General features: G+C 39.9%; 1 long non-coding RNA gene across 1 annotated transcript; it reads right to left on the reverse strand.

The window, feature by feature from the left end:
• Positions 1–1,068: 1,068 nt before the first annotated feature.
• Positions 1,069–47,265, reverse strand: LOC133802270 (uncharacterized). The gene is made up of 2 exons (XR_009877230.1): positions 46,998–47,265; positions 1,069–1,344 (listed from the first exon to the last, which is right to left on the reverse strand). It is a non-coding gene; the product is annotated as an uncharacterized LOC133802270 (long non-coding RNA).
• Positions 47,266–72,089: the final 24,824 nt, after the last annotated feature.

A 72,089-nucleotide genomic window follows, 5' to 3' on the forward strand; every position in this document is an offset into this window, starting at 1 on the left:
ACAATAAAACCTTAAAGAGAAAATAAACGACACAGATGATTTTATAGTGGTTCAGCCCCAATGTGATGGTAATATCTTAATCCACTTAGAGTTTTGATTATAGATCTACACTCAAGATCAGATGAAGCTGAGTCAACTGAGTTTCTTCAGTGTAGATTACAAGAATACAAGAATTCTCTTAAATACAAGTACTCTCTCTCTCTAGAAAATTTAGAGCAAAAGTTCAAAATTCTCAAAAGTTCCCTTTATGATGCCATAAGCCTTGTATTTATAGGCTTAGGATCGTACAGATGATATCCCCCATAATCGGGATATTTTATTATTCCCATTATATTTAAATTACATTAATATTCAAAATGTAGCAATACACTATATTTATGGGATAAATTGAGAGATTCCCGTGTATGCCAAGACCGATTCTTGTTGAAGCCGTTTCTAGGAATCTTGACGTAGTCCTACTCTATCCAATCGATCCATATCTCACTCAAGCTGGTCGACCTCACCTTCACTAGGCAGACCCGCTCTTGGCTGGGCAGTCATGCACTTGCCTGGGCATACATGCACTTGACTGGGTAGACATGCACTTAGCTGGGCAGACATGCACTTGACTGGGCAGACATGCACTTGACTGGTCGGACATGGTCATGACCGATCGGCCAAGGTCATGCCTGGTCGGACAAGGTCATGCCTGGGCAGACAAGGTCATGCCTGGGTAGACAAGGTCATTCCTGGGCAGACAAGGTCATGCCTGGGCAGACAAACACGTGACTAGTCGGACAAGGTCATAACTGGGCGGCAATGACACTTCTCTGGCCAGTCAAAATTCTTCATCGGTCTACTAAGTTACTCCTAAGCCAGGTCACCCAACCATTCCTTGCCATTTGTCATTTTAATTTCCACATCATCATTTTCAAATTTTGGAGATAACACGTGCCATAAAGGTTTTTTTCATCTGTTGCTTGACGTCTAGGGCTTATGGGACACTGCTCGTTTGTAATACCCCGACTAATTCTAGACCTCAGACCATTAAAAACTACTAAAAATAACTACTATTTTGGAATACATACATACATAAAATATTAGAAATTTATTAAAACTCCAAAATACGGTATGAAATACAAAATAAGGTATGGGTACCCATTGTTTAGTACATAAAACATAAAAACATAAACTTTAATCAATCGTTTACATACTAAGTGTGGAAATACATAAAACATAAATTAAAAGACTTTAAACAACGTCATCCTTGATCTTCCCGTAGTCCATTCAATCCATCCATCCCCAATACACATGCCAAGTTGCCACGAATCTATCCCACATTCCAAGTTCATTTTCCTGCACCATCTAAAATAAAAAGAATGAGCCTAATGCCCAACAAGGAAAATCTACTAAAAACATATATCATAAATCATAAGACTATATCATAAAACATATAATATAAAACATATGACGTAAGAAGTATATCATATAGGACTACAATATAAATGGCCATTAACTCATTACCATAACATGTGATAAAACCATCTAGGTCCTCAGTCTACTAATCGAGGTTGGTTAGATCACAAGGTAGTACATGATAACCCATCTAGGTCCTCAGTCTACTAATCGAGGTCGGGTAAATCATAACTCTAAACCACAATAATGATAAAAAATCTTGGGGTTTGCTATCTAAGCAACTATAAGCCCCAAGCGACTAAAAATATATTCATACATATATCCATAGCACATAACATATCATAACACATATAATCTAACCTATTTTCCTTACCAAAAACCAGGATATCAGAGACAAGAATGGGATTGAAAAACTCCTAAAATCAACAGTAAAATCATGAGTTTCTAAAGAAATGGAGATGAAAAGAGATCTAAACCATCAAGATAGAAACTTACCGAATAACCTTAAGTTTCAAGAACATAAACACCTAACCAAAACCCATAATAATGAGTTAGGATCTGAAAGAAAATGAAAGAAAATAAAAGAACTATGATGAAATAAATCTGAGGATAAGAATACCTTAAATGAACTAGAACTCCGATCTACACCTCAATACCGAAATAACTCTCTATATTACTTCCCAATTTTTTATAAAGCTTAGACTGAAAAGCTTTTAAATCCCAAACCCTAGTGTTTTCTCTCTAGAATAAACTTAGGAGCTTGGAGCCTCTGAAGAATGCTTGAAAGATGAATGAAATGGCTGAGTACTAGGTCCTATTTATTTGGATTGGGAGTTAACAACTACCCATTGGACATTATGACTAGGTTTATCGCCAAAGCTTGGGGTTGAGGATTGTGCTTGGAACCATTTCATTTTCTCCACCTGAAATTAAAGGTAAGAAAACTGCACCCTTTTGTGGTTGTGTTGGGACTGAGGTTCCCTATATCTGAATACAAATGTTGTATGATTATGATATGCCATGTGAGCATGAAATAAATGGCCTAAGAGAGCAGAGGCTGATAATTTACGCATAGGACGCGGCTCAGCCACTGAGAGCTGGGGTCTGCTAGATAAACACTGGACTCGACCTAAGCGAGCCGGAGTCAGTGGGTTAAATAGAGGGAGCGGCCTAAGGGCATTGACCCTGAGTATTGTATGATGATTGTGATAAACTGTTGAGTATAAATATTCTTACTATTGTTAATCTGATGCTTATTGCTTATTAAATACTAGAGTGATTGACTTGTTATTCATTGAATGTCATCACTTATTATGTGTCTACTATGGCCTGTTGAATATCTGGTTATCTGTCTTGTGAATTATTTGATTATCATTATTGATTATGGTATGCTGTTATGGTTTTCTTTCTGGGCCTTGGCTCATGGGTGCTACGTGGATCAGGTAAAGGCAAGGGTAAGATGGACCAACCATGAGTTGGAGAGTTCTGGGGGCGGGGTGTACATTGTCAATTGCTCGTCCGCCACAGCCGAGGGATTTGTATAGGGAAAAAAAAAAACCTAAAATGCATATTTTTCCATTAGAGTGGTGTTTGGATTGTATATGACCTTTGGACTTTTGTAAATTTATCCTTTAAACCCTGTTTTTGGGATCCCATGTTCTAAACATTTATTTTAATGCAAATTATCTGTTTATGACCAAAATATTTTAACCCTAACTTTTTTATGACTTTAGGATCACAATTTTATTCAAATGACTTGATTAGCAAGTCTTGCAGTATTTTAAACACACAATGTAACGGTCTTGGTTATCCAGGTCAATCCAGGTCCTCTACTTTTCGTTTGGGTTTGGGACCAAAATGGGATTGGTAATCCAGGTCAGATATTTAGCCTTCCTAATGAACTCGCATTTCAATAAGTGAGCTACCACTTCCTCTAGAGCTTCTCCTCGCTTTGTTCCCAACAACCTACGTTTGTGTGCCTTCATAAGCATGTTTTTGTCTAGGTTTAAGGTATGCATCATTAATCTTGGACTAATTCCCACAATATCCTGATGCGACCAGGCAAAGACTAGTATATTATTTTATAATATAATGTTTCAGATTAAATAAATGTGACAAAGAGTGTCACATATTGTAACATATAATAGAGAGTTACAATATTTAGATATATGAGATATATCCAAATATGTAACATATTTGGTGTTACAAATTTGTAACTTCCAAATATCACCCATTATTGTGTAGATTTGTTGTTACACAATATTGAGATGAATTTCTTAAAGCCATATGAGAAATGGCTAATAGAGATGTGATTTTAACTCCCATATTGTGTATGGAAGTTACAAAATTAATTGGGAATAAATTTAGAACATTTTTGGAAAAATTGGTTGCTGAAAAAGGCCTAGGGCCGCGGCGCCTGTTTGTCAGGCCGCGGCCTAAGTGGTTGGCAATATATTCCAAGTTTCGATTTTATCCAATTTTGAACGTTTCCAACAGCCAAATAACTCTCAAATCTCTATTTTAATTCCATAAAACATCCAATTAATCATTGGTAACAGCCATGGGGGTTGGTGGAATTTGAAATTCAAAGGGTGTCTCAAAACTCTATAAATAGGAGCCCAATGCTCACTTGTAAGACACAACATTTTGATCCATTAGAGCACTTGGCTAGAAACACTTGAGGCTTGATAATTCCAGAAAGCTTTTCCAATATCTTAGAGAGATCCCTTAGTGCTTGAGTTAGGGGGAAATAAGCTTTTGGACAAAGGTTTTAAACCTTGTTCAAGTTGGTGATCCCAACCACTCTTCACTTAGGTTGTGTAAGTGAGAGTATCCTTTGTTTTGTTCTTTCAATTTCTTCTATTACTTTCTTCTTATATCTCTTGCTATATTTACTTGTAATTTCTTTTAGAGTTGTAATCTTCTTTTCTTTTGTTTCAAACCCTTTAATTTACTTGTAATCTTTTGTTTAGAGTTGTATCTTTCACCATTCTCTTCTTCTTCTTCTTCTTCTTCTTCTTCCTTTTCTTTGTTTATTTGTATTTTTTAAGTTATAGATTTGTAACTTTATTTAATCAATCAATATTTATTTGTAATATTATTGCATAGAATTGTATTATCTTACCTATTTCCATTGAGGCAATACTTATTTTCCTAACATTCAAAAGCTTAACCCTTATTTGTTTCAATGGAAGGTGAGACCATCAAGATAATGAATCAAGACCTAGTGAGGTTGGATAGGTTTGATGGGTCCAATTTCACTAGGTGTCAAGACAAGGTGAGATTCCTTTTGACCACTCTCAAAATCTCCTACATTCTAGAATCCACTCTAGAACCTCTCCCAACGCCATCCAACAAGGACACTCCCGAGGAGGTGGAGAAAAGGAGGAAGAGGGAGGAGGACAATCTCCTTTTCAGGGGTTATATCCTCAACGCCCTTTTTGATAGGCTCTTTGACCTCTACACTGAGACCAAATTGGAAAAGGAGATATGGGATGCACTTGAAACAAAATTCAAGGCAGAAGAGGGAGGTACCAAAAAGTTTTTGATATCACAATATTTTGATTTCAAATTTTTTTGTAATAAACCCATGGTTCCTCAAATACATGAATTGCAAATTATTGTTAACAAATTGAAAGTGCTAAAGATTGAGCTTCTCGAGGCCTTCCAAGTTGGTGCTATAGTGGCTAAATTACCACCAACTTGGAAGAGCTATAGGAAAAGAATCCTTCATAAAAGTGAGGATTATTCTTTGGAGGAAATCCAAAAGCATATTCAAATTGAAGAGGAATCGATATGTAGAGATAAGCTTGTGGAGGGGTCTAATGGAGAGACTTCCAAAGCAAATGCGGTGTCACAACCAAAACATCCCAAAAACAAAGGGAAAAAGGGTAACAATAAACCTTTGGGTCCAAAAACCAACCCAAACGGTGAGAAAGGTCCTTGCTATGTGTGTGGGAAAAAGGGTCAATATGCTATAGAATGTAGGCATAGAAAAGACCAACAAGGACCTAAGGTAAATGCAACTCAAGAGGAAAACATAGTTGCTACCCTTAGTGAGGTGAATGCGGTCCAAGGCAAGCTGAAAGGATGGTGGTATGACACATGTGCCACCGTCCATGTAACCTATGACAAATCATTGTTCAAGACTTTGAAGAGTCAAAGGGCAATCATGAGATTCAAATGGGAAATGAGGGCAAAGTACTTGGCAAAGGTACCATTGAAGTCTTTTTACCTCCGGCAAGAAAGTTACATTAGTGAATGTACTTTATGTTCCCGAAATGAGTAGAAACTTGGTAAGTGCTGATTTGCTTGGCAAGCCCGACATTAAAGCCGTTTTTTAGTCTGGTAAACTTCTACTTACCATATCAAATGTATTTTTGGGAAAGGGGTACTCTTGTGAGGGTATGGTTAAATTGTGCACCAATGATGCAACTTTCAATGTTATCAATAAAAATGTTAATTCCGCCTATATTGTTGAGTATGATTCCTTATATTTGTGGCATCTTAGACTATCACATATAGGTTTTTCAACCATGAAAAGAGTTGTAAAAATGTGGTATGATTGCATGCAATATTAAAAACTATGGTAAATGTGAAACATGTGTCAAGACAAAAATGATTAAGAAACCATTTCCTAGTGTAGAAAGATCATCTAATTTACTACATTTAATCCATAGTGATCTTTGTGAATTAAATGGTGTTTTAACTAGAGGTGGTATAAGGTATTTTCTTACTTTTATAGATGATTTTAGTACATATACCTATGTGTTTCTTTTAAAGCATAAAAATGAAACTTTTGATGCTTTTAAATTATATAAATTAGAAGTTGAAAATCAACTAAATAAAAATATTAAGGTGCTAAGAAGTGATAGAGGAGGAGAGTACTTCTCTAATGAATTCAATACATTTTGTGAAGAAAATGGTATAATTCATGAGTGCACTGCACCTTATACACCACAACACAATTGTGTTGCCGAAAGGAAAAATAGACATATCTAGAGATGATAAATTCTATGTTGGTGTTTTCTAAGTTGAACTTCAACTTATGGGGTGAAGCGCTTTTAATCCCTTGTCACTTCTTAATCGAATACCGATTAAGAAAAACGAGATATCTCCATATGAGTTATGGAAAGGAAGAAAACCCAACATAGGGTACTTCAAAGTGTGGGGGTGTCTTGCATATTGCAAGAAAAATGAACCTAATAGAACAAAGTTAGGTTCAAGAGCCATAAAGTGTGCTTTTGTTGGTTATGCCAACAATAGTAAAGCTTATAGGCTATTAGACTTAGAGTCTAATACTGTCATTGAATCTAGAGAAGTTGAATTCTTTGAGAACATGTTATGTGACAACAATTCTCAGGCTTCAACATCTCTAAAGGAGAATTTGTTATATGAGAACAATTCTCAAGCTTCTACATCTAAAGTTGATTATCAAGAAGAGAATTCTCAAAAGTATGTAAAGCAACCCTTTGAACTTAGAAGAAGTCAAAGGCTTAGAAATCATAAAAGTCTTGTAGTGGATGAGATATATTCTCAACGAATTTCATTCTACGTGGTAGAAGGATATAGAGAGGAAGTCATTAGGAAAATTCCTATTGTTCTTCTCGATGAGGATGATCCTAAGACTTATAGAGATGCTATGCAATTGAGAGATAGTGCATTTTGGAAAGAAGCCATCAATGATGAGATGGATTCCATTCTTTCCAACAACACTTGGGAATTGGTAAATCTCCCACCGGGGTCTAAACCAATTGGGTGTAAGTGGGTATTTAGGAGAAAATACCACACTGACGACACTATCCAAACCTTTAAAGCCAGATTAGTAGCTAAAGGGTTTAGGCAAAAAGAGGGTATCAATTATTTTGATACCTCTGCGCCTGTTGCAAGAACAACTTCTATAAGAATTTTGTTCGCTTTAGCTTCTATACACAACTTGTATGTTCATCAAATGGATGTCAAAATGACAATCATTAATGGTGTCCTCAATGAGGAGGTCTATATGGAACAACCCGAAGGGTTTGTCTTACCAAAATATGAACATAAAGTATGTAGACTTGTAAAATCCTTATATGGATTGAAACAAGCTCCTAGGCAATGGCATGAGAAATTTGATCAAGCCATCATGTCTAATGGGTTTAGACATAGCAATGGAGACAAGTGTTTGTATTCCAAAACTTGTAAGGGATAAGTGATCATTGTTTGCTTATATGTGGATGACATGCTTATTTTAAGTGATAGCATGAAAGGGATAGAAGAAACGAAGAGGTTTCTATCATCAACTTTCAAGATGAAAGATCTTGGAGAAGTTGACACCATACTTGGTATCAAAGTAAAGAAACATAGTGGGGGTTTTGCGTTGGGTCAAGCCCACTATGTTGGGAAAGTGTTATGTATTGACTTGAATTTGTTGCCTGGTAAACCCAAAATGTATTTTGAGTTGTAAATATTTTCTAAACAGAATTCTGGGATCCCAACTGTAAAGCTTTCTGAGATTTCATGAATGACCATATGTTATTATATATAATGACTTTTAATGGGTTTTATCACGGTTTAGTCAGACTTTTAACCGAAAACCTTGATTACTGAGTTAATGGCATGTTATAAACTCACTTAGTAACAGCTCTAAGGAAGTAGGGAATTACAACTTGGTATCAGAGCGAGCCAAGGTTTATGGTTCCTAGAGATCGATCGAACATGTACGCTCGCTGCCAGTGATAAGCTCGACTCAGGGTTTGTTAGTAATTATTAAATTATATGTTTAAATGCTTGCTAAGTGCCCTGTTTTCCTGAGTATTTTAATAGAGCGTGATGAATGAGTTGACATATGCATGATGCTAGGGCATGGCCCCTTGATTGTTGTATGTTATTTTTGTTATGTGGATTGTTGATTGTGGTGGGTTGATGCAAATTGGGAGGTAGCTTTGGATGTTGTTATCATGCTTGATGAGTGACGTCATTAATTGCAGGCATATTGTTGTGATTCCTCGGTGATCAATCAGACTCCGCGACAATAGGGTCGAGGATGACAACCAGGGTCAGGACCCTCCACCTACCCCATCGAATTGGCAACAATTATTTGCTGAGATGGAAGCTAAACTTCACCAAATAGAAGAAAAGCTTTGATAGTTAAGGCAGCAGGCCCTTCCTCAAGGCTTTGAGTTGTAGGTTCCACAAGCTGTGGCATCAGTGCCAGCCCAACCTGTTGTGGAGAATAGATGGGAACCTTTGTACGAGAGGTTCAGGAAGTAGCATCCTCCCACCTTCGAGGGTGGGCCAGACCCACTGCGGGTAGAGCAGTGGATGAACATGATTACTTCCATCATGGATTTCATGAGGGTGGAAGGGAATGAGTGGGTAGCCTGTGCTAGCTATATCTTAAGATAAGATGCCCGCATCTGGTGGGATGTAGTGCCCTAGAGAAGGAATGTTGCAGTTATGACTTGGGAAGAGTTCAGGAACATTTTCAATGAGAAGTATTACAGTGTCACAGTCCGAGCTGTGAAGGTTGATGAGTTTACCAACTTAACTCAGAACTGAATGACGGTTACTGAGTATGCTTTGAAGTTTGACTGGTTAGTGATGTTTGCATCGGATTTGGTGCCGACTGACATGGCATGAAGAGATCGGTTTATGCGGGGATTGAATGTAATGATCGCCTGTGATGTTCGGATAACTTTGGATCCGGGGACTACCACTTATGATCAAGTAGTGGACAAGGCCCTTACAACTGAAGGGGCCGAGGATCAGATATGGAGAGGGGGCACTACTAGGTGCGATGCTTAGAGGACGATGCCTCCTTTCACCGGATCTAGTTGGGGTAGTGGCCCCAGCGAGGAGAAGAGAAAGGCCCCAGACTCTTTTGTTCCTCCTAGCTCGGATAGGAGGGCACGTGGTGCTTTTAGTGGCCGTCATGGCGGGGGAGACAACTAGAGGAGTTTCCCAGTGTGTTCTCGGTGTAGACGATGACATCAGGGAGAGTGCAGGATTAAGGCCTGCTTTATTTGTGGGAGTATCAACCATTTGAGGAAAGATTGACCGCAAGCCAAGAATGAAGAGCCAAAGCGGAGCGACAGTCTCGCTCCTGCCAGAGTATTTACCTTGACCCAGATTGAGGTTGAGGCTAGCCCCTCGGTCATGACAGGTCAGATTTCTAGTGTTGGTTCTTCTTTTACTGGATTGATTAATTCGGGGGCTACTCATTCATTTGTTTCTGTTAGAGTGATAGATCAACTATGTAGACCTAATGATTTGTATGCTAGGGGATTTCAGACTTTGGTGCCGACTGGGGAACTGATAGTCTCTAGGAGATGGGTTAGAGCATTGCCAGTAGAGATAGACAGTAGGGAGTTATCCGTGGATCTAATTTAGCTAGGAATGGATGACTTCGATATGATCCTGGTAATGGATTGGTTATCAAAGTATGGGGCGATGATTGACTGCGAGTGAAAGATGGTGACCTTTGAACCGGAAGGGGAGGTGCCATTTGTATTCGTGGGGACAGTGAGTGAACCGCGAGTACCTATGATTTTGGCACTGAAGGCTAGAGACTTGATGCAAGAAGGTTGCATAAGATTCCAAGCAAACATTGTGAATACCTCTAAGGTTGTACTGGTTGGACCGAGTGAGACCAGATTGGTATGTGAGTTTCCAGATTTGTTCCCCGCTGGTTTGTCAGGATTGCTGCCACACTATGTGTAACGCCCTGGCTACCCCAGAACAGTTACGGTGAATGATGGACCGGAAAATTTGACTCACTACCTGAGTCCTTTGGTAAAAAACGTGCTCTAAGTGTAATTAACAGGTCAAGGTATAAAACTAGTGAAAAGATAATGGAGATTTTCATTACAAACTGCTCTGCAGAGCTAAACAAAACGTTTACAAGCTGTTCTCAGTACAAAATGGTCACTACTGTTGTAAAGTTACAATTCTGCCGACCTAAGCGGCAAAAATAGGGTAAACCCCCTAGTTCCTCTGAAAACACTTTGACCGTGGTGGTCAAGCGGATGCATATGTACACACCACTACATCAGCTCTCCACTCAAGGCTAGGTGAGCTTCTCTTTCCCTTTACCTGCACCACATAGCACCCATGAGCCAAGGCCCAGCAAGAAAACATAACACTTTATATAAACATCATCAAATGATTATCATTATAATCACACTGAGCATAAAGCTTTCAAACAAATGAGTAAACACCACATGAGGTCCTGATAAACCACACTGAGTGACTGACAAGCAAGTCACTAATTCAAATGGGAGAGTGGCTGCTAAGTAAGCCACTAGCCTCCAAGCGCTTATTTCATTCATCGACCCTCGGGGTCGGTCTGGCATTAATGCTCTTTGAGTCATTCAATGCTGATAATCGATCAGATCAAATCTTGTTGACTTGCGTGACACACGCTAAGGCCGTCCTGACTAATGAGTCAGCTCAACGTGCTCAGTGCCCAGTATCACCGCCGAACCTGACTAATAAGTCACAGCTTCACAGTTAATACTAGCACCTTTGCCAAACCTGACTAATAAGTCAGTACCATACACAAATGAGCAGCATATGCTAAACATTCTATATTCAGTCCATGTCCATATTCTCACAATCAACATTTGGGGTGCAGTTTTCTTACCTTCGGTTCGAGCTAGAATTAATTAAAGAACGACCCTGAGAACGATCAACCTTTAAACTCCTTGGCGGTTACCTAATCATAACCAATTAGAAACCATTAATAAAACAAATCAATGAATGGTTTACAAACTAAACCACACTCCCGGGACCAATCCCCCACTCTCGGGACTCTCAAACTACTCAAAAGGAGCAAAGGAACCAACCCCCGAGCCTTAAAAACCATCCCGAACCCTAAAATCAACACTTCCTGAAACTGGCCTAGCGCCTAGGCGCCACCCACCAGCGTTGGGGTGCTGTCCCAGAAATAGAGAGGGCTGCTCTCTACCCTGAGTAGCGCTGGGGCGCTAGGGCTGGCGCTGGGGCGCTAGGGCTGGCGCTGGGGTGCTAGGGCTGGCGCTGGGGCGCCAGCTTCAGACCAGCAGCTGTACTGAAACTTCACTCCTGTGATTCCTCTTGAAACCAACCTTCCAAACACATCCCAAACCTCACCAAAACATCTAATTCAACCCCTAAACCTCACCTACATCACCCCCTCACCAAAACCCAATCACACACACACCAAAAACTCCCCTTGATTCCAACTTTCCACATCAAATTCTAGAGCTGAAAACAAAAGGAAAAACACAGTACACCTGAAATTCATGGACAATTCCTTACCTCCAACTGGTTTTGAACCCTCTTAAGACGATGAACTAAGTCCACAACCTCCAAGCTTTGATTCCTAGCTTGCTACCTCAACTTGGGACCAAAAACCTCAAAGAAAGATAGAGAGGAAATGGATGTACGGAAAGGTGAAGAAGCTGCTCTGTTTTTGTTCTACAACTTTCTACAGCCTCTTGAAACATATATAACCCAAGCAAAAAGACCTTAATACCCCTAAGTCATCAAAAGCTTCTAATGTCTCCCCAAGGGTAAAATCGTCATCTTTCACCTATTTCGTTAATCATAATTAATGCTCCCTAATTCCCGTTATTCTCAAAATTCCCAAACACCAATAATTCATATCCTGTTACCCTTTTTACTCCTGGCAACGTTCTAATCATTAAAACATCCCGAGACTCACCCCGAGCCTCGATCTTAATCCCGTTATGACTTAACCGCTACTTTAATACTTAAAGATCGTGTCATGCCGAATAGCTCGAACAAACCCACATCATAATGTGGTCTCAAATTATATCACCAACATGCGAACAAATAATCAATTTACCCTCAATGGGCCAAATTGCCATCACACCCCTGTAATTAAAAACATGGACTCACATGCATGCATTTCACATCATATCATAATATAATCAACATATACATGCATTTAATCAATTAATAGCATATTAAAGCAAGTATGGCCCTCCCGGCCTACTGTCCACGCCGTTAAACATAGCGGAGAATTCAGGGCATTACAACTATCCCCTCCTTACTGAAATTTCATCCTCGAAATTACCTGAACAGCTCGGGATACTGACTCCGCATATCTGACTCCAGCTCCCAGGTCGCCTCCTCGACCTTGCTGTTCCTCCACAATACCTTAACCAAAGGAATTGTCTTATTCCTGAGAACCTTGTCCTTTCTATCAAGTATCTGAACTGGCTGCTCCTCAAAGGAGAGATCTGGCTCAAGCTCCAGATCTTCATAACTCAGAATATGGCCCACATCAGATACGTACCTCCGAAGAGCTGATACATGAAACACATTATGCATGGCAGACAACGCCGGAGGCAAAGCCAATCTGTAAGCCACCTGACCTATCCTTTCCCGGATCTCAAAGGGACCTACAAATCTAGGACTCAGTTTGCCTTTCTTCCCAAACCTTCTCACCCCATTCCATGGCGAGACACTGAGGAAAACATAGTCTCCTACCTGGAACTCCATGTTCCTGCGCTTGGGATCTGTATAGCTCTTCTGTCTACTCTGAGAAGCAAGCATTCTAGCTCTAATCTTCTCTATAGCCTCACTGGTCCTCTGTACTGCATCAGGACCTAAGTATCTCCTTTCTCCTGTCTCATCCCAATGAATGGGAGATCTGCACTTCCTACCATATAGCATCTCATAAGGTGCTACTCCAATGGTAGACTGGTAACTGTTGTTGTAGGAGAATTCTATCAAAGGCAGATACTTACTCCAAGAACCACCGAAATCTAGTACACATGCTCTCAGCATGTCCTCCAAAATCTGGATCGTCCTCTCAGATTGCCCATCTGTCTGAGGATGATAAGCTGTACTGAACTTCAACTTTGTCCCCATGGCTTTCTGCAAACTCCCCCAAAACTTGGAAATAAAAGTGGGGTCCCGATCTGACACGATCGACCTAGGTGCACCATGGAGCCGCATGATCTCTCTCACATAGAGATCTGCATACTGATCAACTGTATATGTAGTCCTCACTGGCAGAAAGTGAGCTGACTTGGTGTAGCGATCCACTACCACCCAAACGGAATCATGCTGACCAGTAGTCCTGGGCAAGCCCACCACAAAATCCATCGTGATGTCTTCCCACTTCCACTTAGGAATATCCAGAGGCTGCAGTGACCCTGCCGGCCTCTGATGCTCAGCCTTGACTTGTTGACATGTCAAGCACTTAGCCACATACTCTACTACATCTCTCTTCATCCCCGGCCACCAATATAACGATCTCACATCCTGATACATCTTCGTGGTGCCTGGATGCAAAGAGTAAGGTGTAGTATGAGATTCATCCAAAATCTCTCGCCTCAATGCAGTGTCCAACGGAACACATATCCGCCCCTTGTATCTCAACAAGCCTACCTAAGACACTGTATAATCCCTGGATGCTCCAGCCAAAACATCTTCCCTGATCTTAATCAGTTGAGGATCACTCAACTGACCCTCTTTGATCCTCTCCAACAATGTAGACTGTAGCGTAATGTTAGCCAACTGGCCCACCAGCAACTCTATACCAACTCTAGTCATATCATCTGCTAACTCTCTGGCTATCAGCCTCATACCATGAATCTGCCCCGGACCTTTCCGGCTCAAAGCATCAGCTACCACGTTGGCTTTACCTGGGTGATACAAAATCTCACAATCATAGTCTTTCACTAACTCCAGCCAACGCCTTTGCCTCATATTCAGGTCTTTCTGGGTGAAGAAGTATTTCAGGCTCTTGTAGTCTGTATAGATCTCACATTTCTCTCCATAGAGATAATGCCTCCATATCTTTAAGGCAAAAACCACCGCTTCCAACTCTAAGTCATGAGTAGGATACCTCTTTTCATACTCCTTCAGCTGACGAGAAGCATAGGCAATAACCCTCTCTTATTGCATCAAAACACAGCCCAAACCCTGATGAGAAGCGTCACAATAAATCACAAACTTCTCCTGATTTGTCGGAAGACTCAGAATCGGAGCTGTAATCAATCTCTGCTTCAGTTCCTAGAAGCTATTCTCACACTTATCTAACCACACAAACTTCTGACTCTTGCGTGTCAGCTCAGTCAAAGCACTAGCAATCCTCGAGAACCCCTCCACGAACCGTCTGTAATAACCTGCCAATCCAAGGAAACTTCTAACCTCAGAAACATTCTTTGGCCTTGGCCAATCTCTGACCGCTTCGATCTTTGCTGGATCTACCTTAATCCCCTCCTTACTGACAATATGTCCAAGAAAGGATACCTGAGACAACCAGAATTCACACTTCTTGAACTTTGCAAACAATCTGTGCTCTCTCAGTCTCTGTAGAACCAACCTCAGATGCTGCTCATGCTCTAACTCAGCCTGAAAATATACCAGAATATCATCGATGAAGACGATCGCAAACTGGTCTAAGTAATCCTTGAACACTCTGTTCATCATATCCATGAAAGCAGCAGGAGCATTAGTCAACCCAAATGACATAACTAGAAACTCATAATGCCCATACCTGGTACGAAAGGCAGTCTTTGGTATATCTCCCTCCTTGACCCTCAACTGATGATAACCAGAACGAAGGTCGATCTTAGAGAACACCTTCATACCTTGCAGCTGATCGAACAGATCATCTATCCTTGGTAAAGGATATCGGTTCTTAATTCTCAACTTATTCAGTTCCCTGTAATCTATACACATTCTCAGAGAACCATCTTTCTTCTTCACAAACAGAACTGGCGCACCCCAGGGTGAGAAACTAGGTCTAATGAAACCCATATCCAGAAGCTCTTGCAACTGCACTTTCAATTCTTTCAACTCAGCTGGGGTCATTCTGTATGGTGCTCTAGACACTGGCTCCGTCCCGGGTGCCAGTTCTATAACGAACTCAATCTCTCTGTGTGGTGGCAATCGTGGCAAATCTTCTGGAAACACATCCAGAAACTCACATACAAGTCTAGTGTCCTCTGGTCTCACTGGCATGACCTGAGTGGTGTCAACCACACTGGCTAAGAATCCAATGCATCCTCTCTGCAAAAGATCCCTGGCCCTCAACACAGAAATCATAGGAACACGGGGTCCATGCACAGTACCAACAAATACAAAAGGATCCTCACCTTCAGGCTCAAAGGTGACCATCTTCCTTCTACAGTCAATAGTTTCCCCATACTTTGCCAACCAATCCATACCCAGTATCATATCAAAGTCAGTCATAACTAACTCTATCAAATCCACTGACAACTCTCTGCCCTCTACTGTCACTGGCAAAGATCTGACCCATCTTCTGGATACCACTATCTCCCCAGTGGGTAACAAAGTACCAAATCCCACAGCATAGAAATCACAAGGTCTACACAACCTATCAATAATGCTACTAGCAACAAAGGAATGTGTAGCACCAGAATCAATTAACACACGATAAGGGGTTCCTGCACTAAGAAGCTGACCTGTAACAACTGAGGGGGAAGCCTCAGCTTCTGCTTGAGTCAACGTGAACACTCGAGCTGGGGCCGAGCTGTCCACCTTTTTGGCTTCTTCTTTCCCTACTCGAGGGAAATCTTTCTTAAAGTGACCCACTACTCCACACAAAAAGCAGGCCTTTGCCTTACACTCTCCCAAATGGCGCCTCTTGCACCTAGGGCATTCAGGATGAGTCTTCCAGGCTTCACTGCCCCCAGGACGACCTATTGTAATACCACGAGGTCTCCTGTCAGGACCTGGAACTGGGAAGGTATCAGGAACCTTCCTCTTCTGATCATTGGGGCCAACACCCCTACCAAAACCAACAAATGGAGGACCTGGCCTCCTGAAATCCCTTCTGGCTGCGTTGTCACGCCAGATCTTAACCTCTGCACTCTCAGCTGTGAGTACCTTCTCCACCGCCTGTGCATAAGTAGTGACTCCTGCCACAGTGGTGATGCGAACGTCACGGGCTAACCTGGGTTGTAGCCCCTGGAGAAATCTCTCTCTCCTGGTCCCATCAGTGGGCACCAGCTCTTTGGCAAACTTTTCCAAACGGTCAAACCTTAAGGCATATTCAGTAACTGATAAACTTCCCTGAAGTAACCTCATAAACTCATCGGCCTTCGCCGCTCTTATAGCATCATTATAGTACTTCTCGTTAAATAAGGTCTGAAACTCCTCCCAGCTCAGGAGATTAACATCCTTGGTCTGGCCAACCACTTCCCACCAAATCCGGGCATCTTCCCGAAACTTATAGGCAGCACAGGCCACCCTCTCACTACCCACTACCTTCATAAAGTCAAGGATAGTGTTAAGCATGCTCATCCATTGTTCAGCTTTGATAGGATCAGCGCTGCCTTCAAAAACTGGAGGTTGTTGTTTCCTGAACCGCTCATAAAGAGGTTCCAACCTATTCTCAACCCCAGATAATTGCCCAATAACTGGCACTGATACAGAAGGTGCCTCTGACACATTAACCACTGCAGGCACTTGCTGCTGCCTTAGGAGATGAAGCTCCTCCCCTTGTTTCAACACTATGGCCTGCAAATCATTAAACAACTGCTGCCAGTTTGCAGGTGCTGGCGGTGGAATCTGGGAATGGTCATTCTCTTGACCCTGGCTATTGTCATTATTCTGATCCTGACCACTCTGGCCAGCTGTAGTGTCTGTCTGCTCTGGGTTCATTCTGTCACTGATACCTTACTGAAACAATCACCAATACGGCCAGTCAGGTAGTAATAACTAAACCTCTTGCCGCATCACGGTCCAAGAACAAGCAGACAATTATCATATTCCACAGTCATTCAATATGCTCAAACAGATACATGTTTATGGCACTCAGCATTCAGCATGTATCATATAACAGTTCATAATATTTCAGGGGCACAAGGCCAACACAGTGACTCATGCATACAGGTAAAGCATTTGCACCACATTTAGGCAGTTATGCACATAACTACATAAAGAGTTACCAAACCAAGAGTCGAGCTTGACTTCAGTGATGTGTGTACATGCCCAGCCAATCTATAGGAACCTTAACCTTGGCATTGCTCTGATACCAAGTTGTAACACCCTGGCTACCCCAGAACAGTTACGGTGAACGATGGACCGGAAAATTTGACTCACTACCTGAGTCCTTCGGTAAAAAACGTGCTCTAAGTGTAATTAACAGGTCAAGGTATAAAACTAGTGAAAAGATAATGGAGATTTTCATTACAAACTGCACTGCAGAGCTAAAAAAAACATTTACAAGCTGTTCTCAGTACAAAATGGTCACTACTGTTGTAAAGTTACAATTCCGCCGACCTAAGCGGCAAAAATAGGGTAAACCCCCTAGTTCCTCTGAAAACACCTTGACCGTGGTGGTCAAGTGACTGCATATGTACACACCACCACATCAGCTCTCCACTCAAGGCTAGGTGAGCTTCTCTTTCCCTTTACCTGCACCACATAGCACCCATGAGCCAAGGCCCAACAAGAAAACATAACACTTTATATAAACATCATCAAATGATTATCATTATAATCACACTGAGCATAAAGCTTTCAAACAAATGAGTAAACACAACATGAGGTCTTGATAAACCACACTGAGTGACTGACAAGCAAGTCACTAATTCAAATGGGAGAGTGGCTGCTAAGTAAGCCACTAGCCTCCAAGCGCTTATTTCATTCATCGACCCTCGGGGTCGGTCTGGCATTAATGCTCTTTGAGTCATTCAATGCTGATAATCGATCAGATCAAATCTTGTTGGCTTGCATGACACACGCTAAGGCCGTCCTGACTAATGAGTCAGCTCAACGTGATCAGTGCCCAGTATCACCGCCGAACCTGACTAATAAGTCACAGCTTCACAGTTAATACTAGCACCTTTGCCAAACCTGACTAATAAGTCAGTACCATGCACAAATGAGCAACATATGCTAAACATTCTATATTCAGTCCATGTCCATATTCTCACAATCAACATTTGGGGTGCAGTTTTCTTACCTCCGGTTCGAGCTAGAATGAATTAAAGAACGACCCTGAGAACGATCAACCTTTAAACTCCTTAGCGGTTACCTAATCATAACCAATTAGAAACCATTAATAAAACAAATCAATGAATGGTTTACAAACTAAACCACACTCCCGGGACCAATCCCCCCCTCTCGGGACTCTCAAACTACTCAAAAGGAGCAAAGGAACCAACCCCCGAGCCTTAAAAACCATCCCGGACCCTAAAATCAACACTTCCTGAAACTGGCCTAGCGCCTAGGCGCCACCCACCAGCGCTGGGGCGCTGTCCCAGAAACAGAGAGGGTTGCTCTCTGCCCTGAGTAGCGCTGGGGCGCTAGGGCTGGCGCTGGGGCGCCAGCTTCAGACCAGCAGCTGCACTGAAACTTCACTCCTGCGATTCCTCTTGAAACCAACCTTCCAAACACATCCCAAACCTCACCAAAACATCTAATTCAACCCCTAAACCTCACCTACGTCACCCCCTCACCAAAACCCAATCACACACACACCAAAAACTCCCCTTGATTCCAACTTTCCACATCAAATTCTAGAGCTGAAAACAAAAGGAAAAACAGAGTACACCTGAAATTCATGGACAATTCCTTACCTCCAACTATTTTTTAACCCTCTTAAGATGATGAACTAAGTCCACAACCTCCAAGCTTTGATTCCTAGCTTGCTACCTCAACTTGGGACCAAAAACCTCAAAGAAAGATAGAGAGGAAATGGATGTACGGAAAGGTGAAGAAGCTGCTCTGTTTTTGTTCTACAACTTTCTACAGCCTCTTGAAACATATATAACCCAAGAAAAAAGACCTTAATACCCCTAAGTCATCAAAATCTTCTAATGTCTCCCTAAGGGTAAAATCGTCATCTTTCACCTATTTCGTTAATCATAATTAACGCTCCCCAATTCCCGTTATTCTCAGAATTCTCAAACACCAATAATTCATATCCCATTACCCTTTTTACTCCTGGCAACGTTCTAATCATTAAAACATCCCGAGACTCACCCCGAGCCTCGATCTTAATCCCGTTATGACTTAACCGCTACTTTAATACTTAAAGATCGTGTCATGCCGAATAGCTCGAACAAACCCACATCATAATGTGGTCTCAAATTATATCACCAACATGCGAACAAATAATAAATTTACCCTCAATGGGGAAAATTACCATCACACCCCTGTAATTAAAAACATGGACTCACATGCATGCATTTCACATCATATCATAATATAATCAACATATACATGCATTTAATCAATTAATAGCATATTAAAGCAAGTATGGCCCTCTCGGCCTACTGTCCACGCCGTTAAACACAACGGAGAATTTATGGCATTACAACTAAGAGATTGAGTTTGTTATAAAGTTGGTGCTGGGGGCAGAGCCAGTATCTAGGACACCTTAGAGAATGGCTCCGGCAGAGTTGAAGGAACTGAAGATTCAATTGCAAGAGTTACTTGATTTGGGATTCATCAGACCGAGATTTTTCCATGGGATGCTCCAGTGTTGTTCGTCAAGAAGAAGGATGGATCCTTAAGGATGTGTATCGATTACAGAGAGCTGAACAAGCTGACCATTAAGAACAAGTAACCACTACCTAGGATTGACGACTTATTTGACTTGATAAAGGGGAAGAAAGTGTTTTCTATGATTGACCTTCGGTCAGGCTACCACCAATTAAGGATTAAAGAGGAAGACATACCAAAGATCGCTTTCCGCACAAGGTATGGACACTATGAATTCCTAGTCATGTCCTTTGGATTAACCAACGCCCCAGCAACCTTTATGGATTTGATGAATAGGGCCTTCAAGGATTATTTGGACAAATTTGTGATAATATTCATTGATGACATACTAGTGTACTCTCAACCAGAGGCAGAGCACGAGCAACATTTACACCTGGTGTTACAACGGTTGAGGGAGCATAGGTTATATGCTAAGTTCATCAAGTGTGAGGTTTTGCTACCGCAAGTAACATTTCTAGGTCATATTGCCAGTAAGGAGGGGATTCTGGTTGACCCAAGTAAAATTGAGGTAGTGAGAGATTTGCCTAGGCCGAGCAGTGTACCAGAAGTTAGAAGCTTTTTGGGATTAGCAGGGTACTATTGGCAGTTCGTTGAGGGATTCTCCAAAATAGCCACACCATTGACCGAGTTGACGCATAAGAAGACTAAGTATGTGTGGACAGACAGGTGTGAGAACATTTTCAAGGAATTGAAGCGGCGACTGGTCACCGCTCCAGTTTTGAGTCTGCCGTCAGACAATGAGAAGTTTGTAGTCTATTGTGATGCTTCCAGACAGGGTTTGGGATGTGTACTGATGCAATCTAGAAAGGTGATAGCCTACGCATCGAGACAGCTGAAGGAGTATGAGCTGAGATATCCTACACATGATCTAGAATTATCAGCGGTGGTATTTGCACTTAAGGTTTGGAGACATTATCTATACGGCGAGAAGTGCGAAATATACACTGACCATAAGAGTTTGAAGTACTTCTTTATTCAGAAGGATCTGAATATGCGCCAAAGACGTTGGCTAGAATTGGTAAATGATTATGATTGTAATATTCTATATCATCCTGGGAAGGCCAATGTAGTGGCTGACGCACTAATTCGGAAGGGCCCAGGACAGTTGTTCAGTTCGAGATAGATATCAGATAAGTTAGCTGAAGAGATAACTAGAGCGGGTATGGAGTTGGTGGTTGGTCAGTTAGACAACATCACTCTTCAGTCTACACTTCTTGAAAGGATCAAGGGAGCGTAGGGGGAGGATCCCTAGTTGATAGGGCACAAAGAGAGCGTCTTAGCTAGAGTGGCTAAGGACTTCTCTATTTCAGAGATGGGACTACTGAAGTACAAGGGCTGAATTTGTGTTCCGATGAATTCTGGTATCTGGCGAGAGATTCTAGATAAGTCTCATACCACTCCCTATTCTTTACATCCGGGTACGATGAAGATGTACCAAGATTTAAGAACTCTGTGTTGGTGGCTGGGGATGAAGAGGGATGTGGTAGATTATGTGCCCAAGTGTTTGACTTGTCAGCAAGTAAAGGTTGAACATCAGAGGCCAGTAGGGTTGTTGTAGCGTCTAGGGATTCCATCCTGGAAATGGGAGGATATTACCATGGACTTCATGGTTGGATTGCCGAAGACCACGGGACAACATGATTCCGTGTGTGTGATTGTGGATAGGTATACCAAGTCCACCCACTTTTTGCCTGTTAGGACAACTTTACTCTGGAGCAGTATGCTGAGTTGTATGTGAAGGAAATTGTATGACTTCATGGGGCTCCGAGGTCGATAGTATCCGACAGGGACCCCACCTCCACCTCCAAGTTTGGGAAGAGCCTGCAGAAGGCTATGGGCACACAGTTGCCGTTTAGTACCGCTTATCATCCATAGAAGGATGGACAGTCTGAGAGGACAATTTAGATACTGGAGGATATGTTACGAGCCTGTGTGTTGGATTTTGGGGGATCTTGGAGTAAGTATCTCCCTTTGATTGAATTTTTGTATAATAACAGTTATCAGGCGACTATCGGAGTGGCTCCATATGAGATGTTATATGGGAGAAAGTGCAAATCACCTATTCATTGGGATGAGACGGGTGAGAGAAGGTATCTTGGTCTTAAGGTTGTTCAGAGGACCAATGAGACGATTGAAAAGATTAGAGCTCGAACGCTCACCACCCAGAGTCGCCAGAAGAGGTACTCAGACTTGAGACGCAGGAGCGTAGAGTTTCAAGTCGGTGACCATGTATTTCTTAGAGTTTCTCCCTTGAGAGGAGTGAAACGGTTTGGTGTACGAGGCAAGCTGAGACCTAGATTTTTTGGCCCCTTTGAGATTCTGGAACGAGTTGGAGAGGTAGCTTACAGATTGGCGATGCCTCCATCTCTATTAGGGGTAAACAATGTGTTTCACGTATCCATGCTCCAGAAGTATGTAACAAATTCTACGCATGTACTGAGTTATGAGAACTTAGAGCTGGGCCAGGATTTATCATATGAGGAGAAACTGATTCAGATTCTCAACCAGAAGGATAAATTCTTGCGGAGCAAGACCATCGCCTTAGTGAAAGTGTTCTGGAGGAACAACAAAGTGGAAGAGGCGACTTGGCAACTTGAGACAGAATTTCGAGGACAGAATTTTTGTAAGGAGGGGAGAGTTATAGCGTCCCAAATTTGCTAATAAGGCTTATGGCGTTGATTTGCATACCTAGAGGGAAATAATTGATTTAATAATGTTAATAAATGAATTTGATGATTATGTGATTAGAAATGCATGTTTAAGTGAACTAATTATGCATGCGGGCCCTATTTGGCTATTAGGGGCATATTTGTAATTTTAGCCCGTTGAGGGAAAAAAAGCAATATTTGTGTATTTTGTGATTGATACCACGAGTGAGTGGTGATATATTTGTGATGCATGATCCGAGACAGTCTTAGGGAGCAATTAAGCTAAAAGTCACAACGGGGCCAAATACCTGGCTCGGGAGGAGCCTAGGGGTACTTTGGGAATGTTATATGTGTTCGAGATTTATCGAGTAATGGGTAATAATTTAGCAATGACTTGGACATGTTGGGGTTAAATAGGGATTTATGGGAATACTCGAGGAATTAGCGGGATAAGGCAAATGACAGATTTTCCCTTTGTAGTATTAAAAGGATAAGAGTTAAGTAAGGGGCAATTTGTTCATTTTGGTGTAAGGGGGATAATTTAGGCTTTAGAAGTCTAGAACTAATTAGAAGAAACATACTCTCAGCCTTCCCAGTCTCTCTTTCTCTCTCGATCACATCTCTCTCTCTCTCTCTCTCTCTCTCTCTTGAGGCTTGGGAGATTTTGGGACTTATGAGGAGAGAGCTTTGAAATTTGGGGCTGTGAATTGGGGAATCAAAGCTAGGAGCAGGATATAGACAGCTGAGGGTTGAAACCATCTTTCAGGTAAGGCTTCTTGCTCTGGTTTTTAGAGATTTCTGCCATGTTTTAAGTGTTTCTTCTAGGTTCAAACTTGAGTTCTGATTGTGAGTTTTGGTGAGGTTATGGAATAATTTCTGGAGTTATTGTGATGCTTAGGCTCTGTGGATGAGAATTCTAGACTTAATTATGAGTTTAATTTATGTCTGAATTATGAAAATTGGGATTTAGGCTTGAGGAAAACGCAGGAAAAATGGTGATTTTCTGGGTTTGGAGGCTCGAGCCGCGACCCTGTTCTTCAGGCACCACAACTCGTGTGTGTTGAAGAGGCTGGAAGCCTCTGTCTGCCTAGGTGCGTCGCGGCCCATGGATTGGAGCACCGCGGCCCTTAAGGGGCTAGGTCGTGGCTCAAATTCAAAATATTGGTTGTTTGATGGTTTTAGCTCTTGAACCAAATGTTGAGGCCCGGGAAGGATTTTACCACCCGGTTTGGTAGAATCCAAGGTCCCGGAGGCTAGAGTTATATTCTGAAGTTGTTTATTGGATTAGAGCTTGATGGATGGCTATTATGAATGCGTTGTGACTAGGTTCTCAGCGAGGCTCGGGTTAGAGGACGGTGCTCAGATGGCTTGGGACACAGGTAAGAAAACTGTTGTACCCGTAGAGTAGGGCGTGGCCCTATTGTTTGTTTTGCAAGGCATGGCCCTATTGATTGGATTGCAGGGTGTAGCCCTATTGTTTATGTTGATTATATGTTTAAATATTTTTTGATATTATGCTATGTAGTGTATATTTGTGAATGAACAGCGAAGGCTGGAAATGGCAAAGGCCGAGAACTACAGGAAGCCGAGTATGGCAAGGGGCTGGGAATGACATTGAGCACGCAGAGTGCAGAGCCAAGTATGACAAGGGGCCGGGAACGACATTGAGCACGTAGAGTGCAAGCTGTTAGGGCGAGATCCTCCTAGGATGCTGGAGTCATCCTCTCGGTGAAGACCGCGAACCCAGGGCCTAGTAAAGCGCTTGGGACGGCATGGCCGCTATGTGTTTAGCTTGTTGGCTGCTTTCTTCTATGTTGTTGATAAATATGCATATGTTATTTGTTTTGTGTTGAGTTTTCTTGCTGGGGTTTGGCTCATGGGTGCTCTATGGTGCAGGTAAGGTCAAAGGAAAGGTTGACCAACCATGAGTATGGAGAACGTGGAGCGATGGGTACATGTTCAGCCTACCTGGCTGCCATTGCCGAGGTTATTTTTGGGAAAATGTTATGTATTGACTTGAATTTGTCGCCTAGTCGACCCTAAATGTATTTTGAGTTATAAATATTTTCTAAACAGATTTTTGGGATCGCAACTATAAAACTTTATGAGATTTCAATGAATAACCAAATGTTATTATATTTAATAACTTTTAACGGGTTTTATCATAGTTTAGTCACACTTTTAACCTAAAACCTAGATTAGCGAGTTAATGACACATTTTAAACTAACTTAGTAACGACTCTAAGGAAGTAGTGTGTTACACTTGGGTTATAATAAATAGTATTTCTAGGACCAGTTATATTCATCAAACCTTATGATAAAATTAATATTTCTAAACTATAAGTTAAACTTATATAATCCATAACTATCTCTATGAGTTTCCAAATAAATCCCGGCTCGAACCAATAACCACGAAAACTAAAATACAATAGCACAAGCTACTACTATCTAACTAAGAAAGATTCTGAGACGCTACAATTCTCCCCTGCTTAAAAGAATTTCATCCTCGAAATTTACTTACCAAAAAATTTCGGATACCATGCTTGGAAGTCTTCCTCCAACTCCCACGTTGCCTCCCGTTCTGTACTATTACTCCATAAGACCTTGACTATTGGAATACTCTTAGACTATAATTCCTTCATCCCTTCTCTAGGATGCTAACCAGTCGTTCCTCATAGCTTAGGTCTTTCTGAAGTGCTAACGTATCATACTTGAGAACGTGGGATAGGTCTGACACATATCTACGCAGCATCAAAATGTGAAACACATTGTGGCTATCTGCTAGAGCTAGCGATAGGGCTAATCTATATGCTACTAGTCCTACCTTGTCCAATATCTCAAAATGACCTATAAACCAGGGACTAAGTTTTCCATTCTTCCCAAGCTGCTTCACTCCTTTCATTGGAGATATTGTTAAGAATACTTGATCTCCGACCTTGAATTCCACATCTCGTCGCTTGGCATCCGTATAACTCTTTTGTCGACTGTGAGTAGTGAACATACGCTTTCTAATCAGTTCCACTACATCTTAAGCCTCTCTAATAGCCTCGGGTCCAAGAAGCTGTCTTTCTCCTACCTCATCTTAATGTAATAGCAACCAGAATTTCCTTCCATAAAGTAGCTCATAGCGTGCCATACCGATAGTTGCCTGGTAGCTATTATTGTAGGAGAACTCTATAAGTGGCAAATACTTACTCTATGTTCCTCTGAAGTCTAGTACACAAGTGCACAGCATATCTTCTAAAATTTGTACGGTATGCTTGGATTGTTCAGCAGTTTAAGGATGAAATGTCGTACTGAGACTTATCTTGGTACCCATGGCTTGCTGCAAGCATCCCCAAAATCTTAATGTGAACACTGAGCCTCTGTCAGATACTATGGTCTTAGGGATTCCATGCATTCGTACAATTTCTCCAACATAGATGTCTGTGTACGGGTCCGTAGTGTACGTAGTCTTGACAAGAAGGAAGTGAGTTCACTTTGTGAGTCTTTCTACCATAACTCAAGCTGAGTCGTGTTACTTATTTGTCGTGGTAATCCTGTCACGAAGTCCATGCCTGTGTCTTCTCACTTCCATTCCGGAATACTAAGTGGTTGCAATAAGCCTACGGGGTCGCTAATGTTCTGCCTTTACTTGTTGGCATATTAAGCATTTGGACACATATCCTGCTACATCTTTCTTCATTCCCGGCCATTAATATAGTGCCTTAAGGTCGTGAGTCATCTTGGTTGACTCCGGGTGAACTGAGTATAGGGTCATGTGCCTCTTCTAAAATATTCATCTTAATTCCATGGTCATTCCGCACGCATACCCAACCCTTATATTTCAAGAACCCATGTCCTGATATAGAGAAATTTGTAGTCTTGCCTTCTTTGACTGCAGACATATGCGATAATAGCATGTCATCATGCCCTTGCCCGATCTGTATATCATCTAGTAAACTTGACTTGATGGAAAAGTTAGCCAGTTGGCCCATGACTATTTCTATCCCGACATTAATCAGCTCTTGCTGAAGCTGCTTTTCAATTCTAGATAATGCTGCTAGATTTTCCTAACTCTTCCAGCTTAACGCATCTGCAACTACATTTGCCTTTCCTGGGTGGTATAGGATTTCGCAGTCATAGTCATTTACTAGTTCCAACCACCTGTGCTGCCTCATGTTGAGCTCCTTTTGTGTGAAGAAATACTTTAAGCTCTTGTGGTCCATATAAATCTCACACCGTTCTCCATAAAGATAGTGGCGCAAGATTTTCAGTTCGAAGACCATTACTGCCAACTCCATATCATGTGTTGGATAGCATTGCTCGTATTCCTTCAGCTGCCTTGGGGAGTAGGCTATCAACTTGTCATTTTTCATCAACACAACCTAAACCTTGCTTGGACGCATCACTGTATACTACAAACTTGTCGCTAGGTGTCAGTATGCAAAGTACTAGTGCTGAACACAATTTATCTTTGAGAAACTGAAATCTTTCTTGACATTTATCCACCCAGTTGAACTTTCATTGTTTCCAGGTTAGGTTGGTAAGTGGAGTGGCTATCTTAGAAAATCCTTCTACAAATCTCTTGTGATAGCCTGCTAGCCCGAGAAAACTTCTAACTTCTTACGCATTCTTAGGTCTTGGCCAATCCTTCACAACCTCTACCGTACTGGGGTCTACTGCGACTCCATCCTTGGATACTATGTGGTCGAGGAACGCTACTTATGATAGCCAAAATTCGCATTTCTGGAACTTGGCATAAAGTTGATGCTCCTTTACTCGCAGCATTGTTAGTCTTAAGTGTTTCTCGTGCTCGACTTCGTCCTTGGACTACACCAATATATCATCAATGAACACCACAACAAATTTATCCAAGTAATCCTTGAAGACTCGGTTCATTAAGTCCATAAATGCAACTGGAGCATTAGTAAGACCAAAAGACATAACTAGGAACATGTAATGTCTATATTGAGTCCTAAAAGTTGTCCTTGGTATATCCTCTTCCCTTACCTTGAGCTGGTGATAACCGGACCATAGATCAATCTTTAAAAATAAACTCGCTCCTCGGAGTTCATCAAATAAGTCATCGATCCAGGGTAGCAGGTACTTGTTCTTAATTGTCACCTTGTTCAGCTCGTGGTAATCGATACACATACACATGCTTCCATCCTTCTTCTTCACAATAGAACCAGTGCCCCCCCCCCCCCCAATGGCGAATGGCTTGGTCTGATGAAACCCAAGTCTAAGAGCTCTTGTAACTGTGTTTTCAAGTTCTTGAGTTTGGTAGGTGCCATCCGGTATGGTGCCTTTGAGACAAGCTTGGCTCCTGCTACTAGTTCGATTGTGAAGTCAATTTCCTGAGTAGGGGTAACCCTAGTAAGTCTTCAGGAAATATCTATGGAAATTTCTTTATAATACGGACGTCTCCAACCTTTAATGGTGTTTCCTGTGCCACATCCGTGATGCTTGTTAAGAAAGTGTGACATGCTTTCTCTATCATCCTTTGAGCTTTGAGAGATGAGATAAGCGGTGTCCGTAGTCCTGAAACCTTTCCCATAAAACATAGTTTTTGACCCTCAAGAGTTTTGAACGTCATTTGCTTTCATCTATAGTCAATGGTTGAGCCATGTCTCGCTAGCCAATCCATGCGCAGTATTACGTCAAAGTCCTTGATCTCTAGCTCTATTAGGTCTCCTTCTAGCTTCGTGCCCTCGACTTTGATCGGTACTCCTGTACCATTCGTGATGATAGAACAATTTCGCGCGAAGGCAGTTTCGTAACAAACCTATTTCTAAATCTTTCACAAGGTTTGTCTAATTTCTCTATCATTCCTAACGAGATATACGAGTGTGTTGCTCCCAAATCAAACAATACTGAACATATATTATCGAGGATAAGAAGCTTACTTTTGACCACTTTGATACTAGTTTCGGCTTCTCCCTGGGTCAAAGTGAAGACTCTGGCTGGAACCATCTTATTGTCCTTCTTTTCTTCTATTTTGAGCTGTGGACAATCTCTTTTTCGATGACCTTCCTGACCACACTTGTAGCAACCCTTTGTGTTTGCACGACACTCCCCAGTATGTCTTTTCTGGCACTTGGAGCACTGAGGGTATTCCACATAACCCGACCTATTATTACCATTATTGGTCCATGCTCTTTTTTCAGCGTTAGTCTGCTTATTATCGGGATGCCTTCTTTTCTGCCCATTATTGTTATGCTAGTTATTGTTGTGGTTTTGACCATTCTGAGTCTGTGTTTGATTCTACTGCTTGGGTTCAGACTTGCTTGCCTCTTCCTTACTAACATTTTTTTGGAGCCTTTTCACCTCTATAGCCATTTAAAAAATATCGGCGTAAGAAGTGGTTCTGGGGTTTGTAAGTTTGACCCCTAATTTGATCTTGGGTCTGAGTCCCCTAGTGAACTTGGTAACCCTCAAGTAGTCATTCAGGACCAACTCTAGTGCAAACTTTGCTAGACGATCAAATTGTCGAGCGTACTCGACTACCGTCAAATTTCCCTATTTTAGACTTGCAAACTCTTCCACCCTCACAGCGATGACTGCCGAGTTGTAGTACTTTTTCTGAAACTACTCCACAAATCTGGTCCAAGTCTTGGTGGTGATATCATGAGTCTACTGTACCAAATCCTATCAAATTCTGGCATCCTTTTTCAGTAGAGAAGAAACGCAGGATATGCAATCCGCGTTGCCAAGGTTCATGAGTGCCAGAATCGGCTCTACATTCCTAAGCAATTCTTCAGCCTCAAAGGGGTTAGTTGTCCCTTCAAAATTTGGAGCGTGCTACTTACGGAAGCGCTCTTAGACTGGCTCTATGTACTGAGTTGGATAGGGTGCGTAGTTCGCCATCGGCCATCCCCCATATGGATATCCTCCATTCTGCCCTTGCTGGGGTGCTTGAGCTAATGGCTGAGGTTACGGCTGAGGCTGTTGTCATTGTTGTTATAGTAGTTCTTCTACTTGTTGCCATAACTAGATAATTTCAGTGCTGTCATCAACTGGAGGTGGTTCGTTTCTATTAGGAACAACAATGGTAGCATGCATTCCCCTTCTTCGGACTGGAGGGGCCTCGTGAGTCTCGTTGGCGGTGTTGGGGGCATTGTCATTCGTGCGTGCAGACCTTCATAGCGATATCTTTATCAAAGTTCTAACAGTCAAGAAAAACATGTTAGAACTTACCCGAATAGTTTCTAAGGAAAAACTTAGTCTAAGCAAACATAACTCGGACCTATCAGTTATGATTTCTTATGAAAATTTATGTAAGTTGTCTTTATAAATTATGGTGTGTTTCTCTACTTAGACTATTAAGCCACTTTTATTATTTTTTAAGTCTGTTTCTAACTACACTATATCACTTAATTCTCAGGATCGAAACTTGTCGTTGTTCCAAAGTTCCCATATTGAGGGGGGCTAGGATTAGTAAAATCGTTCCCACTACTATGGCCCCCTAAACTCTCAATACAAAACCTGGTTCATTGATTTGTATCCACCCTCACTGAATTCACTCATTATTTATTGAATTCATTCTAAATTAATTATGATTGTAAAACCAAAAAAAATATTCAAATTTAAACATGCCATTAAAAAATAACAAGATTATTCATTCGGAAAAAGATTTTCACTTATTACAATAATCATTCAAAATAAATAAAGAAACTATACTAATAATTACTAGGGTAAAATTTCTAAAAATCAGGATCTTCTACATCTGACCCCATCATCTAGCATATCATCAGTTATTTCATCATAATCAGCAGTATCATATGCCTCAAAACTACTACGTGGAATATTCATTAGGATATTATTCTTTTGTTCATTGGTGAATTGGAACTCAAACCTATAGGTAAACCTAAGTATAAGAAAATAATATATCATGGCTACCAGTAAATCATCTTCATTATCTATAGTTTCCCATAATTCTTCTAATTTTGAAACAACAGAAGAAAAATCCTTAAAAAGCCTAATTACCAGCACATATTATTTCATGGCTCTCATCATAATTTGCCTAGTGATTTGAAGGTGAACTATCTCCTTGTGAAATATGACCAATCTTTGAGTGATTCTTTCTAGCACTCCTATTGTATCTCTTGGCTCTCTAATCCTTTACAATTCCTTAATGGCTCGGATATCTTAATAATTCATAGCTCCATTCATTTTGACTGAAAACATATTAACATAAACATAATATTCATAACATAAACATAATATTCATAACATAAACACTTACATTGGCGGTTAGATTCGAAGCTTTTGCGTGTGTATCAAGGAGAACTTCATGCATATGAACCGTGGCTCTGGTACCAACTTTAATGACCCGACTAACTTAAAGACCTTGGACCATTAAAACTACTAAGACATAGCTATTATTTTCAAATACATACACAAAATAATAGACTTCATTATAAAAATAAAAAATACGGGATCTCATTGTTATTACATAAAATCATAAAGAAAAACAAAAACTTTAATTAAATGTTCAAAAACTAAATGCGGAAATCATAATTACATAAATAAAAAGACTCAAAACATAAACGTCATCCTCGATCGATTCCATTAGTCCATTCATTCAGTCCTCTCCCAATACACATGCCAAAGCCACCTAGAATCTGTTCCGCCTTCCATGTTCATATACCTGCATCATCTAAATAAAAAAGGAATGAGCCTAGTGCCCAATAAGAAAAAACTACTAAAGCATAGCATAATACATAAGACGTAAAAATATAAACATAAAACATAAGACTACAAATTAATGGCCATTAACTCATTACCGTAGTATGTGATAGAAACCATCTAGGTCTTCTTGCTACTTTTTAGAGGTAGGTTTAAACACAACTATAGTCTACGATAATGATAAAAATCTTGGGATTTTCTTATTTGCTATCTAAGCAACCATATTTCCCAAGAGACTACAAACATAAAAGCAACATACATACATACATACATACATACACACACACACACACACATAACATATAAACATACTCATAACACGTAAAATCTAACTTATTTTCCTTACCAAAAACCAGGGTATTGGAAAAAAGTGCAAATTTTAAAACTCCTAAAACCAAACAGTAAAACCATAAGTTTCCTAAAGAAAAGAAGACGCAAAGAAGATCTAAACCATCAAGATAAGAACTTACTGAAAACCTTAAGTTTCAAGAAAATCAAACACCTAACCAAAAGTCTTATAACAAGTTGGGATTTGAAGAAAAAGAAAAGAATAAGAGGAACTATAATGAACTAAACCCGAGGATAAAAGTACCTAGATAGCTTAGAACTTCGATCTACACCTCAATACCAAAATCACACTCTATCTTATTTCCCAAGTGTTTAGAGAAGCTTAGATTTGAAAGCTTTTAACCCCAAAATCCTAGTGTTTCTCTTAGAACAAAATTAGTAGCTTGGAGGCTCTAAAAAGTGTTTGAATGATGATGCAAATGGTTGAGTGAAGGATCCTATTTATAGAGTTCAAGGAGTGAAACTAACTCTCTTTAAAATGAATAAATAAATTATTAAAAATTGAATTTTCTGCTCAATAGATGTCCAGAACTCGATTAAAATAGTTCAAGGGCAAGTCAAAGTTATTGAGGGTTGTTTCTAGCTCGGATTCCACAGATTTTCAAAAATGGCTAAGGGAGCAGATATATCGCATGGCCCATATTCCTGAGCCTCCATGGTTTCGTTCGTGCGAAGTCGATGTGTTTTCCATATCAATCATAGGCGATGTATCAGCCCTTATAGCTGCGATATATCGGCTTACGTTGATATATCAAACACATTTTTGCACACTTTCAGCACACTTGAAGTTGTTTAAAACCATCTTGACTAAGTAATACGAGATCCTAACATTTGAGGGAAGGTTTTAGACTTCCTAGATTTATCCTTAATTAATTTGTTCATCTAAAATCCTTAAATCCTTAATAAACACACATGTGACAAATGTCACAACCTTAATAATATTTCTAGGAATAGCTATATTCATCAAAACTTATGATAAAATTAATATTTCTAAACTATAGGTTAAACTTATATAATCCATAACTGTCTCTATGAGTTTCCAAATAAATCTCGGCTTGAACCAATAACCACGAAAACTAAAATACTACAACACAAGCTACTACTATCTAGCTGAGAAAAATTCTAAGACGCTACAATTATGACCCATCCCTTTAGCCAATTTATCTCTTAATACAGGATTGTTCAAGTCAGTATTTTTTGTTATTAGGATAGGTGAATTATTCTCGATTGATCCCCCGAAAGAACCAGACATGATAATTTTTCATCATCTGGCTCGAGCATGAATCAAACAAACCAAATATATCCATATAAAAAAATTGATATGTTATCCATATCCACACATATATGAATGATTCTATATAAGGAAAAATGGATAGGATCATATAGGATATCCCCCTTTCAAAATCGGACGTGAAAGTTTTTCACTTTCAAATTCTATAGAACCCCCAATCTACTCCTTACTCAAGTTCTTAAAGAAGATCAAGCAACATTTCATTGATTCATTCTTCTTTACAATTATTTTTATTTATTGGCTTTTTATTGAATTAGTATTTCAATAAAAAATAAATAAATTAAATGTGAAATTCTTGAGTAGTCTACTTCCCTTAGAATGATGAATCCCCCTCCTTAACATAATTAAACTTAATTCAAGTAAAGAAATGCCTTAGAATTCAATTTATAAGGGAATTACTTGTCTATGTATCTTTCCATTCAATCTTTTAGTTCCCTACTTTGCCTCAACCATTATGCACGACGTCCTTAAAGCCTATATGCGATGAATAAACTCTGACAACCATGACATATTTGCTTATTTGGACAGAAACATAATTTAATTTCTTTCTAAATGAAAAGGAATGATTAATTACAAATAACATAAAGAAATAAGTCTTTTTTTCAAGAGGTATAACTATAAAATTGATTTATTTGTTACTTAATTGACAATAGACCAATTTCCCTTTTTACTTGGGAGTATTAAACACACCTATAATTATGAGTTTCATGTTACTTTTACCAAGAGACATGTCAAATATGGGACATCCTAATTCAGTTGAATGGGATGACAGTTTCTCATTCTGCATTTCCTAACATAATTTTTATCAAATCACACATCACAGTATACCAGGCCTTCTAATTCTTTAAGTGGCTTATCTAAAAGATTTGTGATATAACTAGGAAGACGTTTCAAATACCACACATGGGTTGGGCATGCCAGTTTGATGTAACCAATTTGATATCTTCGTATTCAAGAATCAACAATCTTGAATCTGAATTGTTCACAAAATTTTAGGGCTTCTTTATCATTTCCAATTACTCGATAATTTTCACAAGCACAAATCCATATTTTTATAGGCCCAAAATTTTTTTCACAAAATAAGCCATCTTTTTCAAGTTTATTGGTTTTGTAATGAAAAGTGTAGGGTTTTGTTACCTCTCCAATTATTTCTCCAACATGTAGGATTTTTTTGCTCCAAGCACTTATTTGTTGAGGTGAAATTGATCCAATTAAAATTAGTTGATGTTTATACCGTTGATCATAGAAGAAATTTTTTTATTCCTTCCGATTATGCGTCCTTCCTATTAAATTGGAATTTCTTCTCTGTACAAGGAAATGATTCAATTCCGTAGCCAAGGATCGTAGTTCTCGAACGAGCAATCGAAAAGATTCTAGAGAATCCTTGGGTTTAGGTATTGGTCCTCCAATGATCAGAGTATAACTCAGATCATCATAGCGATTTGATTGTCCTCTTTGCGTGTTTAAATGATCACACAGGTTGGAGTGAGGATTAGAGCGCAAGCTCTGAGTCGAACTCAACTGATTTCTCAGATCGCTTTCATGCTGATGGGAATTCGTGTTACAAGTACTCCCGGTCTTTCCCTTGCGCTAGCTCTCCATCCATTAACTACCACCCACGAAGCTTAATGCTCGAGGTTGAGGTCGAGGAGCTGGATTATTAGCACGAGATCGTGGGGAATGTGTGTCTTCTGTAGGTACAGAATGTCACATTTCATTCTCGCGCCCTGAAGCATTCCTATGTGGGCGTGGTGGTGTTGGATGATGAATAGTCTAGGGAAGATGCCTTATTGGTGAAGCAATATGTACCCCATCTGGGTAGACCAAATTGGCTCACCCATTATCTACTCTAATTTTCTGAGTTGGTGGCAACACAGAGTTATTACATGGTACTTGAGCGGCTGGCAGAGGTGCTGGTGGATTCACGGGGATCTCCTCCCTTCTCGATGTGGTCTCAGCTCGCCCTACCTGACCAGGCTAATTTCTGTGAGTGTGGGTCACTTTTCCATTACTGCAGTTATTAGAAGAAGGGTTGTTCATCAGAGTCTGTTCAGATGGCACAGAGCTTGGTGTTGCTGTTCTGACAGAATGGCTTACATTAGATCGATTATTCTTGTGGGACCCACTTTGCCTCCTTCCTACATTCTCTTCAGTTATTGGAGGAGGTAGTCAAGCCATGATCTCGTATATTTGCTTGTTAGTCTGGGCAAGGTGGCTCCTTAGCAAGGCATTTTCAATCTCAATGGCAATCAAATACCCATGGTTAGGGTTCGATGGGTGTGATGCCAAACTTTCAGTATCGTCCTAGCCTACGTGTTGTTTTCCAGGATGGCGTTGTGCAGACGTACCTTCCTCAGTGGGAATGGTTGTACGATAATATTTATGATCACCAGTGTTATCCCCGAATTTCATTTGATGACGTGGCAATAGGATGGGACAAGTTGCAATGCATGGTCAGTAAATGACACATTAATAGTCAATAAATGTGTTGACTAAAGAAGTGAAAAGGTTGGAAATTAATCTTCAGAGTTGTGATATTACTGGTCACAAAATTGATTTATCTGGTCAGGAAATAATTTGACTGACCAAGAAAGGTTTTCGTCTCACCAGTAAGGTTTTTGACCGACCAGTAAAAAATTATGTCAGACCAGTCACTTCAGAAAATAGTGTTATCTAACCAGTAATGTGTTTTGCCCGACTAGTAAAGTGTTTTGGCCGACCAGTCACTTTAGGAATTAGGTTTATCCGACAAGTAAAGTGTTTTGGCTGACCAGTCACTTTAGGAATCAGGTTTATCTGACTAGTAAAGTGTTTTGGCCGACCAGTCACTTCAGAAAATAGTGTTATCCGACCAGTAAAGTGTTTTGCCCAACTAGTAAAGTGTTTTGGCCGACCAGTCTCACTTCAAAGAGTGGAGTTGGCCGACCGGATGTGTCAAAATCTCAGGAGTTAACTGCCCAGTGACATCTTTACATAATGTCAATAACAACTTCAACCCGAATGGCTCGCAACTACCGCGAGAATCTCTCAGATATCCCGAAGTAATAGCTATATTGTTGTAATTTAAATTTGTTTATTATTTATTAATTAAAGTCGGTTGAAACAACCAAGGACCCCGTCAAAACGGGATATTTTTCATGTACGATCCATGAGCCTATAAAGAAATAGCTCATGGCATCATTTGGGGGGACGGATCATTTTGAGACTTTGGGACTGTGACTTGGGGTATTCTTGGGGCATTTTCTACAAGAGCTTAGAGAGAGAAAGCTTGTATTCCTTAGAGAGAGAAACTCTGTATTTTTCTACTTACACTTGAGAAACTCAGTTGGTTCAGGTCCATCTGATCTTAAGTGTAGGCCACATATATCACAACTCCAAGTGGATTAGGGTATTACTAACAAATTGGGGCTGAACCACTATAAAATTATTGATGTCATTATTTTCTATTTAGGCTTACTGTAGTTTTGATGTCTACTCATCGTTGGCCAAAATCGTGGTCAACATTTTTGGTGCTTTCATTGAGAGCCTGAATAGAAGAAATACACTGCCCCACCAATATGGCTCCCAAGAATATCAATATGGCCTCCAAAAAGCCAAGTACATCAAAAGAGCTTGCTAGAGCAGAAGGTCCTGGACCTCAGAACCTTGAGACTGAGCCTAGGGTCTTTCTCGAGGAGACCACTCCAGAAGTTGAACAACTCCAGGAAGCAATAGGCTCTTTCCAAGAGGAGATGATGAAATTTCAATGCCCGGCAGGAGTCTTTCGCTGAAGAGATGGCCAGGCAGAGAGCTGCGTTAGAGCAGCAAAGGCGCGATATGGAGGCCAGAAGCGAAGAGACTAGAGACACCATTAAGCAGAACTTGCTCTAGAAGTGGCTACCCAATTGGCCCAAGCCAATGCTCAAGCCGCGGCACAAGCAGCCACCTAGAGAGCAAGAAATAATAATGCTGGTCGGAGGACCACTGACAGAGCCAATTCTCGGGGACCGGACAGAAGCAGTAGTAACCCCCCCAGTCGGGAGGATGATGGGGTTCGATCCTGAACTGCCTCGACACAGAGGGAGAACTCTAGAACCCCCTCTAGGAGCCACCGATCAGAAACTTCTAGATCACGGAGTCACCGGTCGAGCAGTAAGAAGACTCCACCCAGGCATGATCAGACGAGGACTCCTCGAGATAAAAAAAAACTCATAGTTACAAAGATGGACATGGTCGAGACGAGGGGGGCAGTCATCAGACCAACCGGTCAAAAGAAAAAGAAAAGGAAGGCACTAACCAACAAGGGGGAAAAGACTGCCCGGGACGTACTGAAAAGCCTCGGCTACATCCCGTCCAGCATCATAGTGGGGAAAAGGAAATCCTGCACAGTAATACATTTGAAAAATCTAAGAGCACAGTATTTGATCGGTTAGGAAGACGCACTTCTCGAAAGGATCTAAGGGATGTTGTCTATGACAAGAGAAGGACTGTCCCGGTCGAAGGGTGAGATCTGAACCGCCCTGCCAGTCAAGTAGAAATACTTGACGACAGTGTGCCAGATAGAAATGCCCGACCAGGCGGTCAAAACCTTGAGCCCCCAATGGTCGCCCTAGCCATCCTAGCCCAGCTTGATGCATTAGCGGCTGCAGTTCAAGGTTTGTCAAAATGACATTTTGGAATGGATGTTGTAGACCACAGGAGTGGCAGTCCCTTTTGTGCTCGAATTAGAGCAGCCCAGCCACCGACAAAATATAAAGCACTGGTGCTGCTGGTATATACAGAAAAGGCGGATCCCATCAGACATGTTGGGAAATTTGAGGACCAGATGGAACTACTCAGGGTAAGTGATGATTATCGGTGTAGAGTTTTCCTGACTACATTGTCAGATACTACCCAGGAGTGGTATTGTAAGTTTAAGCCAAGTTCCATCACCTCTTGGGAAACATTCAGGAAGGAGTTTTGTAGACAATTCAGCGCTGCTCAGACTCCACTAGTTTATGCCAACCACTTGGCAGATATCAAACAAGGAAAGGATGAATCCCTAAAGAATTATATACAAAGATTCAGGAGAGAGGCCAATAGAGAAACTGCTGTAGGAGATGAGGGGAAGATGGTTGCCATATCTTCTGGAATAACTTATCGAAGCCCTTTGTGGGATAGTATACATAGAAATCTGATTTCAACACTTCCACAATTTCATGACCGAGCAGACAAGTATATGAAGTTGGATGATGCAATCGAGAAAGAGGAGAACGGCATAAACAATCCGGCGGATCGGCTGACCCTCCTAAGAATGGTGGAAACAATCAGAATGGTGGAAAGAAACGTGGGAATAACGGGTCTGATCACCATGAAGAAAAGAAGGCTAAGTCAAGTTCAAACGAAAAGCCCACCAAGTATGAGCCTCAGTTCGCCAATTACACCACTCTCTCGACTAGCCGAGCAGAAATATATCTTGCTAGTCATGAAGAAGTTCCCTACAAGAAACCTCCACCCATCAAGAAAGAGATGAGTAAGAGAGACATGAATAAGTTTTGTCGTTTCCATGGAGATTATGGTCACAACACGAATGAATGCAATCACCTCAAAGATGAAATAGAATTTCTTCTCCAATCAGGCCAGTTGAAAAAGTACCAGGCAGAGACACCCCAAGGAGAAGGAGGCAGTAGCAATCCTGGGTTCAAACGACGGAGATCTATACCCTTGCAACCCGGGCCTGTGGACTTTACCTTAGACACTATATGTGGGGGTCTACGCACAAAGGGAGAGGTATGCCCGAACACTTCGACATGAGCTAGAGTGCTAGGATCAGATTGGGTGAGTGGAGCACGATCAGAAACCACTGGAATGGCGAGCATCAAGGGATATATTATCACTAAAATACCGCTTTCAGAGTGGTAGCTTAATTTCAAGTTGTTTAACTTGTTATTTGAGTTTTGTTTATGAGCTGGTTATTTGCTAACCAGTCATTTATTTATTTTTCAACAATTTTTGTTGTTTAAGACTCATTATTAAACACGTTTTGTCCTTTTTTTTTTACGAGTAATAAAAGAGACTGTGTGCAGCGTGGTCGATTTTTGCTACCAATGTGCATGTGTGTTAACTATCCAAACAGTGTTCAACTGGTCGGTAAAATTGGACAGTGTTCAACTAGTCGGTACGTTCAAGTAGTGTTCAATTGCTTGAATATTTTCCATATATTTTATGTGTTTCACGAGTAATTAACTGTTCGAACAGATTCGGTCAAGTAGCAAGTGACCAAGGATCTTTCAACCCTCGATCACTTGGGGGGTACATGGGGTATACTAGTATATAATTTAACACAAGAAATAAGAGCACGAGTTAAGATATCTATTTTTAGGCTGACTTGTAAATTTTCGAAGTCAAAAAAGGCCATTAAGCTAACTTGGTTGACAAAGCTTAAGTAACTTGGAATTTTTTAAAATTTCAAGTTAGAAGCAGATATTCGTGTGACAATAAACATTATGCTCATAAAATTTTAGAGCAATAAGAGTGTGAGAAAGTATACTTAGTAGGGACTTATGAAATGTCTAAGAATTTCTAAGTACTCATGCGAAAATATAAGGCATATATCAGAGTGACTTTACTATTCACAAATAACTTATAATGTTTTAAGTCTAAAAATACTTAGAATGTTTCAAGTTAGCAAAGAAAAGTAAAGTATAAATTCCAACAACTCGGCCTTACGAGAAAAATATCAAATCTGGTAAGTAGCAGTTGTCTTCACGAAAGTACGAACAAAGATACACTACTAGCCAGATACAAAGTTCAGCTGGTCAGGTGTAAAGTTTTCCTGGTCGGGAGAGCAAATACAACTTCCCTGGTCAGCTGAGCATGTTCCACTGGTTGAGTAGGAAACTTTGTTGATGGATAGGAAGCCCTCAGGTCGGCTAAAAGTGTCTACTAGTCGGGTAAACTACTCCCTAATTGGTTAACACCATCGTCAATATCCAGGACCTCCTCTCGTCGGTTTTTCTTGAGTCTTCTCCTTCAGTTGGTCGGTCAATGTCTTATTGGCCTGGACTTTCTTGTTGTTCTCATCAACCAACTCCTTCAACGATCTATCTCAGTCAGCAATTGTTTTCTCAGCCTGCTCAGTCTTTTCATGGAGATCTTTCTCAGACTTAGTCAGACTTTCAATCTTTGCTTGGGCTTCCACCAATTGACCAGCTTCTTATAGTCTACTGCTCATCGTTGAGCATGACTAACAGTGATGAGTCCCTGGAGTGAAAACAAACACGAGCAAATGAATGCAAAGAAAAAATATTTACTACCCAGAAAAATATTTTCTCTAAGCAGTAAAAATATTTATTACCCAGTAAAATGTTTTCTCTGAGCAGTAAAAATATTTTACTACCCAGATAGAAAGTATGAGAGCAACAATAATAATAAGAAATTTTGGTGCCCAAATGCATGAACCTTAAAGTTGTTGCACAAGCCCGAAATCTTAAAAGCATGCAAAATCGAGCAATTATGGGGCTTATCCGAGCAACTAGGCGCGCGACCGAGCAGCTATGGTGTCTGAGTGGCCATGCTGTCTACTCAAGCGGATGTGCCATGTTCCCAAGCAGTTGTGCATAGTGTCCAAGCGGCTGTGGTGCATCCGAGGAGCAGCAAGTCCGAATAAGAATTGGTGTCCGAGCGGCTGGGGTAGTGTCCGAATGGCTGGGGTGCATCCGAGGAGCAGCATGTCTGAATAGGCATGTGTAATGCCCCAAATTTCCTAATAAGGTTTAGGACCTTGATTAGGAGGCTGGGAGGGCCATAATTGATTTATTATGATATTTAATGATTATATGCATGTTTACGTGAATTATATTAGTATATGATGGTGAATGCATGCATATGGGTGTATTTATACTTATAAGGGCATTTTGGTAATTTGGCCTGTTGAGGGCATATTTGTAAATTGGGTGCATACTGTAATTTGTGAATGAGATTTCATTATTATGGAGATATATTCGAGCTATTCGGCATGAGACGGTCATATATAATGGATTAGTGGTTTTGTCATAACGGGGTCAATTTTGGGGTAATAGAAATGTTCATTTGGTGATAGATTGGGAATATTTGAGATCAGGGTGAAATTCTGGAAGTTTTGACTATAGTGTCCCCGGGGGTGTTTTCAGGACCCCGAGCACTAGGTTTTATTTGAGGTTACTTAAGCTTGAAGTAGCTTGTCAGATAAGAACGTACGTTAGAAAACCTTTCGTTTTCTCTCTGACGGTCCGTTATACCGTTTGAGCATTTTTTTTTGAGGAAATCCTGAGTTCTAGGAGTCGGAATCAAGCGAGGGTCGAGGCATAGCGATCCTAGGAAAGAATAGAAGCTTCTTAACATAAGGATTTGACGGAAAACAACCCAATCAAAGGTGACCGCTAAGGGCTTAAAGGTTGATCGTTCTCAAAGGTCGTTCTTATATTGGTTCTTGCTCGAATCTGAGATAAGAAAACTGCACCCTGTGTATATGTGACATGCATGGCTATTATGGATGCATGTTGGTTGATTATTGAGCATGACATGCATGGCTATTATGATGCATGTTGGTTGGTTATTGAGTATGACATGCATGGCTATTCTTGATGCATGTTGGATGTTTAAATGTAAACATTGATAGCATAATGAATGTCTGGCAATCTTGCCCATTTGCATATGATTATTAATGAGGCATGCTGGATGATTAAGTGCGATGCATGTGATGCACGAGAAACAAGTGATTAAGGCATGCCATGAATGATGAATATGAGATTGGCCAGAGCTTGAGTCTCTGAGTTTGTGCATGATCATGATTATGCTAGCAACTGTTTAGTAAGCATGCTGAATGCCCTATTCTTGGATAACTGGCATATGATACATATTGATAGCATTGTTTACTTGTGCATGGTACTGACTAATTAGTCAGATTTGGCAAAGGGGCTAGTATCAGCTGTGAAGCTGTGACTCATTAGTCAGGTTCAACAGTGGTACTGGGCACTGGTTACATTGTACTGACTCATCAGTCAGAATTGGCAAAGGTGTTGGTATCAACTGTGAAGCTGTGACTTAAGAGTCAGGTTCGGCAGTGGTACTAGGCACTGGTCACGTTGCACTGACTCATCAGTCAGAATTGGCAAAGGTGTTGGTATCAGCTGTGAAGCTGTGACTTATGAGTCAGGTTCGGCAGTGATACTAGACACTGGTCACATAGCGCTGACTCATTAGTCAGAATGGCCATAGCGTGGATCACGCAAGCCAACGGAGATTAGATCTAATCGACCATCAGCATTGAATGACTCAAGGAGCATTAATGCCAAACTGACCTCGAGGGTCGATGAGTGAAATAAGTGCTTGGAGGCTAGTGGCTTACCTAGCAGCCACTCTCCCTCTTGAATCATGTGATGCTCACTCATTGGTTTGAAAGTTTTACGCTCAGTGTGATTATAATGATAATCATTTGATAATGCTTATGTATAAAGTGTTATGTTTTCTTGCTGGGCTTCGGCTCACGGGTGCTATGTGGTGCAAGTAAAGGCAAGAGGAAGCTAGACCATCCTTGAGTTGGAGAGCTTAGGTGATGACGTGTACATATGCAGCTGCTCGTCCGTCACGGCCGAGGTTTAAAGTGGAACTAGGGTTGAACCCTGTTTTGCCGCTTAGAACGGCCTGTTGTAAATATTTTTCTGTAACAAACTCTGAAATTTATATTTTCAGGATCCCAATGTATATATTAAACGTTCTAGTGAAACGTTACATCTTAACAAAAATGTTTATTCCCTAAACTGCTAATCATACTTAGTTTCACGATTTTGGCCAAATGACTCGATTAGCGAGTTTAGCACTGTTTACAAGGCACACCGTAACGGTCCCGGGAGTTGGGGCGTTACAGCATAGGTGTCCGAGCAGCTGGGGTGGTATTTGAGCAGCTGGGGTGCATCCGAGAAGCAGCATGTCCGAGGAGTAGCATTACCAAGGAGCTATTTGAGTTCCGAGGCACAAGGGTTCCAAGGGACAAAAGAAATATGATCAATTAGGAATGGTAAAAGAAATAAGTTTGATGGGCTAAAGGAAAACTTTGATCGTGGGTTTACTTTAAAAGTGAAAGTTACTGACCGGGTGGAAGCTTTTGGATGACGTGAATAACTATCAGCTAGAGAAAAAGTTTATCATATGAGAAAATCATATAATAAACTTAGGGGACAAATGTTATCCCAAAATTTCATTCGATGACGTGGCAATAGGATGGGACAAGTGGCAATGCATGGTCAGTAAATGACACATTAATAGTCACTAAATGTGTAGACTAAAGAAGTGAAAAGGTTGCAAATTAATCTTTGGAGTTGTGATATTACTGGTCACGAAATTGATTTATCTGGTCAGGTTTCTGTCTGACCAGTAAGGTTTTTGACTGACAAGTAAAAAATTATGTCTAACCAGTCACTTAAAAAAATAGGGTTATCCGACCAATAATGTGTTTTGCCCGACCAGTAAAGTGTTTTGGTCAACCAGCTACTTCAGAAAATAGAGTTATCCGTCCATTAAAGTGTTTTGTCTGACCAATAAATTATTTTGCCCGACCAGTCTCACTTCAAAGAGTGGAGTTGGCCAACCAGATGTGTCAGAATCTCAGGAGTTAACTACCCAGTGACTTCTTTACATAATCTCAGTAACAACTTCAACCTGAATGGCTCGCAACTACCGCGAGAATCTCTCAGATATCTCGAAGTAATAGCTATATTGTTATAATTTAAATTTGTTTATTATTTATTAATTAAAGTCGGTTGAAACAACCAAGGGCCCCGTCAAAACGAGATATTTCTCATGTACGATCCATGAGCCTATAAATAAATGGCTCATGGCATCATTTGGGGGGATATATCATTTTGAGACTTTGGGACTGTGACTTGGGGTATTCTTGGGGCATTTTCTACGAGAGCTTAGAGAGAGAAAGCTTGTATTCCTTAGAGAGAGAAACTTTGTATTTTTCTACTTACACTTGAGAAACTCAGTTGGCTCAGGTCCATCTGATCTTAAGTGTAGGCCACATATATCACAGCTCCAAGTGGATTAGGCTATTACTAACAAATTGGGGCTGAACCACTATAAAATTATTTGTGTCATTATTTTCTATTCAAGGCTTACTGTAGTTTTGACGTCTACTCGTCGTTGGCCAAAATCGTGATCTATAATCAGATCTCTCTTATTCATTATTGCGCATAGAACGGGTAACAACCATGATGATTGTTGGGTTGAATATCGTGCAATATTTCAAACTTAATCTGCTCTCAATGAAAGCACTAATTTGTTGATGTAGTTTTTTTGTCAACAAGGGATTTAGAAATCTAAAATAGAGAGATTAAGCTTACAGTAAACCAAATGTAAAGAAATATAAACACACACACAATTTACGTGGCTTAGTGGTTAAAATCCTCCTTGTCCACGAGTCACTATTATTGATATGTTCAGGAACCCTAGACGAAATTGTTTATGACAATTTCAGCAGAGTTTTTGCATATAGGATGTCCATCACTTTTAATGTCAATTTCCCTTGTATTTATAGGAAATTATGATGGACAATATTGGGTAACTGTACTATAAATGGTAACATACAACATTGGCTAACTTCCCAAATTAATGGAAATTTAAATATCCTAATAAGGCCTATTGCCATTTAAATTAATCAATAAATGTATATAACTATTATGTGCATTTATTGCGCATACCAAGCATCTGAGTCTGTAGGGATTCTTCCATGTGCGTCATTGAACCACCCTGGGCTAGATGCCATTCTCGAGTTGGACATGAATGGAACAGGACGGCTTGACTTAGATAATGTTCAGGCTTGATACCAATGATCTGGACCCTAGGTACCTCGATCTCTATCATTTGCATCTCTAATGGTTTGGAAGATCCTGGGTTGTTCCGGACTCAGTGACACAACCTCGAGCTGTTTTGTCTAAAGTTAATGAAACATCTCTGAAGTCATGCCTCGTTTATTTATTTTTCCCTAGCTGTACCCCGAGCTATATAGTTGAGCTCGTATTTTTCGGGTACAAAAATTCTAACAAAAAGGAGTGTCATTGGAACCCTAACTTGACTCTTGAAGACTCCACTAGAAACTCAAGAACATCACCAGAATCTGGAAACTATCAAGAACCTGGTTGAATGCCCAGAATGTGAAAAAATTCCAAAGAGCCTAAATGGTCGATTATGGCTAGTTTTAAAACTAGCACATACCTAAAATAATGCTAAGAAAGGCAAAAATAACCTCTAAATCCTAAGAGCCTAAGAGCAAACCCAGAAAATAGATATATTCAAACAGAAAATATGAAAGAAGCTTACTCGATATGAAGCTCTAATGAGCCTCGTTCGAACACGGAAGCACTTCGTGCGATTAACCCAAAAATAGCTCGATTCTCTCCAGCCTTCCAAAATAACTAACGGTGAGCTTCTGGATTGATGAAGTGTTCTTGGCGAAGGGAAGGATTTTTAGAGCTCTGAAGTGGAAAAGGTTTCGAATGCAAAAGTGAAGATTGAGAGGCAAAGTTTTGAATTTATACTCGTGAACTTGGACAAGAACCAATCCAACCCCAATCACTGATCACCAAGGGAGTAGGTACTGATCTTGATCCAATGGTCATTGTTACCAAGGCACATATCATGATCAAAAATTGGGAAAAAGACGCCTCGAGTACAGCATGAAAGGATTCCTCGATACGAAATAGATGTCTTGGGCGTGGAAAAAACCCTTCATTAAGTGGCATCAATTGATGGGCCCAACAATAGAGAGTCGACACGTGGCATCACCTTTTTGAAGGTGTTAGGCCTCGTGGAAGCCCAACTGTCTCCTCTCAAGTGTGTCCCCCAAGATTACTCTTCTCAGTCTAAGTCTCCACTGTCTGAGGAGGAGTGAAGACTTGGGGGGGGGGGGAGGAATTTTATTCATGTTTTCTCCAAGTGACATGTGGCAATCATTAAAGAGTAATTAAGACTCATGGAACTTGATTAAGCCCTTTAGAGCTCTCCTTGAGCTCCTCAGAAAGGAAGCCTTGCCCTTTATTGATCGTTCACCACCTCCGCAGAAGTATGTCCTCGAGGAGGGCTACTTCCCGAGAACCACATGCAGAATGTCCTCTCCAGATCCTCTCCTCCATTTGCATTAACCAGGCCTACGAGATCAATCATCCAGACCTAGAGTAGGGTGCCAGGTGTCAAGTACGACGACCTTGAACCACAAGCATCCATTTAACATTTTACTATTGCACAAATCATGGTGTAAAGTCCATTCAAGCGACAAACAGGATGTCTCACGATGTCGTCTGATATGGGAAAACGTGCAGCTATCTATTGTTAAGGAGGTGCCACCACAAAAAGTAGTGGGCTAAAACTTCATAATTGGGCCAATTGTGATATGCCTGGGCCCACCAGCATATTAACTAATGGAATGTATTACTTATTATTCATTTAATACTCTATTAAGGGAGAATAATTATAATTACTCCTGATTACAGAACAAATTGACACAACCATCTATAAATAGGGCTAGGGCACACATTGTAAAGGATGAGACATTTTTTTTGTATTCATATCATTACTAAAATGATGCCTGAAATTTCATTGAAGCTGGAACCCCTAAGCATCTCTCATCCTAATACAATTGACTCATGGACTATGGTTAATTAATAACCTGAACCACGTAAATCTATGTGTCTCCTTCTATATTTCTTTAAGCTTTTGTTTAATTAGTTGTTAGGGAAAAAGCTAGTCAACACTCCTAATCCTAACGAAATTTTGGGTTCATAACAAATGTACTCTAACCTAACTAAAATTTTTAAAACCTGCAAAATAACACATAAAATCCCAGAACAGACATTCACAATATAACAAACATTTATAAATACTCATTTAATACTAAATATTTTAACTCTAATCAAATAATACTAACTTTTTTTTTTTCAAATAACATTAAATTTACCAATTTAAATTAATTTACCATTTTCCTAACATTAACAACAAATAGCACATATAGCATACCCACATTATTTACCACTTTCAATTAATATTTTTTTTACTGCCGATTAACCTAAAAAAGTTTAATTTATATTAGTTCAAACACTAAAACATAATATTTTCAATATTAACTTAACTACAAATATAATTTCATAATTTAACCAAGAACAAAAAAAACTCACTGGCGGTGGTGGTGGTCGCTTGAGTGGTGGAGGTGGGGGTGAGCCCCTGTGATACAAACACAACGGAGAGAGAGTTGTTGAGAGTAGAGATAAGAGAGAGACAAAGAGGTGGTGGTGGTGGCTGGCAGTGCTACAAAAACATAGGAAAAAGAGAGAGAGTTACAGAGAGATAAAGATAAAAGAGTTAGAGGGAGAGAGAGAGAGAGAGAAATTCGATGTTAGTTAGGGTGGGGTCAGCGAGGTGGTGTTGGGTGGTGGTGGTGGTAGATGTGGGGTGGGTTTGGTGGTTAGTGTGTAAGTAGAGTGAAAAGAGAGAGAGAGAGAGAAACAAAGAAATGGTGAAGTGGGGAAGAAGAAGGGGAAGGGTCTCTTATTTAATCGAGCCTTGACATGTGTCACCGCAAATACCACAACTAAAATTTGACCACGAAAAATTTCTCCCAAAATTTTCACACATTTCCAAAATTTCTATACTTTTAGGGGCCAGATGTCACTACTAATATGCCTCATGTCGCCAATAATGATTTTTAAAAATTAAAATTTAAAAACAAATAAAAATATATATCGATTATAAATTTTTAAATATCAAGAAAACACCATTACAAAATTTTAAAAATTTACAACTTTAGACATCCTTACTAGATCAAGAAAAATAATTATTAAAATGAATTAATAAATTTGTAATTAAACATTTATAGAATATTAAAAGGAAAAACTATTCATTAGTTAATTATAAATAAATGAATAACTAATAAAAATATTCATTTCTTAAATATTTGTCGGATAACTACTCGAAGTGTTCTAAGATCAATGATTGCACTAATCAACAATTGTGTTTATTCACTTTATTAGTCAAAACGGTGAGAACGGTATTGATCACCGTCAATCTCACCCAAATCAGGTCTCAGATATTTTATTTTAAATTAAAATATGTAGGACCTAATAATAAATTACACTAATAATATTATGCACCATTAGTGGTGCCCTTTAGAAATTCTCTATTATATTAACTTTTAATAATATTATATTCAATTTCTTATTTAATTATGTAGCCCCCTGGCTTTTTAAACTGAAAGAAAAGAAAATCAAATTGGAAAGGAACTTGTTTCATATTTAAAAAAAAATCGTTGAAAACAAAACCTAAGGGAAATTTCATGATTATGCATGATAATATACCTTAATGATAAAATATGACAAAATTTTTAGGCATCACAAAACTAAGCCTCTTTTTATAAAATTTTGACTATAATGCTCCTCTCATTAATAATTTTTATCTCTTTCTCTCTACCATGACGGCACCACCACCATCACCTCACTATTGAAGCTCTTTTTCTCTCTCACAAATCGTCTCTCTCCTTTCTCCTTGTGATATCCACCCATGACCATTAAAACCATTGAAGAATTCATGACCATTAACACCACCATTAAAGCACTCGTTGATGAACTCATCGACATTTTGTGTTCTACATCTAAAAGTTAAGGTTTTATACACTTTACACTAGTAGATCTCAAAAAAATACCAACATTAAAACAAAATCACTTGAAACTAACATATGAGTGAAATGTTATGCATCACCTAAGTTTTCATCAAATTTCAGCATAGAGCATCGCAAATGCATCACATTTGCATCGAAAACGCATCATTTTTGGCCGAAAATCGAGCTTTTATGGGTGCATTGTAGCAGGATCGCATTTGCATCAAAAATGCATCACTTTTTGCCAAAAAAATAGTGTTCATAGGTACATTGCATCAACATCGTATTTACATAAAAAAAATGCATTATTTTTTTAGCCAAAATAAACTTTCATGGGTACATTGCATTTGCATCGAAAATGCATTGCTTTTTCTCTTTTGCCACGTATCAAGTTGTCATGGGTGCATCGCAACAAAATTGTATTTTTTACCAAAAACGATGTATTTTCTATGCGAATGCGATGAGGCTGTGATGCACCCATGACAACTTGAATTTTGGACAAAAACGATGCATTTTCGATGCAAATGTGATGTTGTTGTGATGCACCCAAGAAAACTTGATTTTTGGCAAATAAAAAATGATGCATTTTCAATGTAAATGTGATGATACTGCAGTGCATCTGCGATGCTCTAAGCTTAATTTTGATGAAAACTTTGTTGATGCATAATATTTCACTCAGATATTCGATTCACGTGATTTTTTTTTTTTTTTTTTGGTATTTTTTGGGATCTAAAAGTTTGGAATATATAAAACTTTAAATTTTGGATGTAGAGTACACAATGTTGATGAGTCCTTCAACGGGTGCTATAATGGTAGTCTTAATGACCGTGGGTGATTCTATGGTGCTTCAATAGTTCTGATGGTCATGAGTAAAGATCAGAAGGAGAAAGGAGAGAGACAATTCGTGAGAGAGAAAAAAGAGCTTCAATGGTGAGGTGGCAGTGGTGCATTCACGGTAAAGAGAGAGTGTAAGAGATAGTTTGTGAGAGACAAAGAAGATTTGTTAATGAAAGGGGAACTATAGTCAAGATTTTACAAAAATTGCCTATTTTTGTATAGTTAAAGTATATTATTATCCATAAAGCATGAAATTTCTCTCAACCCTAATATCAAAAAAAGTATATATTATTAATATAAGTGAGCCTCATTATAGAAGAAAACGTCATCTTCTTCCTTTATGTTTCCTTCTCTCATAGTTTCGTTCAAATAGTAACAATCGGCGACAATTTTTTTCGATAGTACCATCCAAAAGAAAGCAGAGGTCACCAAAACCCCCAACCCCCAAGATTCCATTGTCATACACCTTGTACATCGTTGTGAGTGTCCAAGTTTAGACATCCCCACCTTCAAACTCAATTTCTAGTGACACCTTCAATAGTTGGCACCCTTGTCATCTTATTTGTAACACACAATATTTTCATATTGCATTTTTTATATAAACCAGAGTTTTCAACATAAAATGTACAAGTTTACAAATTTAAGAAAGGGTAGTGGAAAATGACTCTTAAAGAATAATTTTATGATATTAAAGAGATTAAAGAGATAGAGACTTAAGTAATGGACCTAAATTTCATATAAATTCAATTGGGGAATTTTATAAAATAGAGATAGTTTTACTGAATGACTTATTTGAAAAGAATCTTTAACATTGTGGGTCCAAATGTAATTTTGAGAAATATTATTTAAAAATACAGAGGCCTCAACCTTATTTTTCCTGTGCCTCCCTCTCTTTCCTCAAATTTTCTTTCTCTCTTTCTCTATCTCTTTCCTTCTCTTTTTCTCTCTTCTTTCTTCCTCGCATGCATATTTCTACCTGACGACCGACGACCATTTTTTGACCACCAATTTGCTACACGCGCCTGACCGAAATACTTAGAAGCCTCAGAACTATCAACCACTCATCAATCAACACCTCACTCGCTGATTAAGCACCTCAACCGATCGATTAAAGCTCAGCCACTGTGTGACTTAAAATGTTCAATCTGGCCACCTCAAGCATCTGCTAGCTTATCTGTCACCACCATCGTGTTCCTCGTGTTGTGGACTTCAAAACCCAATAACTTGTTCCCACATCTATCATAGTTGGGTGGCAAGCCCACCACGAGCCACCTCGATTCACCGCAGACCGACGGTCAAAAGTTAGTTTTCGAGGTTCTGGAATTTGTTTAGAGAATCAAAAATCATTGTTTAACTCGTTTTGAAACCTCGATCATTATAGTATAATTTCTTTGACCAATATTTTAACGTCCCATAAAATCTCTTAACATAATTTGCGAAAAAACATAATTATTTTCTAAAAATAAGGTAACCAAAAATCCATATAAAAAAACTTTTCAAAGCATGCAAGAGTTCGGAAGTATTCGCATAAAGTAAATTACAGTGTCATAATTTTAAAAAATTCAACAAGCCAAAAATAATTTCTTAGGTATCATATGGGTTCTATTACCCAAAACATAAATTCCCAAAAGGTCAATCCACATGTACATCCTTGCAAATACTCCAGCGCTCACTAATCCACTTTTCCTTTGAGCTTACCTAAAACATGAAATAACTAGGTAAGTGAAACGTTTAGTAAGAACAACTTAAAAAACATAACCACATAAATGAAGTAATAACTTAAACTAATTGTAACTAGGCAGATAACCAACCAAGAATAAGATTCTGATGAAACTGAACCCTAACATACAATTTAAGAACGTGGGAACGTCCTGGAAAACTTATGGCCATGCCTCATAACCAAAATTCATATCCTGAAAGTACACCTGCACGCAGAAAATCCCATAGCATACATACAGTCTTAACTAGTAACATACATACTTACTTACTCAGTCATATCTTAACATACATACTTACTTATTCATTCATATCTTAACATGCATATTTACTTAGTCAAATTAACATACATATGTGCTTATTCATTCATATCTTAACGTACATACATCCTTAATCATTCATATCTTAGCATACATACATACTTAGTCATTCATATTTTAACATACATACTTAGTCATTCATATCTTAACATACATACATACTTAGTCATTCCTATCTTAACATACATACTTACTTAGGGTTCTGGAGGAACCTTTAACATAACTTAACATATCTTAGCATATCTTACCATAGCGTTGACGGGTGTAAACTAGCTACACAAGTTACCCAGACTCCTAGAAGAATTCGGCATACTTTCTTAGTCATAGAGATTTGATTCCGAAATTAACTTACTTACGTGTCACAGGGTTTAACCGGACTCTTATGTCACAGGTGTTAAACCAGACTTCTTACATGTTGCGGTGGCCAACTGACCTTAGTTACATAGTCACTAGTGGTGAACCGGTTTCTCACTTAGTTCCCCAGTGGCTAGCCAGAGTTCATAGTTGTCACAGTAGCTAGCCGGAATCAGAATAAACTTACTTTTGTGTCCCGGAGTTTAACCAGACTCTTATGTCATGGGTGTTAAACCAGACTTCTTACATATTATGATGGCCAACCAACCTTAGTTACATAGTCGTCGGTGGAAAACCGATTTCTTACTTAGTTCTCGGTAGCCAGCCAGACTGCTTACCATAGTCATGAGTATGAGAATCCTCTAGGACCACATTCTTGAGTAAACCTTCTAAGACTAGTTCAAATTATTAGCTTATAACTTAGTTTTCTAAACTAGTCATTAACGTGTTGTAGCCAAACATATCATAAGTTTTCTTACCCAGATTCCTTAGCTCTTGCTTGTGGAGATCTTTTATCCAGAAACGAGACTTCTCGCTTAGATAACACTGTAGTGAAACCATACAGTGACTCAAATTAATTATGGTGTTTGATTAATTAAGTTTATGCCTTTAAGTTGAGCAATTAGGGATGAACTTAACAAATTTTCAATACTTTAAAAGCATTTGTTCTTAAATCTTAAAACCTACAGTAAACCCTTGAATTTGTAGCCTTATCACATTATTCATAAAAAAAAGCATGCCTAAAATTTGGAAATAAATTCCCGATTGCATAAAGAGACCACTTTCTTAAGCCTAAAGAAAACTTTCATTACCGCTTTCTTATTTTTCTTATAAAATAAAAGTGTTAAACGCTATCTCCCGCTTTATTAAAATTGTAAATTAAAAAGATCAATTTTCAGTTAATTAAGAAACTAATAAGTTTTATTATCGAAAAAGATTTTATGTTCTCAATTAACCAAATAAACAAATTTTTGTCCTATCACACACAAGAGTATTGTCTTAAGATTTTTCAATAAAATGAAAATCTCATTATATTTTAAGCCACTTAAATCTTAATTTTTAATCCATAGAAAGTTATCTTATATTTACTTTAAGAAAAAGATACATGATTTGACTTGTAAATTATGACTTAAAGTTTTAAAAAACAAATCTATCCAAAACATAATTTGATTTGACAACTTTTTTAGAAAAAACAAAACTCACAATTTATAGGGTATTTCTTAGTCAACTCTTGAAGGGTTTTTAATTAATATAAAAAGAGTCCAAATAATTAAAACCATCTAAAAATATTGACTTTAAACTTGTCAAAACGTTGCTCAAATATGCACTCTTCAAGCTGTCAGTTTTTCACTTCAGCTTGCACATCAATCACAAAAAGGTTATAACTTGACCTAGACATAACGTTTTTTGGTGTTTCAAAATGCTGAAATCAAGTACGCTTCCTAAATAATGAAATATTGAAAGTCCCATTTGAAAATTTAACCAATAACCTAGTTTTTGACCCGTTGGAATCCACCATAACAACACCATCTTGGCCGCAAACAGTTTTGAACATCTAAGTTGGAAAATTTATAACTCCCAAACTGTAGTGAATTTTTAAAAAGTGTTTCATGGGATTAATATGTGATATATCCAGAATATTTAGTAAAACGTTCATCAAAAAATAATAATTTTTACCCACCAAAATAACTGTTCAAAGTTTTAAGGTCGGAATTGCCAAATCCTAATCCAGCTTGCCCTAGATTCCCAAAAAGCTCATAACTTGAGTGATATAAACCATTTTTTAGTGGTTGAAGATGTTAAAATCATGAAATCATTCCAAATAATGCATTAAAAAATTCATTGAATAATTAGGTCGTTTAGGTATGATTTGGCCCATTGGAACCACTGAAAAGTTTTGGCAGCAAGCATGCATCAACCAATCCTATGGAACTTTGGATTCCAAGTTACCAAACACCACATAAACCACATGCATGCATCATCAACCCACTAAATAACCTTATTACAACTCAAATAAATAATTTACCTCACAAAATAACAATCAAATTTAGATTTTCTAAAGCCATTAAAATGTTATGGTAAGAATCAAGATTTTTTTACCTCTTTATGTTCAAGACTTTGGGGTGGTTGAGCTCTTAGGGTTTCAGACCACTTCTCAACACTTCACACACTTAAATTCTTTCCCATAAGAAATAAGAATCATATTATAGAGCTAGAACAAGAAAAGGAGAGGAATGCTTAAAAAGAGTTTGCTCTAGGGTTTACCTCTTTCAAAAATTTCCTTATAAGCTTGCATGCATGTAGATGATGGTGCTCACACTTGCATCAACCACACCTAGGTTTGAAATGATGGTTATGGTGAGTGTTAAACCAACATACGTACAGTTTTAGAACCCTTAAAGGTTCAGTCAACATAGGAAGAAGAAGAAAAATAAAGATGGTAAGAAGAACAAGAAAACTAACCCCTTTTCCTTAACTTTGGTTCAAGCTTTTTGTAAAATCTTCAATGATGCTCTAATTTCTAGAGAGAAAAGAGTGCTTTGAGAGAGATGAGTGTGTGCTGAAAAATAAATCAAATAGAGTAAGAGAGAGGGAAGGTTTGGTTGGGGTCTTGGGGTGGTGAGGTTAAATGTTGAGTTAGGTTAGATTTCTTTTCAATAAGGAGATATGATAACATGGGAAAATAATAATGGTTGTTTTTCTTCAAATTTTATTGGGTAAGGATTTCCCACTAAAGCACTCTACATAACCAGTCACACATGCCTCAAAAGTGCCCTTAATTTAAATTTTATTAATCCTCAAATAAGCTTGAACATAAGGTCAAAAAGGCATTTAGCATAGTGTATAGTTTTGATTAATTTTTCTTAGTGAGAAAAATCAATTTATATAAAATGTGACATTACCAAACATATCATATTTTATTATTAAAATAACCTATAGTTATTTTTTTTTTAAGTTTATGCTCAAACTTAGTTTTGCCATAATTACTCCATCAAGAATATTTTATCCGAGATTTTTACCCGATTAGGGTTTTTGACCCGGTCCACGACCAAAGGTCTCAATTTCTATAAAAAAAAACTGCACTTAACACAATATGGCTAGCATTCAAACATCATAGACTTCTTGTAACATAAAATGTTCCCCTGAAATAATACATAATACAGGGAATTAAATACCCGAACTAGGATTTACCTGGTGCCCTAAACGCGGGGCGTTACAAATATGTTGTGATTTTTAAATATTTGGAGTAATTATTATTATGTGTATTTATATATTCTTGATCCACTGAATATTTTTCTATAATTATAATAGTTGTCTAGGATTATATATATATATGTGTGTTCACTCTTAATGGTGATTAATTTTTTTCCCGATGGATGAGTTGTCAATTAATAACCATTGGATTAAGATCCAATGGTCCACATTTAAAGATGTTAATTAATGCTATCTTTGACTTTTTCAAACTTGGTAATGGGCTACCTGCTGACATGGTGGTCACCTTTTAATTTAATTAAATAATTAAAAAAATCATTATTTAAGATTCATTCTAAGATTTCATATCTCCATTCCTTTCATTCATTGTTCATTCTATGTTCTTTCCAGATTCATTCCTTATGCATTAATGACTTTTATCTTCCCAACTACAATTAGTTGGCTAATTAATGATGCATATTTTGAAATTTACATAATTATATATATTTTTATATAAAATGTACTCATCTTTAAAAACTTGTTTATTGAAAAAGCTCCAATTTTTGAAAGTGTTTTCAAGTAAGATTTCTAAGTCATTTTCGAAAATTACTAGTAGATTTTCTATTTTTTTCAAAAAAATTGCAACTTATTTTTTTTTTTTTTGTAATGTAGGATTTGAAATTCACATAGATGAGTAAATCTTATTTCTCTTGAAAAACTTGTTTAGTAAAATCCCACAAGAATTTTTTTTTTAAAGTGTTTGATGAAAAGGCTGCAGATTTTTCATGGTGTTCCTTGTAAGATTTTCAATCACTTTTGTACTTTCTTTATTTTTACAAACAAATTATCATTTTTTTCTCCCATTGTAAAATTTGAAATTATTCAAACTTCTTAGATATCAACTATTAGGGTTATAAACTTACATTGAAGGTTATAGGGATTTAAAATTTTCTAATTTTTTAAATTTTTCTTTAAAACATTATTATTACAAATTATTTTGCAGTTCATTTTTCTTCAATAAACTAAAAATGTGAGGAATTTTAAAGTTTTAAAAATTTCATCATGTAAATTTTTCAAACATATTATTATTTTTCAAAAATATTTCTTACAGAGTGATAATCTTCATCAAAAAAAATTTTGTGTAGAAATTCGTGATTGAATCGGAAATGGAATGGAGGACAGTAATTGAACATGAGTTGAAAAAGTTGAGAGATGAAATACACTCTATTAAACTGGATTTACCAGCCAAGGATAAAATTCCATGTAAATATGAGAAGAAAAAAAAATTGACATGTGAATCCATTAGCGAAAAAGCCTCACCATCACTATTTTTTTAAAAACATGTTATTAGCCAAGATGATGTTGTGTTCTTTGAACATTTTAAAGTCGGTAATAATTTAAGACCGAAAGATAGGGAAGTGTTAGAATACATTTTCTCAAACTCTGATCAATTGTAAGCTTTTCTATCTTAATGTATATATTTTTTTGTCATTTTTTCAATATATTTTAATATCTATTATTGTATCTATCATAGGGAAATTATAGTTGAAAGTGAGTTTAGTTTTCTACAATGGTCCGACTTCTGCTATCTTGGACCTAAAACGAAGTTGGAGATTGAGGTAATTCATTTGTATATATTAATAATTTTAGTATGATCGTTATAATTTTTTTTGGTAAATACAGATTGTTACTATGGTTTCTTCATTCTTGACCGAGGATGAGAGGTTGAAGAAGGGTAAAGAGTGTAAGGATTGATATCTTCCTGCTCGAAATATGGTGAGTTTTTTTGTTGTTGTTCTTTTTTGTCAAAACATATTTCATGTTTGTGAAGCTAATTTTCTTTTTAAAATTATGACAATAGAAATACTTACCACCCAACTCCTACTCCAATTTACCACTACATCAAATTTGGAGAAAAATGCCTTACTAACAAAGATTTACGGACCCCCTCGAACATTGCAATGAAGTATAATTCTAATGGTTTATGTTGAATATATTTTTAAGCATCTATTTATTATGTAATTTCTAACAACAATTATATATGTAGATTTATATTTCTATGTTGCTTGTAAGACACTTCATTCTTGCACGGGTGATAGTGAAAGAAAAAAAGTAGAAGTTTGGGACTCACTTGCTAATGAAAAGAATCCTATTGTTGATGCTCATAATCTCATCAAGAGAAAATATGAGGCCGAGGCAAGGCCCTTGGGCCACCGTCGTCTTGGGAAGCCATAGCACCATCACGACACGAGTCTAGGTTTGTTCCTCGTGGAGTCGATGCCAGGTGGCCCACATTGGCAAGGCATAGGTGCCAAGGCTCAGTATCCTCGCGAGGCCCATCTCGTCCATGCACCTCACCTCGGCCATACGCGAGGCCCCTCACGCACCTGCACCTCGCCCATACGCGAGGCCCATCTCACCCATGCACCTCGCCCGTGGCCTCGCCTCGCCATCTTGGCTCAAGTGGCCTCGCTCCGGAGTGGCCTCGCCCGTAGCCCCGCCTCGCCGTCTTGGCTCAAGTAGCCTCGCTTCGGAGTGGCCTCGCCCGTGGCCCCGCCTCACCATCTTGGCCCAAGTGGCCTCGCCCGTGGCCCCGCCTCGCCACCCTGGCTCAAGTGGCCTCGCTCCGGAGTGACCTCGCCCGTGGCCCCGCCTCGCCATCTCGCCCCTGGCCACGCGTGGGGAGGAGGGCCTCGCAAAGGAATGTGAGCCACGCCACCTGGTAACCACGTGAGCGGAGCCATGCACCAAGGGAGCCGCGCCGCCAAGGGAGTCGCACCACCAAGGGGGTCTCTAGGAGGGCGTCTCGCTACCCATCCTTAAACATCCGTCAAGGCCACATGCCTATCAACCAGACTCGTGAGTGATCTCGGAAGGCTTCAGGCATCTCATGCCAAGGATCCAAGATCTCCACATCACGCCGGGACCATAACACATACCCACGGTCCCATTCCTTACACCTTGAGACCCCTATGCTTAGAGGCTCCAGTACGAGTCGAATGGGACATACTTGTACGACCTAGTACTGAGTACGGATACCAGTGCCAGTGATACTGCTGGGGTAAGAGTCATGGTTCGTACGTCTACGGCTAAAGGTCAGAACCGACACCACTACGTCCTGTGCCACTACGCCTGCCACCACTCATCAGATATGGGTACAGACAAGTAGTGGAGGCATTCTCCTGACATCTGCTCATGTGCTGGATGTACGACCATAACCTCTGAAGCCACTCCCCTGACATAGTACTTATGTACCCCATGGTCTCCTGGACCACTATGTATCTAAGGCCATTAAAGCCTACTATAAAATGAACTCTAAGACCACCTGAAAGGGGGTTGGAAGCTTTACTGTAGCAAAGGCTTGAGAGTTAATGAAAGATTGATTGATTTCTCCATTGTTATCCTGTCATAATTCTTGAGTTATTGCTTTGATTTCTATAGCTTTTCTATTGACGATCCTGACTTGATAATTTCTTCCAACTCAACTTGGTTGACGAGTTCTCACCGTCAACAGTTTGGCGCCGTCTGTGGGAACGTTAGTTTCAAGCTACTGTTCCACCATTGTTTCCGGCAAGAAGAAGATGCCAAGACGTTCAAAGAGACTGAGGGAGCCACGGGAGGTAAAGGTTCACCTGACCGGAGTCCAGCTGAAGGCCTCCATGAAGGACGCTCCTCCCCCCAGAGACGTAGAGCCCCCTAAGGACCCTGAAGGTCACGGAGGTGATAGAGTGGCCTCGTCACCGGCCGCTCCACCTGGAGAAAGTCCTCCAAAAGCACCACCGGGAAATGCTACTGAGTTCCCTCCTCCAAAACCACAGCAAGTACCGAACTCTGGTCGGCAGGACCCAGGCCCTTCTACCTGTAGGCATGATAAGCACCCTCGGGTCCATTCCGTGTGCTCGAGTTCGAAATCTCGGTTTTATGAAGAGGAAATACGCGAGCTCCACCATAAGAACCAAAGGTTAGAAACCACCTTGGAGAACATGCAAGAGGTCCTGAACGGCCTGTTGCAGGGTAAGTCGAGCATGACCTTGCCTAAGGGGAAGGAGAAGGGCAAGGATGGGGTGGAGACCACTGTACCAGTAGATGATGGGAGGACCCGACATTCAACCAGTAACACCCCCCGAGCGAAGCCACGTGAGCACCCCGAACCGCCTAAGCAGGCCCAGAAACCAGCGCCGAGGACCAACGCTGCCCCTCGCAATGAGGACGAGATCACCTCTAAAAGAGCACCCTCAGACTTGCGGGAGGAGCTCAATAGGAAGAGGGCGGGCAAAGGGACCACGCCCCCGGTGGCGCCTCGAGAAGGCAAGGGAAAGGCGGATCTTAGCCCGTCCGCTTTGAGGGACACTCTCAGCAAGAGGAGGCAGGACCTGGACATGGAGATGAGGAGCCTGCGGAGCAAGATCATCACCGCATCAGGCGGCCAGGCCTTTCAGGAGGACTTTGACCATGAGTTGCCTTTTGTGAGAGAAATTCAGGCGATCCGGCTCCCTGCCAACTTTAAGGAGCCCAATATGACCCCCTACGAAGGGAGCACGGATCCGAAGTACCACCTGGATGCGTTTAATGATCTGATGAAACTGAGGGGGATTGGAAGTGGTGCCAGGTGCCATTGCTTCGCTGTTACTCTGAAAGGACCCGCCTACAAATGGTTCAAAAGATTAAGGCCGGGGTCCATCAGATCCTGGCAGCAGTTTTCTAACGAATTCCTCCAACAGCACCATGTCGTGCGGGACTGCACGATGCCAGGTACTAGCCTGGCCAACGTGAAGCAAGGGGAGAATGAGAGCCTGAAGAGCTACATTCACCGGTTCAATATGGAGGCCGCAAAAGTGGGGAGCCTAACGCGCCGAGAGTTAAAAATGGCCATTACCGCTGGAGTTCTCCCAGGAAACAAGTTGTGGGACAACATGTTGAAGAGGGAAGTCACCGACTTAGATGACTTCTATGAGAGAGCGCAGAAGTACATCCACGTGGAGGATGGCCACACAAACCTGAAGGCAGGAAAGGAGGAGCTCCACGCGAAGCCCCCAACTAACGACGGGTCGAATGTAGCAAAGAAGAAAAGGGCATACGATGGATCAAGAGATGACCACCAGAGGAAAACCAAACATTGGAATGATCACAGGCAAGCGGCTTACACTTACTACACAGACCTCACAGATACCAGGGAGCACATTTTCCTCACCAATGAAGATCGAGTTCCTTTCAAAAGGCCCCCACCAATGAGAAAGGACTGGTCCAAAAGGGACCCTAGTAGATACTGTCAGTACCACAAGGATACCGGTCATACCACGGCAGAGTGTATCCATTTGAAGGAAGAAATTGAGGAACTCATCCGCAGGGGACATTTGGGCAGGTATGTGCGCAAGGATAACCAGAGGCCAGAAGGAGAGTGTCCCCGCCGCGGGCACGTGAGGTGGCCCCAGAAGTGCAAGGAGAGGTCAGGACCATCTTTGGAGGACCAGGATTCGGAGACGATTCTAGGAAAGGGCGAGACAGGTATGCCAAGGAGGCCCGACAAAGTCCACCACATTGCATTTTAAGTTTGGAGCAACGCCCCCCGAAGAGCTTCAAGGGCGAGAATGACTCAATAACTGTCACTGAAGAAGATTCGCAGGGGGTGCACTTTCCTCATAACGACCCCCTGGTGCTAACCGCCCAGCTAGCTAACATGAGGGTACATCGGGTCATGGTGGATAACGGGAGCTCCGTGGACATCTTGTACCGACAGGCGCTGGAAAAGATGGGATTGAGCCTCCGTCACCTAAAGCCTTGCACTACGACTTTGTATGGGTTTACGGGAGACTCGATGCAACCCCTGGGGACAATCGAATTGGCCCTCACCATGGGGGAGCAACCCAGGAAAACCACCATAATGGCTAACTTCGTCGTGGTAGATTGCACCTCAGCCTTCAATGCGGTATTAGGGAGACCCTCTCTGAGAGAATTGAAGGTGATAACTTATGTGTATCACCTAGCCATGAAATTCCCTACCCCTGGGGGAGTAGCATGTGTGAAAGGGGAGCAGAAGGAAGCGAGGGAATGCTACAACATGTCCCTCCACGCAGCCACCAAACCATCCATGCCAATGACGATGGCTGTGCATGAAGGAGCGACCCACAAAAGTTAGATCCGCACAAGATTGGACCCACAGGTTACGGAGCCTCTCGAGAAGTGCTACCAACAAGACTTCGGCTCTTAGTGCCAAAAGAACCTATGTTTAGCTTGTTCTTCGTTATTTTAGCTTAAGTAAGAATCAAAGAGGCTACCCCAGGTAGCCTCCCAGTTAGATGTAACCCCCCTTTTTTATTTACAAAGTTAGATGTAAACCGTGTGCTATGAATGAAACCGTTTGCTACTTCCCGTGTTTACTCTCTTCACTGCACAAGCATCAGCCAAAGTGCCTCCCGAAATAAATTTCACCAAGCACTTCGAGGGCAGGACAGGGGGCAAGAACACGCAGCCAACAAAAAGGCTCCTAAAAAGGGACCCTCTAACGGAGGATCCTAAAAAGGACCCCTTGCCCTCCTAAAAACGAGGCCCCTAAAAAGGACCCTCTACCAAGAGGACCCCTGGCCTTTCTAAAAAGGAGGCCCCTAAAAAAAAAGAAGGGACCCTCTACAAATAGGATCCCAAAAAGGCCCCTCCATTAAGAGAAAGTGACCCAAAAACAAAGGGACCCCCTATACTAGGGTCTTAAACGAAGTCCGTACAGGGCATCCCTTGGGATCACGAGGATTAGCTACCCTTGTGAACACCAAGGGAGGCCATAGGGACTTACAAAAAAAAAAAATATGGTAACGATGATAATAAGTCTAGAGCGGCCACCAAGCCATCTAGCCAATAATAAGTCTATCCATTATGTGGTAACGACAATAATAAGTCTAGAGCGGCCACCAAGCCGCCTAGCCAAAAAGGGTCCCAAAGGAGACCCTTGCAAAAATAGTACTATGAATAACGACGAGAAGGACGCTTCTCGCAAAGAAATAATAAGCACGCGCAAGAAAAACATAAAAGGATAACTAGGACCCAAGGGGTCAAAATATCCTTATAGAAGCAACCAAGAGGCACCAAAAGAGGTCCCAGTGAACCCTCTTGCATGGGCTCCAAAGGACCTCCAGCCTGGTAGATAAAAGAAGGGAACCAACCATACCCCATCATGCAGGCTTAAAAGGGCATCAAATGCAGTAGGACAGGAAATAAACAGCAACACATATATTTATACATTAAAAAAAAAAAAAAAGAGTTCTTGAGATAGTACAAGAATTACCAAAAGAAAAGTAGCAGTGATAATGGTATTACAAAGTTAAAAAAAAAAGGCAAGACTACTTCAAGGCCTCCTATAGTGGGCACTCCACAAGGCCTCTCGGGCAATGGCCTGTTCACCAAAAGAGGAGAAGTCAAAGTTAGGGTCCTGCCTCCACACATTGTAAAGAGCACGATCTATAGACCTGCGCTCGGTGATGACCCTCTCCGCCTCCAAGGAAGCCCTCGCCGCCTCCAAGGAAGCCCTCTCCGCCTCCAAGGAAGCGTTCTTCTCCTGCGCCGACTGTAGTTCGGCCCTAAGGGGCTCGGCTTCGATCTCCAATTGGGAAACCCTCTGTTGCGACGCATCTGCAGTAGTTTTGACCCCCTGGAGCTCACGCTCCAAGCGTCTAGCCTTGCCCTTTAGCTCCTTGATCTTGGCCTTCGCTTTCTCCCTCTTTGAGAGCAAGTTGGCAGACTTAGTCCGGGCCTTTGACAACTTGACCTTGGTTTCATTAAGCTCATTTTCAAGCTCCTGGACCCGAGCTATAAGACAGTCCCTCTCAGCAGTAGATGCGGAGAGGGTGCTGGACGTGTCGGCATACCGAAGAGACACAGTGTAGATCTGCACAAAAAAGTCAATGGCGTCAGCAATAAGTAACAAAAAGAAAAACACATGTACATCTATACATAATACTAATCGACGCAAGGTCCAAGAACTCACCCAGGCCGCGGCGCGCCTTAGGGTGTCCCCAAGGTCTGGTTGAGCCACATTCCCTAGACCTCTCCAGTCGGAGACAGGGAGGCCCGAGGCAATATGAATGTAGCGCTGGGCATAAGACGATGCCATCCTAGTCACCCAAGGCTCCGCCTCCGTACTGGGAGCATCTTGTTGGACAGGGACGGACGACCCGCTCGCCGAAGCAGGAGGGGGCGCAGGGAAGGAGAAAAACTGAGACCCTGGTAGATTAGAGGGGGCTCCGCGAGGTTGACGAAATCAGCCCCCGGTAAGCCAATATCATGGGGAACCTGAGGGAAGGCGTCACAGCCATCAAGGCCAAGGGGAGCGTAACATCCCGCTGCGGCCTGCGGGTCCAGAGATTGAAAGGCCATGTCTTGGTCATAGGAGCCATAGGGGGGGCATCCCCCGAGGGACAGGGGGCGCTGATGAGATCCCCCACATTCAAGGGGGGCATCCCCTGGCTCCCCCTCGGCCTCACCATCGTGTGGGAACGGCCCAGCCGGCGCAGCCGTAGTCTTCTTAGACCCAGTAACTGACCACAAGAGCTTGGGGTCAGAGACCGGGGACAGTTGGTGGCGGTTGAGGTTCGCCACAATAAATAGGAACGCCGCCTTCTTCAGGGCGGAGTCTGCATCAATGAGGTTGTTTATAGTCACCGCCTCTGGCCCAATGACCGAAGGATCAGCAAATTGCTCTACATGATCCACGCCAATGTCAGTACAAGCAAGAGTACGAAACAGTAAGTTCTAATAAGAAGAAAAGAAAGACCAGGGCACTTACTAGGGCCGGCGCGAAAGTCCTCACGAACAGAGAGAGGGCCCTCTACCCAGAAAAAGTCTTGTTTCCAAGACCCTGTGTTGGACACTGAGCCCTCTATCAAGGGGAGCTCGTTGTTGGCGTTCTGCAGGTAGTAGAAGCCCTTGGACTTGTGCACAGCCATGAGGTTGTACAGGGAATGCACCTCTTGCGCCGTCGGGGCGCGTTCGACCTTTTCCTTGAACCAAATGAAAAGGAAACTTAGAGTCAACCAACTGTTGGGTGATAGTTAAAGAGGGGCCAAGTCGAAGTAGTTGAGAACCGCCACGAAAAATGGGTGCAAAGGAATGGTACCACCCGCCTTCAAAATATGCTCACTCAAAGCCACATGACCCTTCCTAGGGTGGTCGGCCCGGCATGCCTCCTGAGGAGCATATAGGGTGTATTCTGGAGCAACGCGGTAGTGCTTCACGATCTCCTTCAATTTGTTCGGAGACACATGTGACACCAGGCTGGACGCCAATAAAGGGGCGTCGTCCTCTTCCTAGACGGACACCTGTCTGCGTGCTTTCGACATATCTGCAAAATCAAAAGAAAGATGTGAGGAAGTGGCAGAACACTTAACCCTCCATTTTTTCTTCCTAGCAAGGTTTTTCCATCGAGGGAGCGATGGCGGAAGCACTAAGCTGGGATAAACTGAGACTAGGGGCTGGGGAGAGGAGCTAGCAGCCCCATGACCGTCATCAGGCGAGGAGGGAGTGGGAGGTTCTGGCGGAATGTGTCCCTCCATAAATTCTAACTCTCACTGCAATTCAAAAAGGGTCGTCCTAAGACGCACTATATGGTCACTAAGGTCCAGGGGTGAAGGTCCTCCATCTCCTCTCGACACCGAGTCAATTTCGCTCTCCACCACCCAAATTTTATGCCTAAGTTCGGCCATGCACTGAAGGTGGCGGATGCGGGCTTGCCTTAAGGAGTCATAGTCCTGGTGAGGGTTGCCCTCAGGGGACTCTGAGTCTGAGGACAGGTCAATAAACTCAGCCCTTGGGGGTATGTCGGACGGACCATCACTGGCCATGAAACCACGTCCCAACAGCAAAAAGGGGTTCACGTGTAAACGAGGGAAAGGCTACAAAACAAAAAGGAATGGGCTTAATATCTCTAGATGCAAGCGCCCTAAATGGCCCACTACAGGATATATAAAAAAAAAAAGGGAGGAGGGGCGTGCATATGGTCAAACTCACTACAAGATTAGGCTAAGGTACCCCATCCCAAGTACTGCAAGTTTGGACCCGATAAATAAATAAATAAATAAAAGGGAGAAGGAAAGAAAATATACCTCAAGCGATTAAGAGAGCGAAGTTGGGGTCCAAAGGAGGTCGGGGAGCGAAAAGCACTAAAGAGTCGAAAATGCGCGTCTACAAGAATGGACCAGAAAGATGTGTTAGTCATAAAATAGACACACCAAGAAATTAGCTCATACAAAATATATATATATATATAACAAATAAAAGGAACTATGGTGAAAATGAGGTTGTGAGGGATTGAACCCCTCACCTCTTGAAAAAAGAAGGGCTCTCCAAACCAATAAGCCAAAGGAGTAAGATGAAAATATTAGGCCATGCATGAGGGCCTATTTATAGGAGTCGAAGTGAATAGTCTACAAGAGCACCTAAAGGTACTCTCCTAGACTGGGGGGCAAGTGTTGATGCTCATAATCTCATCAAGAGAAAATATGAGGCCGAGGCAAGGCCCTTGGGCCACCGTCGTCTCGGGAAGCCATCACACCATCACGACACGAGTCTGGGTTTGTTCCTCGTGGAACGATGCCAGGTGGCCCACATTGGCAAGGCATAGGTGCCAAGGCTCAGTAGCCTCGCGAGGCCCATCTCGCCCATGCACCTCACCTCGGCCATACGCGAGGCCCCTCACGCACCTGCACCTCACCCATACGCGAGGCCCATCTCGCCCATGCACCTCGCCCGTGGCCCCGCCTCGCCATCTAGGCCCGCACCCCAGAGTGGCCTCGCCCGTGGCCCCGCCTCACCATCTAGGCTCAAGTGGCCTCGCCCGTAGCCCCGCCTCGCCATCTTGGCTCAAGTGGCCTCGCTCCGGAGTGGCCTCGCCCGTGGCCCTGCCTCGCCATCCTGGCTCAAGTGGCCTCACTCCGGAGTGGCCTCGCCCGTGGCCCCGCCTCGCCATCCTGGCTCAAGTGGCCTCGCTCCGAAGTGGCCTCGCCCGTGGCCCCGCCTCGCCATCCTGGCTCAAGTGGCCTCGCCCGTGGCCCCACCTCGCCATCTTGGCTCAAGTGGCCTTGCTCCGGAGTGGCCTCGCCCATGGCCCCGCCTCGCCTTCCTGGCTCAAGTGGCCTCGCTCCGGAGTGACCTCGCCCGTGGCCCCGCCTCGCCATCTTGGCTCAAGTTGCCTCGCCTGTGGCCCCGCCTCGCCATCTCGCCCCTGGCCACGCGTGGGGAGGAGGGCCTCGCGAAGGAATGTGAGCCACGCCACCTGGTAACCACGTGAGCAGAGCCATGCACCAAGGGAGCCGCGCCGCCAAGGGAGCCGCACCACCAAGGGGGTCTCTAGGAGGGCGTCTCGCTACCCATCCTTAAACATCCGTCAAGGCCACATGCCTATCAACCAGACTCGTGAGTGATCTCAGAAGGCTTCAGGCATCTCGTGCCAAGGATCCAAGATCTCCACCTCACGCCGGGACCATAACACATACCCAGGGTCCCATTCCTTACACCTTGAGACCCCTATGCTTAGAGGCTCCAGTACGAGTCGAATGGGACATACTTGTACGACCTAGTACTGAGTACGGATACCAGTGCCAGTGATACTGCTGGGGTAAGAGTCATGGTTCGTACGTCTACGGCCAAAGGTCAGAACCGACACCACTACCTCCTGCGCCACTATGCCTGCCACCACTCATCAGATATGGGTACAGACAAGTAGTGGAGGCATTCTCCTGACATCTGCTCCTGTGCTGGATGTACGACCACAACCTCTGAAGCCACTCCCCTGACATAGTAGTTATGTACCCCATGGTCTCCTGGACCACTATGTATCTAAGGCCATTAGAGCCTACTATAAAATGAACTCTAAGACCACCTGAAAGGGGGTTGGAAGCTTTACTATAGCAAAGGCTTGAGAGTTAATGAAAGATTGATTGATTTCTCCATTGTTATCCTGTCATAATTCTTGAATTATTGCTTTGATTTCTATAGCTTTTTTATTGACGATCCTGACTTGATAATTTCTTCCAACTCAACTTGGTTGACGAGTTCTCACCGTCAACGCCTATATTACAGTCATCTAAGGTTGTTGACATTGTAAGTTTTTATTGGTTGAATATATTACTTTTTTATAAATTTTAAATTTATAAATTCTGATGTTAGAGTGCAAATGCAACTACGCAATCTAGATTTGTTCTTGGAGAATCAGATCAAAAGGAAACCTGGTAGTTTCAACTTTGCTAGTTTTGGTATAGTTCGTGGTGGAAATTTCCCTAGATAACCAAATTTGTACGATTGTGGAGCCTTTGTCATCTTATTTATGATATATAGTTGTAAGCTCGATTCGCGGTCTTTTGTGGTAAGTAGATTTCATACTAAATTTTTATTTTATTTTGTTCTTATCATACTATACTTGAGTAAAAAAAAATTCACTATTGTAGTTCGTCTCTAATGAAGAAAAGTGTCACATAGCTTCGTGGATTGCATGCTCAAATTTCAACAAGAATAGAGAAAAATTATTGAAAGATGGTCGAGAGTTCATTTCAAGCAGAGGAGTATAGTACTAGGGACAATGATCTTTGTCGTAATTTTGTTATTCTCAATCAAGTTTTGTAAAAGAAAGAAATTTTTATTATTTTTTATCAATTTTGAGAAATTAGAAGATGATCAATATTTGGGAGGATTTGAATAGTTTACTTCTGAATTAATAATTTATTAACAAGATTAAAACACACACATTAAATTTTATCATTTTCTCAATCAGTGTTAATGTTTATTGGAAGTTTCAAATGGTAGTTGTAGACATTAATATCATATTTATTAAATAAAAATAATTTTGTATATGTTAATTTCAAATTTAATGATTAATATATCAACCAATCAGAATTTTGAGCATGATGTTAGGGAATTGGAATGGATTTATGGAGACATGGATTTAATGAAATTAGTTAGCATGATCTTAATTGTACACGTTGTTTATGAGAAATGATTAATAACTCAACCAATCATAAATAGAGCATGATGTTAGGGTATTGGAATGGATTTATAAATACATACATTTAATGCAATTAGGTGGCATTTTCTAAATTAATTGCTCACATTTTTTGAGAGAAATTGTAATAAAATATATATATATATATATATTACACAAACTAACTCAACCAAATATTTTTATCTATAAAAAAAATTAAATATATTTCGAAATTAAGTTTTAAATTTAAATTAAAAACCAATGCATAGTAACTAAACTAGTTAATAACAACTTAATCATTTAGTTTAATGGTATAATTATGCATAATCAACCTAACCAATAACAAAATTATTGTGTTATTTTATGGAATTGAAATGTGTTCATTTTATGTTTGGAGAAGTGTAACTAATCAAAAATTGGAGCATGATTTTAGGGATATGGAATAGCCCATTAATTGCTATATTTCCATAATTATTACCCATCTTATTTATTAATTTAACAAAAACAATTCAGGTATTGGTTCAAAATGGAATTTCATTTTTATTTTTTCAAAAAATTAGATATTTTAAATGTCATAATTTCGAAATTATTTGGTTTTTAACACTATATATAACTCATTTTATCTTATATACACTGTTATCATTTGTAGGCAAACGTAAACTTTGTTTTTAGGTAGAGTTTGAAATCATTTTATATTTTTAAGAATGTGTCCATTTACTCAATATTATGATGACTTAGGAGAAAAAGAAGTTAAAGAGATTGTGTTGATTGCTACACATTTGTTTTATTATCTTGGAGTGAGTTTTGGATCCGACAATCGCGAAGCATTATTTGAGAAAATGAAGAAACTATTTGAAGAGGAACAAACAAAAGTTGACGAGCACTTGAAAAATATGGATGTGCTCTTGAGAATGATGGAAAAGTAGAAGAGAGCGTAAGGAAAGTGTTTGTTTGTCTATCTACGATTGTACTTTATAGATTTTTATTTTTATGTTTGATTGAACTAATGAAATTTTACTTTTTATTATATAATGGTTTAATTTACAACATTCATATGATCCTTGTAAACATAAAATATAAATAGCTTTCATATAATTCTTAGTAAAAAAATAAACCATGAGATACCATAAATAAATAGATAAAAATAACACTTATTCTGCATCACAAATTGCACCAATAAGATTATTAATAGCATTTTCCAAATCCAAAAGCTAGATGCAAGTTTCAAATTTTAATCATTTATCGAGACAATCATGCATATCTTTAGTTCTTCTACGCAAGTATTTTGCTTTCATGAGAATGTTGTAGAAACCCTTCGAGTTTGGAAAGGTTTTGGTAGAAGAAGGGATGTTATCTACCTGTTCATCATCGTTTCGTTCAAGCTCCTTATAATATTCATTCGAATCCGTACATATTGTTGGTGAACCGTTGATATTTTTAATTAATTGGACAACATCTATTTTCCTCGTCAGTGTTGCTTGATTCAACATCAAAAAAGCCTTCCAAAAACTCCATATCGAGTAATGCTTGAGGCCATTTTCTAAGTACATGAAAATGTTGTTCTTCCCTAACCTGATTGATTGTATTGCTACTTTCGCCGTCAACAACAATGTCTTTGTCTGGTTCACGTGAGATAATGTCTTCATATTCAACCTCATTCTCTGCATCTTTGACTTCATAGTTGGATTCACTTTTTGTTTCATGATTACCACTATCTTCATCAACCCTTCTAGGCTCCATAGTAATCTCCATCTTGGAAATTATACTATTTTTTGTGTTATATTTAAAATTTGATGAGAAAAATAAAAAGCATTTATGAAAGGTGGTTAGGAATATGAATAACTATCTTTTAAAAAGTTATACATAATTATTAAAAAGACACTTGTTCAACTTCCAACCATTGTATTTTTTCGAAATGGGAAGAATGGGAAGTGAACGTGTATATTTTTAATAATTATGTATAATTTTTATTAATTAATTTTTAAAAAATACAATGGTAAACTGAATAGTTTCTTTTGTTTAATGGGAAGTTGAACAATTGTCTTTTCAAAAATTATGCATAATTTTTATTAAATAATTTCGAAAAAATACATTGGTAAATTGGAAGTTGAATATGTGTCTTTTTATCAATTATGTATAGTTTTTATTAAATAATTTTGAAAAAAATACAATGGTAAATTGAATTGTTTCTTTAATGGGAAATTGAACAAGAGTCTTTTCAATAATTATGTATAGATTTTTAAATTAATTTCAAAATAATAGAAAATTAAATTTGAACAAGTGTCTTTTTAATAATTATGTATAAATGTTTAAAAAAATGAATTAAATAAAAATTGAAACATAAAATAATATTAAATTAATAGGGCGAAAATTAATGTAAATTTGTTTAAAATTTATTATGAAATTTGAAATTAATAATTTTTAATTGAAAACTTGTCTTTTGAATAATTCATAGAGTGTAATAAATGTATACAAATATTGAATTAACTTTGATTCTATGTCTAGGCTCTTTGAACATAATAAATTTTGTTTAATTATATTTTGAAATTATATAATTATTAACTTTTTTTTAATTGTTATTGTGAAGATGAATAGGTGTCTTGATAAATTAATAAACATGTGATGTAACAAATGTGTAGAAATTTATGAGAATAAATTCATTTTTTGAAAACACAATTTTTTTTAATTTATATTAAAAAATTTGAAAAAAATAATAGGGAGTCTCAATAGGTGTTACTCATATTAATTTGATAAGATGCCATCATTATTAACTACACTGTTGAATTATAAGTTTTAAAATTATTTATAAATAATCTATTACATGCAAAACAAGGTTGAGAAAGAGAAGGAAAAATGAAAGACATGAACAAAAAGGATAAAGGGAATTAGAAAATGGAAGACCTGAAGAAAAATGGGAAAATGAAGCAAAAGAATGAGGGGTGTACTACAGATGATGTATCCCACACGTCGAAGGAACCAAAGTGTTTGGAAACCAATGTTCCAAAAAAAAAAGATGTCGAACAACTTATAATACAATTCGAAAATAGGAGGTACAATATAAACACTCGTCTTCTTTGCATTAGTAGTAAAATATATACCATTCAACAACTCTTGTTGTCAGGAAGCATCTCAACTAATCTTAACTGTGTTCTAACCTAGCCCGTGAGCTCCAAATACTCCAAACCGAAACCTGTCAAAGGCTCATCCATGCTCTAGAAAAGGAAGATTACTACATTAGGATTGAACTCGTCAAGCTTGAACGTGATATTACTTTTCAAAAGTGGTGCTTGAAAAATTGGATGAAAGATTGAAGAATGTTGTCTCTTTTTACAATTTTTATTTACATGATTGTACTCTTTCTTTTTTTGTTAAATGTATGTTGAATTTAACATATTATAATGAAATAGAAATTTGAATTTTTTTAATGGTTATAAATATTGTTATTTTGTAATATGTCTATTTCTTTTTTATCTTTATAATTCATTATTAAAAATAAAATAAAAAATTAGTCGGTTTTGTCGAAAGTTAAAAAAGTGATTACTTTTTTTATATAATTTCTTAATATAAATAATGACAATTTTTCGAAAATATTGTTAAAAAATACTTAATTATACATGTTAATAGACTTAATAAAAAATAAAATAAGAATATGAGTAGTCAATGACATTTATGGATTTATTTGTATTTATTACAATTAATATTTATATTTGGTAAATTAATTAATAATAATAATATTTGTAGTATTTCAAAAATGGCAAATAATTAGCATAATTGACTCCTCGTATTTCTCATCAGTTATTATTATTCCTCATGTTTTATCTTCTTTATTATTGCTTCATTATATATATGTGGCTAGAAAAAAAAATTATCATCATAAAGATTGTTCATCATAGAGAAAAAATGGACATAAACAAGATAGAGGAGGTAATTCTTACTAGATCACTTTCAAAATTCAAAGAAAAATTCTTAAGTGGAGAGTTGTACAGTTTCATGGAAGAGATTAAGATACGCCTCAATAGATCACTTAAAGAAAGAATTACAATAAGAAAGGCAATGATGGATCAAGTATTTAGAGAATGGAGTGGAGAAAGCCCCAAAGTACGTGAAATTCGACATATTCAGAATGAATTATTCTGAAAGTTCATCGATGCTTCTGATGAGGAGTACTTGTATTGGACGACTCAAATGTATGATGTTGAACGTGAAATTGTATATCATGATCTTGGCAGATCATGTAATC

This window comes from Humulus lupulus, chromosome 9, assembly GCF_963169125.1.
Source record: "Humulus lupulus chromosome 9, drHumLupu1.1, whole genome shotgun sequence".
NCBI classification, from domain to species: Eukaryota; Viridiplantae; Streptophyta; class Magnoliopsida; order Rosales; family Cannabaceae; genus Humulus; species Humulus lupulus.